At 38.2% G+C, this 72,089-nt stretch overlaps 1 protein-coding gene and 1 pseudogene across 1 annotated transcript; one reads left to right on the plus strand and one right to left on the minus strand.

The window, feature by feature from the left end:
• The first annotated feature begins 48,065 nt into the window (after nt 1–48,065).
• On the plus strand, nt 48,066–49,010 carry LOC148016220 (uncharacterized). The gene has a single exon (XM_087663887.1). The coding sequence runs from the start codon at nt 48,066–48,068 to the stop codon at nt 49,008–49,010; it is 945 nt and encodes a 314-aa protein (XP_087520013.1).
• A 13,911-nt stretch (nt 49,011–62,921) lies between these two features.
• Nucleotides 62,922–65,862, minus strand: LOC148016221 (65-kDa microtubule-associated protein 1 pseudogene; annotated as a pseudogene).
• Between the last annotated feature and the right edge of the window lie 6,227 nt (nt 65,863–72,089).

Raw genomic sequence — 72,089 nt, forward strand, 5'->3', positions numbered from 1 at the left:
GCCTACACCTCAAGAACGCCACCTTCCACCCCTTTACTTCGACCCCAATGCCATAGATAGCAGCACCATGACTCGCCTCATGATGCGCGCTACTCTTCTACCATCCTTCTATATTGCACTACGTGTTGAGGATATGAGCGATAGTAAATTCACAGAGTGCAACCACCCTTTCCTTTCCACCACCACTCTCAAGACCCACCTCAATCTCAAGGGCTACATGCTGAGCCATAGATTCCTTAACAAAGCCCCTCGCCCTCCACCATCCCCTACCCGCCATTCGGATGATGAGGATTAAACTCCCATCATGCCCTTGTATCACATGCATCTATGTATAACCTCTTCAAAAAAAAAAAAATCCACAAGGCAACAAAAAAAAGGTGATCTGGAAAGAAGAGACAATAGCAAAGAATAGCAAAGCCAAGGGATGAATCTACTACTAAGCAAAGATAAGAGAGAGAAGACTTCACATGATGAGCTTGCAACTTCCCTCCACCTTGTTGTGCACCACAGTCACTGCATCTAGGGTTCTCCCTAGCCCCTTCCCCACTTCACACTTAGGGCACATCAAGGGCAGAACTTTCAAACCTGTCACCCTAATATTTGCACCGCACCTCCAATGACACACAAACTGGGTCCTCAAGTGTGGGTTATTACCAAGGGCTTACCCAAGGTTAGACCCATCTCCCAGTTCCATTGCCACGAGCACCATGCACTACACAGTGAGGAAGACACACCCCTTAGGGAATGCACAACTTTTCTTGTAGGCTATGTTCGTGTTTCAAGAACTGGCTACTCAGCTAAAGAAGATCATCCACGGCATCCTTTAATGACCAAAAAATTTTCCATGTGTCGGACATGACACCATTGCTGCTGTTTTAGGAGCTTTTCTGCATTGGATTGGACGGCCCAACATGCTTCATGTCGCCAACCATCTACCTACTGATGGCTACCATGACTGAACCAAAGTAAGCAAAAGGAGTACTGAGTAATAGATCTGCCCCATTGGCATAGATTTTGGAACCTCATCTTCCAAAGATGCATGCCTAATGCCTCAAGCTCTATGGATCGCTTATTGATTCCACAAGCCTGAAGATTTTCAATGCAAGGTTGAAGATCTTCAACGCAGCACTGAAGATCTTGAAATCACAGACAAATATCTTCAAATAAAAGACAAAGATCTTCAAATCAAAGACACAGATCTTCAATGCAAAGACAAAGCATATCTTTGTCAAGGTAGAGTTCGGGGGGCTTCTCCAAGATAAATCCCTCCAACACCATCCTCCTAAGGGATTGCTTATTGATCAAGCATTTTTTATGCTCAAGGGATGACCGGCTACATATTTTTCACCAGCCAACTAGAACCCCTATCAGTCGTCGCAGAATGGAAGCCACAACTGTGTGAGAAATGCCGAGCATCTTCATGAAGCCTAAAACACACCGAAATCTCTCCTGGTCATCGTCATTAAACTCCATCACCTCTCATTCACACCCTCACCTTTGAATCAGTGTCATCTACCCACCAGTTCCGCTTAGCAGCAGACCCAACTATCCCACTACTTCCCATCGCAGTGCCATGGGACTGGCACTTGGCTAGGAGGGGGGTAATGTTTACCGTGTTTACCGCAGCACAGAGGAGCGGGAAAACAGACAGAGGAGTGGGAAAATGGAAAAAAGGAAATAGCAAAAAAGGCGCAGGATAAAAGAAGGAAAAGGTGCCTTGACCGGTAATCAGAACCTGAAAATTTTAATTGTTCGGGCACAACCCCCAGAAAGTCTCAGTATCGCATTGAGAAAGCAAAAGAGTAAAAAGCACACCATTAAATGTGGAAGCGCTCCCGAATCCTTGTAAAAGAGTGCCAGGCTCGTTTCTGTGCAAATTGTATGCATTAGTTGGGAATAGGATAAATTAGAATGGTGGAAAATGAGAAATGGGCTTAGGCCAATGGCTGGCCATGTAAAAAAGGGGATGATTGCCCAAAGAAGGGAGGGCATGTATATAAAGTTCAAAAGTGAATGAGAATCTCATTCTTGTGTGTGGCTAAAACTTCTTCTTCTTCTTCTCTTGTTTCTTGCCTTCTTGCTTGTGCTTGAGAAAGGGAGTGAGGGAGTGAGTGTGTGAGAGTGAGGGATTGTGGAGAAGAAGCTCTCCATCTCCTCTCTCCATCTTCTTCTCTTCCCTTGTCTCGCGCGTGGCTATGGAGGATGGAGCTCATGGGAGAGGGATTGAGGTTTCTTGAGCTTGCCACAAGGATCGTAGAGCTACCAGTGTGCAAGAGAGAGGAGGGTACTCGATCGAGCATCAAGGTAAGCTCACTACACTCGTAAGGTAGGCATGGCGCATCGGCTATGTGAAAGGTAGCCATGGCCGCTCGGCTTGAAACGCTTAATCAATAAGCAGTCCGTAGGTCTCGGGGTAGAGCTTGTAGCTCCCCTTCACTTTGACAATGACTTCTTAAGAGATGTAATTTCCTTGGCCTGTGTTGACCTAGGTCACATTGTGAAGGCAAAACAATCTATACAAGAAAACTAATTTTTCAACAATTGTGCACAAACAATGCATTGTACAAATATGGACTCTGGGCAAGGGAATATCCAAATTGTTCTAAAATTTGGATATTTGAGGTGGTATTAGGTGCATTTTTTCAATTCTTTTTATCAAGCTCCTTTATAGCACATATACAATATATGCATGGGCTCTTCAAATTGGCTCCTTTCTTCAGACATTATACATCTGCTTTAGGATCTTCAAATCACTTTCTATATGTCTCTCTACTTTGAATCTTTTGAACCCTCCCACATCCAAGATTATCTTGTTTATTTGTTTACTAATGATTTATGGTATACTTATCTTATGGAAAATCCAATGCAAAGTTTTGAAATTCTAGAGTACACATTATTACCAACATGTGACACAACCACACTAGTAGCATAAGTAAACCTCTAATATAAATATATTGCTTACCTCAAAGGACCCTAGAGAAAATATATTATTCTCAATTTGGACACTAAACCATTTTGGATTTTTCTTTGAAATCGTTGGATCAAGTGCTTTCTCAGTTAGGGTAATGGTGACCCGTTCTAACTTTGTATCCTTCACAATGTGGCACTCATCAAGCTTGAGTACAAATTTTAGAACACCATCACATTCATCTAAGTTTCCTCAAATATTTGAACAAGTATGATTGAAAGGCCTCCAAGTTGTAAAATATATTGTTGGATTTGTTATGAACCATTGCCTCCCCTTTTGCTCCATAGTATGTATCTTCAATGTGAAATGGAGCTCTAGGACCTACAAAACTTTATTACTCACTTGTTTTTGCATCCTTTTGAGTGATGTTAGATTTGGTAATATTAATTTTCCTAGTTTGGATTCCTTTATCTTCAATTGAAGGGTTTTGTAAATAACTATGCATCCCTTGTTAGATATATTAGCCTTATCCAAAAAGACATATATTTTAACTTAACTTGGTTTCCTTTCCAAAAGACTTCAATCTCTTCTTTTGTTATCTTTTGATACTTTGGATTCTTCAAGATCAATTTGATAGTTTCCTTGTTAATGTGAGGATCATTTTAACATGTGCAATTGATGTCTCCATGCTCGAATTCTTTTCTTCATTGGGTTATAGGATCTCTACATTCAAAATCAAAATGTTTAGTTAATATAAACTACTTCACAAAAATACTCAATGAAATTGTAAAATTCAAAGTTTCATGCACCATTTGTGAATCCCAAATTTCGTTTCTTTAAGTCTCAATTGATCTCTAACTTCGGCTCTAAAATAGTCTCTTTGTTTTGTTGTAGTTTGTACTTACATTGCTTTAATATTAGCCTCAAGAAAGAATTTTCCTTCTCTAAAAAATCTCTTTTTAGCTTATTTGCATTAGTAATGGCATCCAAGTGTTATGTACATCCTAAGAGGCTATTATAGCAATCTCCAACAAAGCTCACTAAAGTTGTAATATCCTTAGAATGGAGGCATATAATTAATCAAAGGATCTTTTGGATATAATTTCTATAGATCTATATTTCTATTTTCTTGTGACTTACACAGTTCTTTGGATGCATATGCATAAGACATTAGACATGGTTTTTTTTTCTTAGATAGCAGCCCATACTCATGTTCAAGATCAACATGGATGTAACCTCTTTGATGATTAATAGGACATTGCCTTCTCCATTTGTGATGTTGATTCCACCCCATCATCGCCATTTGTGATGTTGATTAGGCCTCAACCATCCTTGTTGATTCCATCCCATCCATCTCCATTTATTATGTTGATTTGTTCAGTCCTAGCCATTCCTCTTGATTTCACACTAGCCATATCCATTTGTGATGTTGATTACCCCAGCCATCCCTCCTGATTTCACACTAGCCATCTCCATTTGTGAGATGATATTTTGGCCCCAATCAACCCTGTTTGTGTTGTTTGTTAAGTTGCTTTCGAGAAATGAGAGATTATACATGGAATGTGTGGAGGCGAGACCCATGGACCACTAATTGTTCAAGCATTTCAAGCCGAGCACTAATGGCTACCTCTCATATAGCCAACACACTATCTCTCTCTACGAGCATAGTGAGCTTACCTCCATGCCCGATCAAGTTACCTCCTCTCTCGAGCACTCTGGTAGCTCCACAATCCAAGTGCAAGCTTTAAGCAAGCTCAATCCTCAAGCTCCACACTCCAAGCTCCATTGCTGCAAGCAAGAGAAGAGAAGAGAAGAGAAGACGATAGAAGAAGATGGAGAGCTTCTCCACCACGGTCCCTCACCCTCACACACTCACTCTCTCACACTCTCACACTCCCTCTCTCAAGCACAAGCTCAAGTAAGCACAAACAAGAAGAAGAAGAAGAAGAAGAAGAGAGCTACTTTTGGCCACACACAAGAATGATCTTCTCATTCACTTTTCAACTTTATATACAAAACCCTAAATCCCTTTTGGGCAGTCATCCCCTTATCCCCTTTTTTACATGGCTGGCCATGGCCTAGGCCCTTTTTCCCATTGTCCTCCTATCTTCCTAGCTTCCTTCCTACCACCCATCTACCTTTACAATTTGCACGGATGATTGCACGGATGAGAGCCCGTTACTCTTAAAATAAATCATGGTACGCCTTGCACTCTTTTACAAAAGTATTGAGTTGCGCCTTTTCTTGTGTGCCTTTCTCCTTGATTTAGGAATTTTTTGCACTTCTTGTGTTTCCATATTTTTCTTAGCATGCCTTTGTCTTCCGTTTCACTTTTGCCTTGGCTCTGTCTTCCACTTTAGATTTTCCACCTTGTTTGTCTAAGGGTTAACATTACCCCCCTTCTAGACTAGTGCTAGTCCCATGGCACTTGCTGTCGTAGGTAGTAGGCTTTGGCATGTACCAAAGATGTGGGTGGAAGGGATTGTTGTAGTTTGCCGCGAAGGAGTTTTGGTGGTGGTACGGATGAAGGTCATTGGGGGCATGTTGTTGGCCTAATTGGCTGGTGATAGGGTTGTTGGAGTTGGTGATGGGGTTGTTCTTTGTTGGGAGTTGCACTCATGGTTGACACATGTGTTGGTTTTTGGGGATTCTACACATGACAATTCTTTGGTGGGCTTGCATGCTGATAAAGGACAAGAGTTCAGAGTTGAGTGTTGATGAAGAGATGACAGTACTTTCATTGGAGTTTTCAATGCCTATAATTGAAAACCTCTCATATGGTCTCTCCCTAGGGGTTAGTTATTGTCTTCTTATGGTACACAAGACATAGGTTGATGAGTTTGGGATACAAGTCGAAGCTAAGAGTGTTGTCCTACACTTGAGGACCCAAACTGTGTATATATTGTGGTGCAGATATTATGTGATTGCACATGCATATGTAGATAGTACGTAGTTAGAAGACTGTTGGTTAGGTTCCTCGTAGGAGTGTGTGGATGAAGTAAGGGTTCAAAGGGTGGAAAGATTTGCTGATGTTGAGGAGAATTACACTTAAAGGCTTCTTCGGACATCATTTGTGATTTTGACAACATGACGTAGCATACTTGAGCTCATTGAGGCCTTAGCTTTTTGTAATTGCTAGTGGCTACTTGTAGTGGTTGAAGAGTACAGTGTGCTTTCCATGGTCTTCCATGCCTTGCTTACCACTCTTTATTGCAATGGCACTGAGATGGAGTGTGAAAAATGTAATGAAGCAAATAAGGCCAATGGCAAACAATGACAGCAGGCTAAATGCCTTTGTGATAAAACTAGAGGTCTAGGGCTTAGGGTTTGCTATAAATAGGCATCCCTAGCCAAAGCTAGGGGCCTTTTGCCATTTGGACATGTTATTCATGTAAGTTTTCTTGGTAGTCACATTAGTTTTCTTGTCTTTCACCTACATGGAGGTGAGTTTCCATGGCACCAGCTTGGGGTGTGTTCCAAGAATCCTTTCTTGTATTCATGTTTTCACCATAGGTTAATGTAGTGATTTCTTCATTTTTCCATTGTTCCATAGTTAGATTTTATGGTAGTCTAGGACCTTCATTACAATGGTATCAGAGCCTTGATTTGATCCAAGGCAGGCTTTAATTCCATCATTTTCATGATTATGATCTTGCTGGGGAGGTCATTTTCATGGAAGATCTAGTTACAGGCATCATTTCTGTGTAGCTGGACTTGAAGGCACAGTTACATGGTTTGGTTTCTCCTTGACAGTGACTAGACTGGTTATACTACTTCAAACTGTGGTTATTTTAGTGCTTCTTCACAAAGATATGGAGGAAAGATGGAGGTTCATAACTACTTTGACAGGTCGTCATCAAATTTTACCTCATTTTGAAAACATATGGATCAAAAGAGGGTCAGACATGGCTGAAGGACATTTAAACCATGGTTACTTTTGAGAGGGAAGGGTTTGCTTCTAGACTCAGTCTTTCTCTCTCCTCTTCTCAAACTTTTCTCCATGGCTTCTACTGCTTCTATCTTCTCTCAATGGTTTCTACTACCTAATGAGACACCACAGCTTGATTCTTCATGTATTAAGCTTCCTAAAGAGTAGACATATGCCTTGATCAAGGAAACTTTCGTCTTGAGGTACATGAGTCTGTGCTTGTGTTGTTTACGCTGATCTGACCTTCTCCTCCTCCACGAGCTTGTGCTGTTTACGTTGATCTGATCTTCTCTTCCTCCACAAAAAAATCTGCAGTCAATATAAGCTTTGGCTAGGTAGGAAATGAGCACAGATATGAGCATAGATCCAACATTTATCAAGAAGGTCAACAGCCTGAATTGGTCTTATCTTGTCCTGACCTCCAACGTCCCAGATCGTGAAGCTAATGTTCTTATATTCCACAGTTTCCACATTGTAACCAATGGCACTGAAAGAGCTTGGTGAAAGTAAGCCATAAGCGGGGGACAAGTTCACTCTGTCGTCACAAGGGGCAAAGATCTGGTCTTGCGAGCTTGACTTATGAATTGGAGAGGCCATGGTTGTTGACGAAGCTACGGCAAGAAACAGCGAGTGATCTGCGAGGACATTGAGCACTTTGTCAAAGAATCCTTGTTTGGATGCATCTCTCACTCAACAGGGCTTTCGTTTTGTTCAAACAACAAGAGCACTGATGCAATGACAACATCTTGAATGTCATTTCCCCTAAAAGGGATGACGATAACCCTGGAAGCGAATGCATGAGCATGGTACGCCTTCACCAAAGGAAGAAGAGAGAGAAAAGATTGGATAGCAGTTTAAAAGGGCCACTCAAGAAACTCATGGAATAGCAAATAGGGCTACTGTTGAAAGAGCCACAGGTGATGCACAAGAAAGAGCTACGGAAGAAGCACAGGAAAGGGAAGAATCAAGAATCGAAGTTGAGGCTTTGCTCAATTTCCATTCTCAGCTCCTCCTGCTACTGCCTCTGGAACATAGCTTTTAGTGCTATGATTTGCACTAGCAGAAGCACCAGTTTCATCTCCGCATCATCATCAACAAGAAGGCATTTCTGGTATCAACAAGTTTTCTATCTGCAATAGCCATGGCGAGTGATCCAGAGTAGAATGATCCACATCGTCATCAACAAGAGCACGAACATAGCAAAGCTGTCAAACTCAGGTCTATTGCTCCATTGTATGAAGACTGCATCTTGGAATTCTGTGTTTCAGGCCAACAAAGTCGTGAGGAAGAGGCGGGCTGATATTCTCAGATTTCCTCATCTTGATAATGGGGCTTTTGGCCTTTGATGCTTCCTAAAGGTTCCTTATATATATAACCAGCAACAGAAGTGTGATTTATGTAGCAGATTTCATGGACAAATGTATTTTTCTTTGGTTTACTGCTTGAGAATATGGCATGCATGCTAGTCAACTTCATATCAGGGAAAAGCCTTGCATTCAAAAGGAGTTTGTAATTCACTGCTGCCCACATCAAAATATCCATGACCATTTCTTGAAGGTTGAAGAACTTGGACAGCATAGACCGATGGAGCATTCTCAAGGGTATGATGCTCACGTATTTGGTTGTTTGATCAATGGAAATTGATCAATGAACATCTATGGACAAATGGTTCAATGTTATGGATGCAACATGGTAATGAAGAATGGCAGCAAGATGTATTCTCCCTTAGACAAATGGAATGCAGGGATGAGTATGCAATGAATGTACAATACAATCTACTTCAGCCCTACACTTGGAAGAGTTAGTATTTTGATGTATGTAGGGGTATGAATAGGGCATACATGTTCATTGGCTTTCCTATGGGCAAAAGAGAATCTCTTTTAGTGAATCTTGACTTGGATTCATATTGACCATTTCTTGGGTATTCTTAAGAAAGATTTGCTTCAGTTTTGGAATTGCAGAGGTTATTTTCATCTATTTCAATACCCTACAGCTCTTCCCTACTCCTTTGAGTGTTTTGGTGTTGGAAATTTGCTCAAATTTTGATGAGAAGTACAAAAGACACTTGAAACAAGGCATTTACTCTTTACAGAGTGTGTCTAGCTGACAACAAAAAGCATTTCCAGAATTGTCTATACTTATCCATTTGCAGAGCTTGATAGCTCATTTGAAAGAGTATTGTATAATTTTCAAACAAAGCCATAAAGCACTCAATTTGGACAATTGGAGCTCAAGTTATTGAGGATTTTCCACTACTATATACTCAGACTGCATGTATAAAATGGGAGACAGACATGGATATTTTGATGGAAGGGTGGATAATCATGCATATAATGATCCATATGGGCAGTATGAAGCTTGTGCATTATGCTTGAATGGTGGGCAGCATCAATCTTATGCATATGAGCATGATATGGGTGCAAATAATGCCTATGGCACACACTATGCAGGGTACCAAGGACAGCCAGCTTATGTCATGGATTATCATGAGGAAGAAGAAGTACTAACCCGTCCTTTCTCCTTCAACAATGTTCATGGTACCTACTTATCAAGCCATATGTTGGATGATCTCACTTCTCGAGTTCTATGCTACAAATGTGGAGAGAAGAATGTTATTGGTCATCCAAATGTATGCAGGGCACAGCATGTTAGAATTTCAGTTATCTTAGAACGGCCTACTCCTTTTGGCACCCGAAGAAAGCTTATACCTCATCAAGAGCTGATGGAAATGAAAAGACAACTCGTATGCTATAAATGTGAGGGTCAATGGTCTCCTAATCATGAGAGTTACTGCAGGAATAGTCACTTTGCTACAGCCCTTGTATTGGAGGATTCTAATGTAAATGTATCTCAAGTGGAAGTGCAAGTTTGTCATGGACAGCAAGAAGAGGATAAAGATGTTGATAATAAAGTTGAAAATGTAGTGGGAAAGCTTAGGGAAATGTCTCTTAATGCAATGCATGCAGAAATTTGTAAAGAGCAAGCAGACTTGGAAGATCAAGAAGAAGATGATGATTCAAATGACCAAGTTGAAGAGCAAGATGATGCAGTTGAAGATGAAGAGCAAGAGTATGCAGATTCAAATGAAGATAGTGCACAAGAAGAGTTTGTTGCAGATATGAACGACAATGTATATGTGCATGATGATGACTTATCAAGGGGTAATGATGAAGACATGTATCAGTCTATCCTTGATCATGATCAGGCCATAGATGATCATGGACTGCGACTACCTTATGATGGCATTTCGACTGAGTATGATTTTGGTTATGGGGCTGATTTTGGTTATGGGGATGATATGACATATGACTTTGATGTGTCATTTCCTTATGATCTAGGGATTTATCTTGATGATTATGAAATTTTGGATGGATTTCCATATGACCCGAGAGGTTGTGACCATTATTTTGGAGGATTTCCATATGATCCCGGAGGTTATTATGGATGATTGGATGATGATTTGACATCCCTTGACCTGCAAATTTGATTGATAGCTTGTCTTCATTGATTTTTACATGGTTTATGGAAAAAAAAAATAGTTGAAGAAGCATGAGCTCATTGTTTAATACAGCTTACTGTATTAAATTACTGTCATAAAAAAATAAATGGTCTGACAACATCAAAGTCATCATTTGATGATTGGATATTATGCTTCTAGGTGTATTCTTCAAAATGACACCTCATTTGTTGGATTTGGAGCTATATTTAAGAAGTTATGACTTTTTTTCTATCACTGCCCTTCTATGGACAGCATGAGCAACATGCAGGCAGTCATCAACTTCTTGGACCATGGAATCTTCTTCAAATTGTGCTTTCGGACATTCATGACATATCCATTGTAATATCTTCCTATTTGCAGCTTTGAGGACAAAGCTAATTGAGGCAGGGAGGGTTTGTAATGAAGCAAATAAGGCCAATGGCAAACAATGACAGCAGGCTAAATGCCTTTGTGATAAAACTAGAGGTCTAGGGCTTAGGGTTTGCTATAAATAGGCAGCCCTAGCCAAAGTTAGGGGCCTTTTGCCATTTGGACATGTTATTCATGTAAGTTTTCTTGGTAGTCACATTAGTTTTCTTGTCTTTCACCTACATGGAGGTGAGTTTCCATGGCACCAGCTTGGGGTGTGTTCCAAGAATCCTTTCTTGTATTCATGTTTTCACCATAGGTTAATGTAGTGATTTCTTCATTTTTCCATTGTTCCATAGTTAGATTTTATGGTAGTCTAGGACCTTCATTACAAAAAAGAATTGTGCAAATGGTTCAGGGTGACAAGTCTAACCATAGGCGACGAGCTCCCTAGGTATGTTCTGCCCTTGATGTGCCTTGAACAATTGTGGGGGCTATGTAAAGGGCTAGGGGACTAGGGATGGAGTCAGCTGACCAAGGTCATTGGATGTACCTAATTTGAGGACCCCTAGGTGCTATGCTATGATCGTGAGTGCTTTTTTCTTTTCTTTTCTTTTCTTTTCTTTTCTTTTGTTTTTCTCTTTTTTTTTGGATAAAATGAATAAAACCAATGCAATACATTGAGGCTATCAGCCTTTCATTTGGATTGAGAAATGTCGAGATCCAAAGGCTAGAGATGGAGAGATACACTTGAGATTTTGCAAACCTCTTTGTAACATGTGAGACATCCGTACAATTGAGGTAGCAACTACAATGAGCCAAATGTAGAGTTTGGCCAAGAAAGAGAGAGTAGCCAATGACTATGCTTTGGGCCATGCTCAAATGTAATGTGTACTTTCTGTAAGGGTGATTTTCTCTTCTAGCAGTGGGGCTTTCGTCATGCCTCTTTATTCTTGGTATTTCTGTTGTTTTTTTTTGTAATGGCTCTTTGTGGGGTTGGTGGTCTTGTGGTGACTTGGACATTGAATGCTTTCGTACAGAGACCTGTGTCATCATGTATCCACTTGACAACTCATGAGAGTACATGCAAGTCATATGCTTCAATCATAATGAACGTGTGCAGCTCAAAAAGACATCACTTATCTGAATCCCATAGTGTTGACTTTGATGCATATCACCTGCGCTTGATTACCATTTCTTGTGTGTGTATGCTCGCTTTGCTTTTTTGGTATTAATATATACACAGTCACAAAATACATTGTTTATTTATGTACACGTTTATGAATCCATGTCACTTCGTGAGGATAAAAACCAATTGTAGAACTCAGGATTGTACTAGAGTGTAGCACACTCATCTAGTAATTGTGGTAGCCTACTCAATAACAACATATATTTCGCAACATCGAGTATCATGATACCTTGTCCGAGTCTACTGGCAAGATGTAGCTCCTCCTCAGTGAGAATTTTATCAATCAGAGAGTTCTCTTGGCTAGTTTTGGTTAAGTCCACACCCCGAATGGCAGTCAATACTTGAAAGGAAGTTGGTGCTGGGTCTCTTTGAGACCGCCATTTGGCCAATCACTCCTCTGAGACTTGTCATAATTTGGGCTCCAAGTTGGGCCATTGTAGCATGGTTTCCAAACCAACATTTTTAAAATTGACTTCAACCCTCTAATTGTCACTTTAGTTATTCTATCTCTAAGAGATTTGGTTGGCAAAGCACTTCATTGAATGTCACAGTTAAGCATAGTTCGTCGGCTTTCTCGTCAGAGATGAGACACATGTGTTCATGTAGAATCTTGTCCTAGTGTTCATTAAGATATTCTTGCTCTTCCCATGATAGCAGATATGACAAATATTCCTCAAGATGCTCCCTAGGGAATGTGCCCATGTCTGGAAGGATGTAGACATGTGCAAAGAATTTGAGTTTAGCATCCAACTCTGTCAAGCACTGTGTGACACTTCTATGTTCAATGAGGGCTTGCTCAGTTGCTATCTCATGCAAGGTTCTGGGAGTTTCCCTAGGCTTTAGCATAGCTGGGGGTTTAGGCCTAGATGAGCAAGATTTGTCAATGCTAGGATTCCTTATGTCCTCAAGGTTCAGGCTTTACTGCTATTGTGTCATGGTTTCCCTTGGATGTGACTGGTATAGTTTTTTCAACCTATTGTGATAGTTTTGTATCCACTCTTGATTGGTCAATGTAAGTTTTGTTGTCGGTGGATTGAGTATTGCAAGTAACCGTTGATGGTAATGGTTTCTTTGATTTATCAGAACACACAGATGTGTCTGAAGTTTCACCATTGTTAGGAGAGTTTGCAATGGGTTCATTCATGGTGGGTGGACTCAATACTTTATTCCTCATCTCTTCAACACTCTTGTTCTCAATATTCTTAGTGTCTACAGCCACTTGCAATTGCCAATGTTTTCATTGTTTTCTCCTCTTTTTCTTGGGTAGTTGAGGTGTATCCTTTAAAGACTCAGGACCCTGAACTAGGTTAGCCCACTGTTGTTAATGTGCTTGGTTGGGCCTCATCCTTCTCTTTGTTTGGTGTATCCTCATGGGACACAGCCCCAGCCTAAGCCTCGCTAGGTTGTGAGGGTACAACTACCTCTCTTTTTAGAGAGTTTAGCTCCTCAACTAATTTCCCTCCGTTTAGCCCCTCATCCGATTGCATTGACAGTTTCTCTTGGTCACAGGTGTTTGCTCTAGACTCTTGTCCTTACCCATTGGAACATGGCTCCATTGCTTCTTATCAGTGCAGGTGTTGTGTTTAGAGCTACTTTTCTCTTGCTTCTTATTAGTGCGGGTGTTGTGTTTAGAGTTATTTTTCTCTTCCTTTAGGAGGTTGTTCAGGTGACTCTAGTGTAGAATCAAGAGACAATTTAGGGTTCCTATCATGTAGGCTTGGACGAAACTAGCTAAAGAAGTCAAGGTTGTATTGATGGGAAGCATAGAGATCTAGGATTGGACGGTCTTAAGTGAGGCACAAGACATATGTGCTAACATCAAGAACCATGCTCCCTACTCTTAGACTGCTAGCCACATGTAGATCTTCTTCTAGAAGCAATTTATCATACAAGGGATGTTTTTGGATAGTGGTAGAAAGCTAGACCTCGTGGGCCATCCAATCCTCTTAATGAGATCGAGGCAACATATGTGGGATTATGTCTTGATGTCCAAAGGGCTTTTCTTTGCTCAGCGACGAGTGTCATTAGTGGATGGCGAATTTTAGCTGCGCTTCAAGCCTTTCCTTGTTTGTCTCACATTGAGCAGTATATAATGAGGGTATCAAGCACAATTCCCTAGCTATGGCTTTTGGGATATCCTTTATGACTTCTTCAGTGGCAGCTACATAGTGGAAGAAAACATGTTATTGCCCGGTTATGAGCTTTGTGTACTCTGGTGTTGGCCTTCCAATGTCCACATGGACGTATGCATGTGTGATGGCTGTCAGCTTGTGATCAAGCTTGATCATGCACTTTATCTCTGGTTCATTGGTCAGATGCGCTATCTCTTTGGCCAAATCTTTGAGAGATTTCTCCTCAATCCTGGGCTTTAGATGCTTTGAAAGTGCTAGAGGTGTCAAGGATGTTGGTTGCAATACCTCTTCCACATGTGAATTGCTAAGGACACATTCTGAAAGGGGCGTTGTCACGGCCAAAGGCTGTGACTGCTATGATTCCTAATTGAAAGTAGTAGTCGCTAGTTCAGTGGACTAGCCATTATTGGTAGACTGTGGTGTTAAGTCCTTAAGCAGCTCAAAAGTGGTCGTGTCTTTTGTTTCCCTTTGCACATTCACTTGTGCAGATCAAGCATTAGGTAAGCTAGTCACGGTAGATTGCATAGGCATATCCTTAGGCTAAGAGGTAAGGGTGGTGTCATGTCCTGCATCTTGGACATTTGGAAGCTCAGATAGAGATAGAGATTGGGATTGAGCAGCTGCACTTGATGACTACTGTTGTGCTTCCTATGTCCATTTAGGGAAAGAGTGTATAGGAAATTTGGGACTCGTAGGTGGACTTGGCACTAGCTGAAAGATTTGTTCATGGCTATTAGACAATTCTACCATTTTCTTTATTGAGAAATCAGCCTTGTCATGAGCAACATTGCACCTATGGTGCTCATTATCCTCTTGGGAAGTCAAAGGCTTCTTGGGTAACTAGTGGCTTTTGTGCACACTCAGTGGTTACATCTGATATCCACTTATTAAGCACGCTAGGCTGAGGATCTACCCTTTGAATAGTCCTATTTGGTTTCTTGATTTCAATCGTGAGGGGCTCAATCACTCCAATATCACTGACTTATGACTTGGTTTTTTGTTTAGATTTCCTCCTGCGCTTCTTTGCTTTTGATATGATCTGGCCTTCAGCTAATAGAAGTGGTTTAGCAGGGGGTTTTGGTACCCAAATCCATCGGTTACTTGCGTAATACCCTTGATCATGTAGCAATGCTTTGGATATCCATCGCAGCGCCATGTTGGCTCTCCATCGATATCTTCGTCTATAAGGCTTGGGCTTCTTTTGTGGTCTTCTATGATATTATAAGTCCAAAGCATGTCCTTGGCATTGTCTCCTAACCTTTTTGTTTCAAGCATGGCCTCGATCACTGGTTCTCTCTATTCTGTGTTTATCCTCACACGTGGTAGTGTCAAGTGTATCCTATGTGCTACATAATCGGCCTCACACTTCATTGCCCTTTTGAAGAGTCGTCCTAGGAGCGTTTCCTTTCCACAATTAGCACTATTTGGAGGAACGTGGAATAGGATACGTAAGCTTTTAGTTTCAATAGTTACAAGGATCCTGCACTTCCTTATAAGTGCTTCTAGCTGTCCCATGTAAGGATTAAGTGTTGCATGAGTTGGTGTGAGCTCTGGTTGGCCTCATAGGGTCCATGCTTCATAGGTTAAGATATTAAAATCTTTTCCTTCATCAATGAGAGCATCGACACTATGCTGTGTTTTTGCGATGAGTTTGACCCTAAGATAAGCATGCGGCACTATGTCTTCATCTTCCATGTCTTGGCTTATAAATTCAAGCCTTCTAATACATGCCTTTGAGTCCCCAACTACACAACCAGATGTGGATTCTCTATTGATGTCTTAGGTCATCTATGTAGTGTCGTTCAAGGTGCATCTATCGTCAGGACTGTCATGTCTAGTTATCCTTATAGTTGTAGCTTGATGTTGTTGCATTCCACTTTGACTAGATGCAGTTCGAATGCAACACACACCTATTTTTGTGGTGTGGCCTTTTTGCCCTTGTTGGCTAATTGGACCATAATTTGAGGTTCTCAGGTCTGTTTGTCTTTATTTGGATATGGGCTTTTGGTTGTTGTTTTGCAATTGAGAATCTATGTTTTTGTAGAGCCATTACTACACTAGGATCTAATTTGGAGGACCTGTCACGGCACGCATTTCTCTCTACCCTACATTGGGGAGCCCCCTCTGCAGGGGTCTGGGGGGGACAGTCCCCCTGGCCCACAGGGCTGTTATGCTAAACACCATTTGCGATTTGAGGGACTGTTCATAGCCAAGTTTTGAACTACTTGCTCTAGATTTCAGCTCGGTGATAGATCTATGATGTGATTTCAACTCTATATGGTTTTTGGGTCGATTTCTGGGCTTAGATGTGTCAAATCTGTATTCTATTCACCTTCCAATTTTGACAATTTTCTGTCCAATTCTCAGAGGTCCAATCCTCAGGAGTCCGATTATTAGAATCGAGCATCCAATTTTGGGTTGATCCGATTGGCCAATCAAACGGAGTGGAGTGGTCTAATTATGAGTTGATCCGATTTTGATGGCCCGATTTTTGTGTGTCTGATTTTCAGGCCAATTTTCATGCGTCCAATTCTGGGAATCAAATGTCCAATTATGGGATGTCATGCATCAGATTCTGGGAGTCTGATTCTAGGAATCAGACATTTGATTTGACAAGTGTCCAATTTTGATGGTCCAATTATTGGATGTCCGATTTCGGTTGGTCCAATTCTAGGATGTCTGATTTTCATAATCGGATAGGCATGTCCAATCGGACAGGATGGTCTGATTCCGAAAGTTAGACTGTTCGATTCTGGGAATTGCATTGTTCGAGTTTGATCTCTGGGAATTAGACTATGGTAACAGTGTCCGACTCTTGCGAACAAGTTTTCAGGATGCCGAAAATCAACTCGATTCTAATGATTTTGGCTATGAGGGGTCACATAAACTTCTAGAATATAAGAATAGACCCTAATGAAGGATTGTATATACTTGCAAATAAACTCCAAAATACAAATGGGAAAGCAAATCAAACCTCTTGCCCTATTATGACAGTAGAAACCCTAATGCCTGCTTTTCTTTTTTTTCCTTTGTTTTTTCCTACCCTAATGCATCCAAACCACAAAGCAACCGCATACACTACTTCAACCTGCTTTTCCACATTCAAAACAACCAAAAACTTACTTGCTAAGGACATCAAATACCTCTTCAAACTCCCTCGCTTCCTATCTATCTACCTCGAGCACCGATTTGGGAAAACCCTACATTAATACTCGATTTGAAGTGCACGCAAGCACTCAAGGCTTGAATTTGTTGCTCTTGGCAATGGAACCAAAATGTAGAGGCGAGCTCCCGCTCAACCGCCAAGACCCACGGACTGTTTATTGTTCAAGTGTTTCAAGCCGAGCACTAATGGCTACCTCTCACATAGCCGACGCACTATCTCTCTCTACAAGAGTAGTGAGATTACCTCCATGCGTGATCTAGTCACCTTCTCTCCTGAGCACTCCGGTAGCTCCACGATCCAAGTGCAAGCTTCAAGCAAGCTCAATCCTCAAGCTCCATGCTTCAAGCTCCATTGTTGTGAGCAAGAAAAGACAAGAGAAGAAGAGATGAGAAGATGGAGAGCTTCTCCATCACGGTCCCTCACCCTCACACCTCACTCCCTCACACTCTCACACTCCCTCTCTCAAACATAAGCTCAAGCAAGCAAGAAATAAGAAGAAGAAGAAGAGGAGAGCTACTTTTGGTCTGAGCTTCTCATTCACTTTGACTTTATATACAAAACCCTAAATCCCTTTTGGCCGGTGATCCCCTTTTTACATGGCCTAAGCTCCTTATCCCCTTTTTTACATGGCCGGCCGTGGCCTAGACCCTTTTTCCTATTGTCCTCCTATCTTCCTAGCTTCCTTCCTACCACCCATCTACCTTTACAATTTGCACACAGGTGAGAGCCCGATGCTCTTAAAATAAATCATGGTGCGCCTTGTGCTCTTTTACAAAAGTATTGAGTTGCGTTTTTTCTTGTGTGCCTTTCTCCTTGATTTAGGACTTTTCTGCACTTCTTGTGTTTCCATATTATTCTTGGTGCGCCTTCGTCTTTCGTTTCACTTTTGCCTGGGCCCTGTCTTCCGCTTAGATTTTCCAGATTTTCCACCTTGTTCGTATGAGGGTTAACAGAATGTTTCAAAACATAATGTGTTGGGCATAACTTAAGGCTTCACGTAGTCTTTTGGCTCATATTTTGATAAAAAGAATCTATGCCATTAATCCCAATCAATCTAGATAAAAGCCATCAAATTCTAAGTATTAAGCACTTAATTATAAGTAGTGACCTTTAGACTATTAATTAGGACTAATTAATAACTTAAAGGCTATGGGATAATTTTTATATTTTAAAAAATAAAATTTTAAAATTTTAAATTCTTTACTATTTTTATTAATTTTGTATTTATCTCTCTCTATGCTAAGGTAGAATCTCTAATTACAAGGCCCAAACTTGAGTTCAAAACTCCCTTAATGACTTGAGGATTTATCTTTTCACATGGAAAGACTATAGCAAGTGGTACCTTATAACCATACAAGACCTCAAAAGGAGAAACACTAATGCTAGAATAGGTAGAATTATTATAGGTTAACTCAGCTAAGTGGAGTAATAAGTCCCACACATACTACACATCATGACATAAATATTTAAGATAAGTTTTCAACCACTTATTAACTATTTCTACTTAACCATCAGTATGAGGATGGTATGCTATTGATGGAGCTAATTTAGGGCCCATTGAGCTAAAACTTACTTGCTAAAAGTTTACTTTAAATTTGGAATCCCTATTATGAACAATGATCTACATTAATCTATGTAATTTAAATATATGCTCCATGAGATGATTGGAAACTTGTGATACAATGAATTGAGTTAGTGAGAATAACATGGGCTACCTTGCTGATTTTATCCACCACCACATAGACATTGCTCCACTCTTTCTTAATTGTAGGTAAGCCAATAATGAAATCCATAGTTATATGTGTCCATTTGCTCTCAAGGATAAGTAATGGTTGCAACAAACCGCTTGTCTTATGAGCATTGTCCTTATTTAGCTACATGGCACATATTTAGAAACATAATCTTTCACATCTTTTCATAAGCCCTATCAATGAAAACTCTTGAAAATCTTAGCTAGGACTTAGTGTCCAATTGTAATATGCCCAACTAAGAACCCCTCAATGGCACGATTTTAGTGGCCCATCAAGTGATAAACCTAAGCAACCTCCCTCGGTACTCCTTAGAATAACAAGGGGTTTGTCACCTAGGTTTGCTAAAGCCCACTTCACAAGGAGTATTTTGAACATAATCAAAAGAATCAACCTGAATCTAGATTTCTAATTCAATGCTAAGGTTAGCTAATAGCTTAACTAGTGTTAGTCTTTGAGCAATTGTATTTGCAAGTGAACTTGAACCGAAGCAAGTCAATGCCACACTTTCTTCATAGTGAGTGAGAAACAAGTGGGAGCAATGCACATCAACTCCTCTACTCATAGGGTGTAGTCTCAAAGCAACTCTGAGGATATCCTAACAAAGCATTAGTCTGTCGCTTGTGAAGCATCCAAGGAATAGGTTGCCAATATGAGATCATCAAAAACATCAGGCTATGCCACATTAATCTCCTTAATCTTGACACTAGACTTGCTAGGCACAATGTTGTGATCATCATTCTTTTCTTGCACTTTACCCTTTCCCTTTTCCTTTCCCTTTCCCTTGTCTTTGTGCATTTTATGGCACTACAACTAAATATGACCTACTTTCCCACAATAATGACAAGACTGGACTTACATCCATGGGACTTATTGTGAGATGGTCCATGTGTGTCTACCACAACCATTTTCATCCTACCAGCCTCTCTCAATCAATGCATGTGATGTACAGGAGGCATCCACATTCTTTCTATTCACCTTTTCTGTCAAGAGGGTACTCTCAACATCCTGCAATTTCAGCGCATCCTTTGAGGTGTTGGCATATAGAAATGTACAAAAAGTGTCCCATGACTCAAGGAGGGTATCACATAGAAATAAAGAATGCAAAGGATCCTTGAACTTAATCTCATGCAAAGCCAGATGGCTGATGATAGAGTGAAACTCATTCAAATGTGTAGACATAGAAATCCCTTCCTTCATGTGAAGGTGTTTCTACTAATACATTTGAGATGTAGGACTCTACTTGTCATGAACATTCTTAATTTGTGTCCAAAACTCATATGCATCCTTATTGTCAATCACAAAATTATAGTGAGCTTTCTTAGAGAGTGATAAAATGATTATAGAGTTGCATAGCTTATCTCAACCCAATCCTCCACCTTGATGTTTTCAGGTCTGCCATCCTCATTTTTGAGTGGTCTAACCTACAATTTTTACACTAAAACCTGTCATATCTATGTCTTCCGATAGTTGTAGTTGGTCCCATCTAGTTTTTCAGTTTTGAAGATAGCACTAGCATGAGCACAACCATAATGAGACCAAACAAGCGCACAAAAGGGCAAAAAAGGATGTTGTAATTTCTTGCAAATCAATCCCAAAATTACTGCCAAATTAACCCTCATAAGGAATGTATAGATTAGAAATGACAGGTTGCTATAATAAAATGTAGTAATAGGTCAACAACCTACTGTGAGCAATCAAGAGAAAGAAGCCAAGAGCAACCAGCATTGAAGACTATAACAACTAAAGTGTATCAATAACCATACATGCAATAGACATAGATATCATACACATGGTAGGTCTCAAGAGTAAATGAAGAGAACTATCAGATGCATAATCCACTACTAAGCAAGGCTCAATACATAACCCAAAAGCATATAAATACCACTGACAACACCTTGACAAACAAAAGTGCCAGATCCATGCAAAGAGATCAAATTAGCCCACGATACAATAATTATGTCCAATATATATCAAGAGAGCATGTACATGTCACAATAAGTCCCACTGTCTCATTGTAATAGACTCACGATCAACTACAAATATCAAGTACTCTATGTAACATCCAAGCATTAGATAGTGTAAAATATTACACAGCGCAACGAACAGAATCTGAGAAAGAGATAGAGAGTACACAACAGATAAGAGGAGAATCAGTAAATTCTTTAACTCCAAACAACTGATACAAAGATGGCTCTATCCACCCGTGCGCTTCCACTACACGAAGCTTAGATGGCGATCTAGACAAAAGATAGGTGAAGAGCTTAAGGCTAGCTGGAACAACAACTCTGAATGGGTGAAAGATGAGTGATCGATGGCTGTGAAGGGGTTTAGCTTTTATAGCTTGCGAAGGTCGTGAGGGTGGCCTGACCGACCTACCATATAAGCCTCCACTAGTCGGCTAGGGAATATTCCACGGAATATAGGGGCTGCTTCCGTGGCCCGTGGACCCCACAATAGGGGCCTCTTTTAACTCCCTTACCCCGCAACTCAATGCAATGCGCCTCGAGTTGCTACCAGCTTAACCACTCCATCTAACCCAAATATTAGACCCACAACGGTCACCTTTTTGACATCCGGTCACATAGACCTCATCTGATATACAAGTCAGGACTCAACCAATTTCCGGGCTCACATTTGGCTTCTCCTCATAATGGGGGCCTTACAACTTTGAGCACCATGGATCATTGGTAGCACCTAATGAGGGTGGGGCATTGATCATATCTAATAGGTAGCAGCTCCCACAAAACAAAAGTTGAATGCATGTTAGGTAGTAGCTCCTAGCAAAACAAAAGTCAAATGCCAAATGAGCAATGCAAGATAAATACACTAGTAATATGACATCCAAGGTATCAATACATCAAGTGTTACATCTAGATAGCATGAACCCACAATAGCCATAAACTATCACAATTATGTGCTTTTTCTTGTGAAAAATGTCAGATCTAGAGCATGGCTATGGAGGTTGAAAGAGGAAGAGTGAGCTCATGAGATAACAGACATCAAGACCAAATGTCACACAAGTGAATTAGGTTCCAAGATGGAAGCTTGGACTCATAAACACAATCTTCTGCGTTGACAATGACACATAACTTTGTTGGAAGTACAAAAGTACTATGACATTGTATTCAAAATGAGAGCAAGTACAATGCTTTATAGGAATAGACTAGGCTACACTTTCCACCACTGTGCATATGGGACTCTATATCCTAAGCCCACACTGCTCCATACATAGAGGCTAAGATAGGTGTGATTGCCAATATCTCAACACCCCTCCTAAATCACAACCAGAGAAGTACAAAGTGTTTAGAGACTTTAGTGATCAACTACTTGCAAAGTGTGGGCACACCACAAACATGGTAAACACCAGAGGTTTTCTACAAAAAAGGCTAAGTGTGGGTATCAAAGACATGGTGGACATCCAGAGGCCGTAACAAGGACATCAAAAAGTGTAAAGAGTGTTGAGATATCGAGCTCCACTCGTGATACGCCAGGGTGACCGTTGTGTATTTATGTCACCGACTTGTCAGTTGCAGACGCGGTTGGTACACCGCCCATGAATAATAGCTACATGATAGCTATCCTTATCTACTCTAGTTCGTGACTCAGTTAGTATGCCACCTTAGTTAGTTGAGTTTGGTTTTGAGACCCATATCTAGGGTTCTTCTATTTCTTTGTACTTGAGTTCTTTTGGCTTACACAACTAAGAAGAGGAAAACTGTTTTCAGCCTCCACCCTTGTGTGTCTTCCCCCATTGTGCAAGCAAGAAAGCTTCAAGCGAGACTCCTTCCTTCTCTCCCACAATCTTGACATGGTATCAGAGCCTTGTTCGTGGTAAGGAGCTCAAGAAAGCAAGCCAAGCTCGCGGTGTTCTGGTAAGAGGAGCAGTGTTGCTTTCATTTTCTGTTTTGGAGGCGGAAGTTTTCTGCACGCACTCAAGAAAAGGCCCAGTTTTATGCTGTGCAGCCACTGTTCTACAGGTCGGTGAATAGTTACTGTAAAAATTGCTTTGTATGCTTGTGCGCAGAGACATTGGGAGTTACAGAATCATCCCTGTTGCCTGTTGATGCAAAATCGTCACTAGGAAGTGACTGTGTGGTCAAATACCACTTTCGCCAGTTTTGCAGATTTTCCCTTGTGAGGGTGAAGCTGTGGTTTTTGCAGTGACAGAATTTTTTGCAGTCTTCTGTAATGGCATCTGATTCTCTTTCACAGATTGTCACTGAAAAGCTTGACAAGAACAACTTCCAAGCATGGAAGTTTAGAATGACGAATTTCCTTATGGGAAAAGGATATTGGGAATTTGTTGCAGGAAATGAAGAAGAACCAGTTCTGCCTGATGTTCCCAATCAACAGCAAATGCAGGCATTTAAAGCATGGCATGAGAGAGCCAGGAAAGTTATGTATTGGCTGTCTATCAGCATTTCAGACTCTATGATTGTGCATATTCAGGATGCAAGTACGCCAAAGGAGGCATGGGATACTTTGTCAAAAATGTATAGCACAAATACGCAAGCCAGGAAAATGCAGCTCAAGCAAGAGTTGCACAATGTGCAAAGAGAAAATATGAGCATCAACGACTACCACATGAAGGTGAAGAAGATTGCAGATGCACTTGCTTCCATTGGGTCACCAGTGGAAGATGATGATTTAGTTTCTGTGACCTTGAATGGTCTAGGAAAGGATTATGCACAGTTTCGGACATCCATTTTAGTTCGTGAAAGATTTCCTGATTTTGAGGAGCTGATTGCTCTTCTAATTTCTGAGGAGCAAAGAAATGGTGGTGCATCTTCTTCAGGAGGAACTTCAAAAGAAGCTGTCTTCTACTCAAATGCTGGAAGAGGTAGAGGCAGAGGTAGAGGAGGCCGATATGGAGGCCGTGGTAGAAATCAGAATATGCAGCAAACTCAAGAAAACTAGTCCTATGGAGGAGGACGTGGTAACTCTAGAGGCAGGGGGAGCCAAAGAGGTCGTGGTGGATGGCAAAGAGGCCAAAATGCAAACAGTAATGTTGAATGCTACTATTGTGGTAAAATGGGTCATATGGCTAAAGACTGCTATAAAAAGCAGAATGACATCATGAATGGAAAACTGCAACAAGGAAATTATGCATCCTCTAGTAGACAGGGTGATGACAAAAATGAGCATCTGTTTATGGTGCAGCACATGAACAATTCTGTGACAAGTGCAGAAGAAAGCAACGATGTATGGTACGTTGACTCAGGTGCATCAAACCATATGACAGGTCATGCAGAATGGATGGAGGATGCAAGGAAAATGGAAAAACCAGGATTTGTGGAGACTGGTGATGATATTGCACATCCTATTGTGCAGATTGGAAAAATTCTTTTGTCTATGCAGGATGGGAAAAAGAAATACATGTCCGATGTATTTCATGTCCCGAATATCACCAAGAATCTGGTTTCAGTTGGTCAAATGGTTGAGCAGGGCTTGCAGGTTAGATTTAATCCTCATGGATACTTTGTTGAGGATATGAAAAATAAAGGTCGCTTGATAGCAAAAGGGAAGAAGAAGGGCAGAATGTTTACATTGGATGCAGACATGTCTGAATTGAGTGCAGCAATGTTTGCACATGGGACCGATGTAGTTGCAGATATTGATATTTGGCATAAACGCATTGGTCATGTTAATGTACAACGACTTAAATCAATGCAGGCCCAAAATATTGTTGCAGGATTGCCCAAATTCAAGGTTGCAGAAATGCATAAGGTATGTGAAGCCTGTCAGTTTGGAAAACAGGCAAGGAAACCATTTCCTGGACATGTTCAAGAGAGTAAGAAGCCATTGGAATTAATCCACTCTGATGTGTGGACAACTAAAGCTGCATCTCTTGAAGGCTGTCATTATTTTGTCAGTTTTATTGATGACTATAGCAGAAAATTTTGGGTGTATTTTATGAAAAAGAAAAGTGAAGTTTTTGGGCATTTCAAAACTCTTAAAGCTATGGTTGAAAAAGAAATAGGCTTGCAGATAAAATGCCTAAGGTCAGATGGAGGGGGAGAGTACCTCTCAAATGAGTTTGCAAGGTTCCTGCAGGAGCATGGCATAAAGCAGCAATATTCATGCTGTCATACCCCACAACAAAATGGAATTGCAGAAAGAAAAAACAGGCATATTGGAGAGGTATCTCGTGCCATGCTCAATGAAAAAGACTTGCCAGATTTTTATTGGGCTAAAGCAGTTGCTACAGCAGTCTACATAATGAACAGGACTCCCATTGCAGCAGTACATGGAATGACTCCAGAGGAGAGGTATACTGGTAGGAAACCAGATATCTCTCATTTGAAAATTTTTGGTTGCATTGCCTATGTACATGTGCCAGATGAATTGAGATCCAAGTTGGATCCAAAAGCTGAGAAGTGCATCTTTATTGGTTACTCTCTGCAGCAAAAAGGGTATAGATGCTATAACCCTTCTACTCGTAAGTTTACAGTGAGCAGAGATGTTGTTTTTGATGAGATGAGTAGCTGGTATAAACCAGTAAATGTGATTGATGATGTAGATGCACAAAATTCACAGCAGCAGTCACAAAATATTAGTGGACCTGGAGCATCCTCTAGCAGTGGTTCACATTCTTTGCCATGGACAGGCAGATTGAGATCAGGAGAATCTTCTCAAAGCAATACAGATAGTGGTATGCAGGTATCACGAAAAGGAAAAGAGAAGGTTGATCAGCCCATGTTTGATGTGAATGCAGGTCACTCTTATGTGGATGGTGAATCCAGTGGCTTAGAACAGAGCATTGATGATGAGTTGGGTATTCCTTCTATTGTTACACCTGGAGTAAGGAAGACCGGGGATGTTTTGAGAGCACCTGGGAGTGAACCTACTTTGCGCAGGTCTACGAGAGCTAGGTATCCTGTGGATAGGCTGAAATATGATGGATTTACAGCCATTCACTATGCATATATGGTTAAAGTGATACAGGAACCAGAACCCACTTCTTTTGAGGAAGCCATGGGAAAAGAAAAATGGGAGAAAGCCATGGATGAAGAAATGGATGCCCTGGAAGCAAATGCTACATGGGAATTGGTACCTTTGCCTAAAGGTAAAAATGCAATTGGCTGTAAGTGGGTTTATAAGGTGAAGCACAATGCAGATGGTTCTGTGAATAGATACAAGGCAAGATTAGTAGTCAAGGGGTATGCACAAACATATGGCATTGACTATGAGGAAACATTCAGTCCGGTTGCAAGGATGGCAACCGTAAGAGCAGTCATTGCTATGGCTGCATCAAAGGGATGGTCTTTACATCAGATGGATGTAAAGAATGCCTTCTTGCATGGTGATTTGCAAGAAGATGTCTATATGGAGCAGCCACCAGGTTATGTGCATGCTGTTCATCCTGAGTTTGTTTGCAGGTTGAAGAAAGCCTTGTATGGCTTGAAGCAAGCACCTAGAGCATGGTCTGACAAGATAGGACAGTATCTTGTCACTATTGGCTTTCATATTTCCAAGGCAGATTTCTCACTTTATGTGAGAAAAACAGAGAAAGGTATTATGCTACTTGTCATTTATGTTGATGATTTGATTATGACAGGTGACAGTGATGAAGATATCCTTCATGTGAAAATGCTATTGAAGCAGAAGTTTGAGATGAAGGATTTGGGAGAGCTGCGTTATTTCTTGGGCATTGAGGTGATTAGATCACCAAGTGGGATACAGCTCTTGCAGAGGCAGTATGGATTGGACATGCTGTCCAAATATGGGATGACAGGCTGTAAGCCTATTTCAGTTCCTTTGGAGCAGAATGTGAAGCTGAGCGCAGATGCAGGTGAGCTTCTGGAAGACCCTACTATGTACAGACGCATAGTAGGAAGCTTGATTTATATGACTATTACCAGGCCAGATTTGAGCTATGCTGTTGGATTGGTAAGTCAGTTTATGCAGGCTCCAAGGAAACCACATTTGGATGCGGCTAGACGCATACTCAGGTATGTGAAGTCCACATTGCAGTATGGACTATTTTATGAGACTGGGGTTCAGATACAGTTGCATGGATACACTGATGCTGATTGGGCTGGTAGTATTTCTGATAGACGATCTACCAGTGGATATGTGTTCTCTTTTGGGAGTGCTGCAGTCACTTGGAGCAGCAAGAAACAGCCTACAGTTGCCTTGTCAAGCACAGAGGCTGAGTACAGGGGTGCAGCAATGGCTGCATGTGAGGTAGCTTGGTTGCATAAGCTACTTTATGATATGCATCAGTCTACAGATGGTCCAGTTGTCATTTATTGTGACAACATGAGTAGTATACACTTGGCAAATAACCCAATCTATCATGCTAGAACAAAGCACATTGAGGTGCATTATCACTATGTGCGAGAGAGGGTTTTACTAGGTCTTATTGATCTAGTTTATGTCAGCACAGAGGATCAGGTAGCTGACATATTCACGAAGGCATTGGGCGCAGAGAAGCTGCGCAAGTTCAGAGACCTGCTTGGTGTGCAGGAATTGGGATTGAGCTCGAGGGGGAGTGTTGAGATATCGAGCTCCACTCGTGATACGCCAGGGTGACTGTTGTGTATTTATGTCACCGACTTGTCAGTTGCAGACGCGGTTGGTACACCGCCCATGAATAATAGCTACATGATAGCTATCCTTATCTACTCTAGTTCGTGGCGCAGTTAGTATGCCACCTTAGTTAGTTGAGTTTGGTTTTGAGACCCATATCTAGGGTTCTTCTATTTCTTTGTACTTGAGTTCTTTTGGCTTACACAACTAAGAAGAGGAAAACTGTTTTCAGCCTCCACCCTTGTGTGTCTTCCCCCATTGTGCAAGCAAGAAAGCTTCAAGCGAGACTCCTTCCTTCTCTCCCACAATCTTGACAAAGAGACTGTAGTACAAGGTTTACATGAGAAGTTTACAAGCTTATGTCAAAAGCCTTAGGGCTAGGCAATACAAGGCCAAAAAAGTCTATCAGAATAGAAGGACTGATGAGGTTTCTTCTCATGGTGGTCTCTTCTTCTTCTTCTTCTTCTTCTTCTTCTTCTTCTTCTTCTTCTTCTTCTTCTCCATGGTCCTCTTCTTCTTTAAGAGCAACTAGATAGGCCTTTTTTGGGACCTCTTCTTGGCATGACACAATTTCTCCGTGTGCCCAATCATTTTTTAGAAGTCACATACCAATTGATCTTTCTTGCCCTTATACCTAGTACCTACATATAACATTTGTTCATCTTTAGAGATGCTTGGTTCTTCTTTGGATTTTACCTTTGTTTTTTCTTCTAGCAGGGATGCCTTAATGTCAACCAATTTAGGAGTAGGCATGTTGATCAATGTAGTTGACACATTATTATAGCCAGGAGGGAGGCACGCTTTTTAACAACACACCAATACAAATATCTCCATCCATCTTGAGATCAATTCCTGCAATCTAAGTTAAGAGACTTTCCATATAGTTTAAGTGAGTTGTGAGAGATGTATTTGATTTCATATCTATCATTAAAAAATCAGTAATCCATACTTAGATGACTTTGATTGTGTACCATACAAAGTATCTAATATCTTACATGTATCATTAAAGGTTTCATAGGTATCCACATTGTGGATGTAGCTGTCATCCAATTCCATCTTAATGATGGCCTCTACTTTGTCATCATTTTCCAAGTAACTGCAAGGTCCACATCCCAAGTCTTCTTCTCCTTGCCATTGGTAATGCCCCAAATGCCCTTCTTCATCAGAATGATCTTGATGCGGGTTTGCCAAGTGTGAAACCTGGCCCCTTTGAATCGAACAGTTGGAGAGTCTTCGCCCATGTTGGAGCAGCAAATCATCACCAAAAAAACTCTTAGATTTTAGTAGCAGAAGATTTAATTGAGTTAAGGGACACAAGGAATGTAGTTTCAAATAACACTTGATAAGTATCAATTACTATGCTTTCAAGCACTTGATGTCGAGAGTTTGATGCTTGGATTTCTCCCTTCCTTGCTGATTCAGTGGGAAATGCTTGCAGGAGACTTCAATTCTCAATGGATCAGAGTGTCAAAGGTTTGGTTTGAGTGGCAAGAGAGAGAAAATGAAGTAGAAGAGAAGCTTGAAGTTGAAATGGCTATGGCATATTAGGGTTTGCAAGACAAGGGCCTAGTTTTTCACTCTATGTGGCTCACACAATGAGCCATTTTGGACAAGATTTGAGCTGGGGGTGCCTTAGGTGATGGGCTTTCATTGCCCTATGATTGTGATCAACATCACATACACATGAGGAGAATCGCCAGTATGACTAGGCACAGGGTGCAGACAAGTAGCAAGTATGATTTTCAGCAATTTTGGAGCATACAATGGCCAATGTTGTACTTTGTGCCAGGAACCAGCACCTTGAATAGAGGAACAACTCCCTAGAAGGAAGCACTGAGAAATATTTCTTGTAGAGTGAGATATCAAAGCTCCAATAAGGTAGGTACATGCTGGTTATGGTTGCCACAAGGTGGAAGTTGAAGATGAAGTCATGAGCTGCCACACTGAGTTGAGCTGAAGTTGAGGAGAGACTGAGAGAGTACAGAGAGGAGTTGAGTTAAATCTTAGGCCATGCCTGGCTCTGATACCATGTGAAAAATTTTGGATCTAGAGCATGCCTATGGAGGTTGAAAGAGGAAGAGTGAGCTCATGAGGTAACAAACATCAAGACCAAATGTCACACAAGTATATTAGGTTCCAAGATAGAAGCTTGGACTCATAAACACAATCTTGTGTGTTGACAATGACACTGATACAAAAGTATTATGACACTGTATTCAAAAAGAGAGCAAGTACAATTCTTTATAGGAATAGACTAGACTGCACTTTCCACCACTGTGCATATGGGATTCTGGATCCTGAACCCACACAGCTCCATACATAGAGGCTAAGCTGGGTGTGATTGCCAATATCTCAACAGTTCTATGATGTATAACAGCATGAAAATGATAGTCAAAGCTGGAAAAATGTGAGCTCAATTGAAGCCGAAAAGCATTCCAAGACATGTATCAAGTATCCTCAAGTGTCAAGCTAACATTCAAGCATCAATATTAAGCCTCCGGAGCATCAAATGATAATAGGCATATACTTTTCCAAATAAATGACATTCAACCTTGTTATTACAATAATGAAATTCTTTAGAAAACTAAGCTAAATGTGTGCTCAAATTGGTTCAATAGCATCTCACATCAATGTCATATCATCCAACAATGTGCTAACATCAAATGAGCATTAGTAGAGCAATACAAGAGCCATAATCTCTGACTAGACACTATTTCATATATGTGACAGCAGCAGGTCTACTATTCATACACAGTAAGAAGAGAGATTGGAAGCTCCAAGAATCAAGTGTCAAACGTTTTGGGAAGTGTCCAATTTCCCAAGTGCCAGAAGCAATGCCACAATGCGGGAATGATGTGGGATGGGGTAGTAGAGAGGGCATGGCAACCAGGCGCAAATCATGTTGGCTATTCCTACTAGTCTTCCTACTAGCATTGGCCTTAATGATGGCTTCTCAATGTTGAGCATGGTACAATGTATCTCTCGGTCAAGTCTCAAGTGATGGAAAGAGGCCATGTAGAAGGTGGAGCATAATGCATATGTCAGGGTGAAGGAACCATGGTTTCCATTGTTGAAGAGCTGAAGCTTTCAAGTCTACACTGAAATAAAATTGAAGGAAAGAGCTTATCAATCTCAACTGTGATACCAGTTGAAGGGAATGAGACTTGAGTGTGGAAGCCAACAAGTGAAAGCAAGAGCTATGGTAGAAGGAGCAAGAGAGCAAGAGCAAGAGACACGAGATATGGGAACTTCAATAGTCACAATATGTGATCGGCCTTCCCTTATTCAAATATCACTAAAAGAATAAAGAATGAAGTGACAGTGATAGCTACCCACCAGCTTACTATGTACAGGTGTGTGGATACTATCAATGTAACTAATACATGGTTGGCTAGGTACATGTGCCTTTATCCCCAACATCTAAGGTCACCTAATAACTTAACTAGTATCAACCTTTGTGTGCCACTACATTCACAAGTCAACTCAAATCAAAGTAAATCAATGCCACACTTGGTTCATAGTGAGTGAGAAACGAGGAGAAATACACATCAACCCCTCTAGTTATAGAGTATAGTCTCAACTCCAACCCCCTAAAATGGCATTGATTGGGATCCAAGACAACAACTAGGCTGTCAACAAGCATTCTAGCTTTTCCTACTTCTAGTGCCTTGAAGCAAAACTCTCAGTTTAAAAAAACATTTTTAAAAAAAAAAAAAAAAAATGGCAAAAAAAAAAAAAAAAATGAAACAAACAAAACATTGCACCGTCAACCTAGGCTGTCAACAAGCATTCTAGCTTTTCCTACTTCTAGTGCCTTGAAGCAAAACTCTCAGCTTACCAAGACCACCCATTCATACAACGAACGTGTTAACCACTTCCCACTTTCCTCGATAGATTACATTTATTTATCTAATTACCTACCATACTTATGTTTCAACACATAAAGACATCTTCTTTAATTAATCTTTTAGGCCAATATGTTCCTTCTCATAAATTAATCCACAACAAAAACATAGTATCAAACATTATTTTGAAAACAATTACAAAACGAGAATATTAATCCACACTTTCTCCAAGATGCAATGCCAACCTAGCATTCCATCCCGTAATCTGAGACTCATGTCCAAATCACATGGCATGATCCACAAATCTGCCCTTATCTAGCATGAGCACCTTCTAGGAAGTCCATCCTAGGCTCATGGAGATTAGGTCAGTCCTCCCCAGGGGTTTTATGGCTAGAGCTCCCTTAGCAGCCTTGTTGCCTCCCAGTCTAATGTCCTCCCTATGGAGATATCTCTTGCAACTTGTCTAAGCCTTCAACACGGTCAAACTAGCTTGGTAAAGGGCTTTCAACATTAACCTTGGGGGGGATTTAGTGTAACCAAAAATCCACCCTTGATTATACAATTTTTTTTTGCAAAAATACATAACCAAGGCAATCAACCTATCCTCTTTGCAGAAATACACAATCAAGGCAATCAACCTATCCTCAGTAGCTAGGAAAACATTTTTTTTCTATAACATCAATCAAGAAATCACTTTAAATATTCTATAAGAGCCAACCAACTTATCTTGGCTAGGAAGACAATCTGTTTGCCAAAACAATCAACCTTTTCTTTAAAAGATAATTTTAACAAACCAAAACAATGTCCATTGCTCATTTTACAAAGGAAGATGCAGTCCACAACAACCTATTATTCCTTAGAGTGCAATTTCATAAAGTGATACATAATGATCACATGTTAAAATAACACATCTCTAGCCTTTCCTTTATATCACATGCTTTTTTTCCTAAATATTTTAAACATTATCATGCACAACCCATCACAACCCATGAATAATTTTCTTCATTATATTCCCATAAAAAACCTTTACTTTCAAAAAATTATCATCCCATCATTTCTAGGCAAGCATATATTAACTTAGGTGTTGATGAACTTGAGCTAAACTTGAGCTAAGACTCACGAGATAAAATGTTCTTAAGAGAAAATCATAGGTTCATAGCCTCAACTCAATGAAACAATACCCTTTATAACTAGCTCAAGAGAAGTAAAAGAAGAAGGATAGGGAAGCACTTGGAGCCCTTTGCAAGTCATGGACTTGGTGTGTTCCGATGCTTGTAAGAGTAGTGAGATCAAAGTGTGATTGAGGGACCACCCTCTAGCTTGGTACTATGTGACTTTAGTGGTGCTACTACTTACCAAGACTTGGTAGTTAAACCAACTGAAGCTTGGACTCCAAATCTTGTATTGATGGCTTGACTACTTGTTCCTCTTTTGTCTAATGATGGGAATTAACAAAGGGACCACAAAGTATTGAAGCTTGCTAAAAAGATCTATTGTTCTCTCTTTCTTCCTATCTTGTTTTTTTCCTTCCTCCTTCTCTTCTTCTATACTCTTGCATTCCCTTTCTATTTATTTGCTTTCCTCCTTCTCTTCTTCTATACTCTTGCATTCCCTTTCTATTTATTTGCTTCATCATCATCATCATCATCTCCTCCTCCTCCTCCTCCTCCTCCTCCTCCTCCCCCTCCCCCTCCCCCTCCCCCTCCCCCTCCCCCTCCCCCTCCCTCTCTCTCTCTCTCTCTCTCTCTCTCTCTCTCTCTCTCTCTCTCTCTCTCTCTCTCTCTCTCTCTCTCTCTCTCTCTCCACAATCAATTCAATACATGCCAAAGCCCTAATTATTAAGGCTTTTTATAGCCTTAAAGGGGTATGTTCACCCCTCCTCTTTCTCATCCCATCACTCTTAACCCTAAATCAGCTCTACCATAAAAATAATGATGTCATTTCTTTATTGTATGGAGGATAGCCAATATTTCTTGGCCATAAACATTTGTTTCCGTCTCGTTTTATGTAAGCTTGCAACTTTTAAATGTAATAACTCCATGCTTTTGTAACAAGACTAGACATATGCCGCTTCCATTGGCATCACATTAAATGGTAAACTCCTTAGAGAAGTATGGGTGAACCAAAATAGAAGTAGAAGTGAGCAAGTTCTTCAATTGATTCAAACTTTGATTAGCAATGCCATCCCAAAAGAAATATTCCTTCTTTCGTCTATTAGTCAAAGGGGAGACAATACTTGCAAAATGCTTAATAAATCTATGACAGAATGATGACAAATCAAGAAATGTACAAAGTGAAGTAGTATTTGCCGGGGTTGGCCAATCTCTAACACTGCATCTTTTTAAGATCAACATTGATTACCTCCTCACTAACAATATGTCCTAAGTGTTTTATCTCCATCTACATGAAACAATATTTGGTCTCCTTAGCAAAAAGCCTATGGTTCCTCAATACATCACATACCGTTCTCATGTGTAGTAAATGATACTCCAATGATCTACTATAAATAAGGATATCATTAAAGAATACCAATAAAAATTTGAAGAGAAATGGCTATAGTATCTTGTTCTGAAAGCTCTAGAAAGTGACTAGGTCATTAGTCAACCCAAATGGCATAACTAGAAACTTGTAGAGCCCTTGATCAATCCTAAATATTGTTTTATTTGGTCACCCTCTCTCATCTGAATCTGGTGGTAGCTTGATCTCAAGTCTATCTTTGTAAAATGCTTTGCCTTCTTGAGCTCATCTAGCAAATCATCTACTCTAAGGATGGGATACTTGTTCTTTATTGTGATCTTGTTGAGGTCCCTATAATCAATACACATTTTAAAGACACTTTCTTTCTTCTTTACCAACAACAAGATTGGCTATACGAAAGATAAAGAACTAGGCTCATTGAATTCCATCTCTAAAAATTCTCTAATCTGCTCAGCAACTTCATCACACTCACATTTAGATAATCTGTAGGGTGGCTCATTCACTAATTTTGAGTGAGGCTCCAAGTTTATAAAGTGATCAACTGCTCTCTTATGAGGTAGAGCTGTACGAACCTAAAATAAGTCTTTGTACTCCTTAAAAAGAGCCTTCAATGTTGAGTTATTTGTTGATTCTTTGGACTGATATAATATCTCTTTATTTAGGTATAAGACAAATATTTGAGACCGCTTTATACCAAAATTTATATAATATCTCTTTATTTAGGTATAAGACAAATATTTGAGAGCGCTTTAGACCAAAATTTTGATAATTTTAGCAAAGATCCTATGATGGATCTTGATGTTTGGTTCAATGAGAAAAGTATTGCAATCCTAAAGGTTAGATCATCTTGTATGCTACATCAAGTGAGAATGGATTTATAGGATGAAGATATTGAACTACCATGCTCATTTGTGTTCCAACTTAATAACAAACAAGTAAGATTTTATATCATATTATATCCACTTAGGTGTATATCTAATTCCACTTCTTGATTAATAAATATTTGTAATATATTTTTTGTAGATATCAATGAGGAGAGAGAAGAATGTCCAATGCAAGGATATTGAAGAAAATATCTCTTTACTATCAATATAAAATTCATGTATAAATTTTGTAGTAAATTTCTATCAGCTATCTCCATGTGACTTATATACAAAAGGGCTTACAAGAAATATGGCAAAGCTACTTCTTTTTTCGATATCTTTTTTTAGGAGAAGAGACATCCTTTTTAGGTGTCCTTTTGCCTTTCTTTGATGCTTTGGTTGCCTTAGGTGTTGAAGGCATAGCTTCACCTACTACACTTACATGCACCTCTTCTCCTTCATTGTCCAAGCCTGCACTAATGTCCGTTCTTTGTTTCATAAAATTGACCATTATGTACTTCATGACCTTTGCTCTTACATACCAAATATGCTCAGTTGTATAGCAATCCCTTGAAAACTGTCATAGATTTGTAAGAAAAGATTTTTAATTCTTTGTTATTTTTTACAATGGACTATATTACTATCATTAATGGACTATTTTGTAATGAGCCTTTATCTTAAAGTTTAGTATCTTTCACATTACCTTTACAAGTTTTTCATCATTGAGATAAATATACTTAACCAATCTTCTAGCATTTGTAATTACTCTCCAGCCACACAAAAATGACTATCATCCTAACAAGAACACTACAATGAACAATCTAAAGTAAAACTATGAAACTTGTTTACAGTAGTTTATAGAATAAATTTTATTATTATGTTCCAACCATATTAATCAAGACCTTACCACAACTTGTCTATATTGCATTATTGAAAGTAAACCAAAAGGCATGGGAGGCTTTTTCTCTAGCACTTCAATCAATCCTTTTATAGCTCTATACCAAAAAGACAATAAAATATAGAGTAGTTGAAAACAAAGATCAAAATATCAAGGAGACCCTAGATTATATAACTTACAATTTAGCATTTTCATGGCTTCCTTTCAAAGAATTGATGACAAAATATTGCTCATCTACACAGTCTATTCCAATTAGGCTCTAATGAGAATTGAAAATAATTGTATTTTAATAATTTAGTCGAAATATCTCATAAAATTTAAAAAAATATCAAATTACTTACTTTTCATTGTATAGAATTAGAAGGAGCTCCAAATTGTCAAAGTCAATAGGATTGAACCAATGATCAAATGCACAGCTCATGCATTACACATCTAATAAAGTTATGGAGATAGTGAGCATAAACATGAAAAACCTATTGCTAGAAAAATATTGTAAGTAAAAACAAATTTGAGTATATTAAACCTCATCCCAGCAAGAAGAATAGAGCCATTTACTTCTCTCATTTTATTCTTGATGATTTGAATACAATCAAAGTAAAAAAATTGATTATTTATCTCGTGCACATGTGTTGTGATTTATTCTTAATTCTATTGAAAGCAATAGAAATGATTGAATAATTTATTTTAAAGATGTACAAGTAAGGAGTCGATCTTTACTTTTTATTAGCTTTTTCCATTACTATATGGTATATTTTGTATGATCAAACATGATAAACTCTAGAAAGCTCTTCTAAGACTCCTATAATCACATTTCATAAATCAAGGAAAAAATCCATGAAGTTTTTTCTCAAAATGCCAGATGAAACATGAAAACTGATCCCACACTTTGCAAGTCATGGACTTGGTGTGTTCCGATGCTTGTAAGAGTAGTGAGATCAAAGTGTGATTGAGGGACCACCCTCTAGCTTGGTACTATGTGACTTTAGTGGTGCTACTACTTACCAAGACTTGGTAGTTAAACCAACTGAAGCTTGGACTCCAAATCTTGTATTGATGGCTTGACTACTTGTTCCTCTTTTGTCTAATGATGGGAATTAACAAAGGGACCACAAAGTATTGAAGCTTGCTAAAAAGATCTATTGTTCTCTCTTTCTTCCTATCTTGTTTTTTTCCTTCCTCCTTCTCTTCTTCTATACTCTTGCATTCCCTTTCTATTTATTTGCTTTCCTCCTTCTCTTCTTCTATACTCTTGCATTCCCTTTCTATTTATTTGCTTCATCATCATCATCATCATCTCCTCCTCCTCCTCCTCCCCCTCCCCCTCCCCCTCCCCCTCCCCCTCCCCCCTCCCCCTCCCCCTCCCCCTCCCCCTCCCCCTCCCCCTCCCCCTCCCCCTCCCCCTCTCCCTCTCCCTCTCTCTCTCTCTCTCTCTCTCTCTCTCTCTCTCTCTCTCTCTCTCTCTCTCTCTCTCTCTCTCTCTAATTATTAAGGCTTTTTATAGCCTTAAAGGGGTATGTTCACCCCTCCTCTTTCTCATCCCTTCACTGGTTCCTTCCCTTAAAGGAAAACTTTATTAGATGTGTAATGCATGAGCTGTGCATTTGATCATTGGTTCAATCCTATTGACTTTGACAATTTGGAGCTCCTTCTAATGCCAGATGAAACATTTAGTTATAAACTTGTCTTATTGTTTCAAGATTTCATTCTATGATAACTAAATGGAAGCTTTCTCTAGAAGGAATGGAGGAAGAAGATCTGGAGGATACATGTGATGAGAAGCTCTTTGATTTCTTCCATGCAACTAGAAATTCATCTAGGTTCAACTACATCAAAGATATGCTCAATGTTCCCTTTGATTTGCAAGAGCTATTGAAGGATCTTGAAGATAAACTAAAGGATTATAGGGAGTGTTATGATAGGCATGTGCAGGGCCTACAAATTGAGGGATTTGTCCATTACAATGATGCAGTGGAAGCTACCAATGCAGCTAGAACAACTTTGTAAACAAGGTTTAGCCTCATTGATGAGAAATTCAAGAAGTGGGAAGAAAATTTCTATTTTCATCAGGATCAACATCAATGTCTTCTTGTCCACAAGGATGTTGGATTTCTTGTATATCCTCAATATATGGATAGTTCTTCTTTATACAATACAAGAGAGGAAGACAAGGGATATTGCAAGTAAAGAAAAAGTTGTTGAAGAGAAGGGGGAAATATTTCATGAGGATGTTGAGAACCAACTAGTGCAACAAGAATCAAATGAAGTTGCTTTGTTTAAAAGTGAGAATATTGCAAAAGTAGAAGAAAAGAAGATAGAGTTGAGTGTAGAGATTGAAGAAGGTCCTCTTGATTGTGTCCCAATATTTTCCACTTACCTCATCAACAAAAAGAGATATATATTTCTAAATGATATTCAATAGCTTTTTAATCTCAGAGAGTATTACTGCTTAGCAATCCTTGCAGGATGGGGCCAAATTGATAAGAATTTTATAGGTTGCAAACAAGAATTGCTAGCAAGTCTTAATGTTGAGGGAGAGAATCTTCAAGTCAACTCTATAGCCTTGCATTCATGTATTAATGAGATCATTGAATATTAAAAGGATGGGCTACCTAACAGAAGTCTGAGAGTTCTCACATATTCAACATAGAGTTGGAATTGATGACATGGGGTATGAAGAGAAATGGAAGTCCCCATTGGAGGAGAAACCAAAAAGTTCAATAAATATTTATGATGATAGTCTTCTTGAAGAAGATGAAAAACCTAAGGTATGAAAGATAATTTTAAGATATCCATTGTGGTTTATATTAGAGTTTGTTATGCATTATAGACAAATATTATAAGATATTTATCTATTGACATCTTACACTATTGTGGTTTATTGTGTGGATAGAAATTGAAGATCTAGACAACTTTCTTGGAAGAGCCAAGGGTTTAAGGCCATTGAAGCTTGGCAAAAGTCAAGGCCTTAGTCATTATATTGGAAGCTTAAATTATCAAACAATTTGCAATTTATCATAGCAGATTGTCAAGCTCTCCAAGTGTGCCAATGATATCTTTGAGAGCCATCTCCAAGGTGATTGGTTTCCAAGTTTTTAATAGATGATCAAATAAGATAACTTTGGCGGAGAAGGAAGAAGCTATAAGAGCTTTTGGCTTATGCCTAGCTATAATGGATCTAGGGCAAGATACTTTGGAGTTCTTGGCTCTTATTTGCTCTCCCATATAGGAGATGCCAAGAATTTGAAGCTCCTTCCAAGCTATAAGAAACAAGAGTTCTTGAAATATAGAGTTCTTATTGAGTGGGTTGAAACAAAAGCTTCCTCTAGAGGCCCTAGTGAATTGCTTGAAACTATAGACTCTTCTGCAATAGAGTCAAACTAAAAGATATCAAGGGTTTCTTGAAGCTCATATTTTTCTATCTCTTTGTCTAGCTTGTAACTATTCTGAAAATATTTTATTTACACAAGAGTTTAAACATCCCTCTTTTCGGGTGATAGTTTGTATAGTCCTTGCCAAAGATGATGTATTACATGATGTGGTTATGTCTTTGAGCTTGAATTTATGCCAAATTTATCTATAGAACCATTGGAAGACCTCTAATAAACTATTTTTTTGTAACTTTCCACCTCCATGTCTTATGTGTCTAAAGTATTTTACTCTTGCTTGATAATGTGATTTTCTTATACCTTGGCTTGACCAGATAGAAAAAAAAAATATGGAGCTTGGTTGTATAAAATATGTTGCATAGTTACTAAATAATGAAAGTTATTTTAAAAAACCTTATATGAGTTAGACAATGAAAAAACATACATACGCAAAGTTCTTACCATATAGTGAGTAAAGTGTTGATCACTTCAAGCTTCTCTTAATTGCCTTTTTAAAAAGATTCAATTGGTTTTTGAAGTATTTGATATCATCATCATTCCATTCAGTTTTAGCACAATAAAAGAATACTTTGTCTAATGTTTCCCAAACATTGGCTTTTCTATTCAACCATTATCATCATGATCTTTAGCTGCATTATGTAGGGGCTTTCACTGATTGTATCTAATAGTTGAGCCACCATTCCTATAGTTTATCTTACCAAGTCTCCCATGAAACCCTAGGAGCCTTCTAGCCTTCACTCCACCAATAGATAGCTTTTTAGGATCACAATTGCCATCCTTAGACTTTTGAAGATCTGGTTTAATAACAACATTACCACCATGCAAACCAATTGCAAATAAGACTTTTTCAATCTTTGTTATAGTATCTGTCCTAGCTAATAATGGCTTCAACTTCCATACAAACCCTATATAAAGATGAACAAGCTTTTCAATTATCATGTAAAGCGCATAAAGTGTACTAATATGGGCATTTGCTAAAGGAATCTCTAAGACTAGCTTAAACTATGGATCCTTCTTGTGCCTAGAGTGAGCTCTATTCCAATTGCTTGAGTTCAACTCTATGGCCAAGGACATACAATATAGGCAAGGAGATCTGGAGTTAACTCCCTTTGACACATTATTGTACATACATTTGAGTGTCTTTAAGTCACTAGCTAGTGCCACTCAATCTTATAGTTCCAAAATCCTTTAAGAAATATCTCTTCTCCTGCCTATTGTCTCTTGATAACATAAGGTATTGGTATTTGATGAAAAACCCAATAAATTATATCAAAATTCTATTTATCCACTTCAAATGCTCCTGGCCACCAAATGTTGTGTTCATATTGAACACTAAATGACATCGAGTGATTGCATTGACATGATGAAAGTGCTCTATTCATCAAAGTAATATAGACCCTCTCTAATTTTTTGCATTTAAGAATCTTACTTTCATCAAGTTAAACCACAAATCTAGCCATTCCTTGTGCCTCTTCTAGTTACAAGTCATAGAATCTTATCGTTAAACATTGTCTCAACATTGTAGGGTGGGGAAGTCAAGGAAAATATTGTTAAATTCATTGAATACAACTTTCTTTTTCCTACCCTTGAAGCTAGCCTTGATATGGAAAGGCTCACCCAAAATCTCCATCACTTTGTTATTCACTCTCTATTTGATAGTCCTAACCAAAGATTTTTTTGGAAGTATACAATTTTGTACCTCTCTTTGCTTCATATTTGATTTTAAAAGCTAAAAAAGTTGCATGTAAGTATATCGACTGATACCAATACTATCTAGTGTCTTTCTACACTAACTCAATATCCAAAGAATGATCCTTTATAAATGACTCCAAGCATTGTTTCTTTACCTTTTTAAATTTCTTCTTCTCTAAAATATCTTTTGAAACTATTGAAGAAGATGATGATAATAAAACTGAGATGCTTTTAAAGAATCTCTTTTACTTGAATTTGATTGAAAAAGAGATTTAAACAAAATTAACATCATAAAATATGTCATTATTTATAAATAAATCCACATTTAATATTTTTAGAGTGAAAAAATATACATTACTGCTTGGATTATTTTACTACAACCACCTCCTCTTCTTATTTGAGACTCTCAATATTTTTAAGAGCCCTTTACCGATTTCAAAGGCCTAAAATAGTTTTCTTTCGTTGACAAGATTTCATGTGTTTCTCCAACGAAGGAATCCTTTGTTGACAGCGAGTTGACAATTCTCTAGCTTCTGCAATAACTCATTGTTATGTTTTGATAAAAGATGGTTCTCCAATCTGAGGACATCCTTTTCTGCAACCAAGTGTATAACCTAGAAACCCATTATAACCATCACTAGTGAACCTCATCAATGAAGAGCTATTATAGAAAGACAAAGTGCTATTTTTGTTAGGATCTTTGGGATATATCCTATCATCTAACCAAAGATCTAGATTTTTTTTCCTTCAAACTTGAGTATGTGTTTCATAGTTGTAATAGTAATGGGTTTTGTTCTCTTCCTTATCGGTTCATACTCACTATCCAACTCAATATGAAGATGATAGAGAGGTCTTCTACTAGAGCTATAGAAATCGTTGGATGATAGATCCATTGATTAGAAGATTGGATTGAAAGATTATGTGAATTAGAAACACGAAGAAAAACGAAGAAGAAACTAGTAAGGAGGGGAAAGAAAGAAGACAGTAAAAATGGATAGAGGTAATCAAATGTCAAACAAAATTCAAATTGAATATTATTTTTCATTTTAATGAGGATGAGTGAGATCTTTATTATGATAACCTTTGTCACCTTTATGGCAACCTAGATTTTTTATATATTTACTTACCAAAATATAACTTTTTAAAAAATCTAAAAAGTACTTTTATTTTCTAAAATATTATATCTCTTTAGGATCGCTTATAGGACATTTTCAAGACCTCAAAACTTCCCTAATATTACTTCCACCATAAGTACATCTAAATTATTGTGATTGCCTCATAATAGTCCTTTATTGGTCAAAAGATGGATAAAATAATGGCTCTTTCTATTACTTCCCAAAATACCTTTCAACTAGCTAAATAGCTTTGAATAGATTGGTAATAGATTGGGTCTTTACATCAACAGAAAAAAGTAAAGTAGGATCTAACCCATATATATACTTGTGTAACTTGGCATCATCACTAACATACATGGTAAGCATAAGAATTTGATTTGTGTACTCCCTTACGACGACGATAAGTCCATGTTGCTCTGTGAACTATACCACCTTTGAGCAAGCCGTTCCTTTTCAACTGGGGAGACAAAAACTTGTGCCAAGAGTATCTTAAACTCATCCCAAGTGTCTACAAGCTAATTTCTTTCTTTATTAAATGCCATCAAGTATGTATGAATCCTTCTAAATATAGAGTGGAAAATTGTATCTTTGGATCATCCATCCTTGCAATAATAGCAAAGTAAGATTCCAATTTAGCTATCTATTAATTAAGTTTGGATGGAGATGACGATTGACCTTTGTATTTGGGCAACACTATCTTGTCTTTAAGTTCTTGTTCATTGTATGTAAGATGTCCATTATAGAGCTGATCGTAATGATTACCCATAAGGCCACTATTGCCTGAGTAATTTATGCCATAAGAGGACTAAGATCTTATTGCTATAAGAATGAGTGCTCTTGGAGAATGAAATTTTACCTCGTCATAATTGTTAATATGGTCCTCATTCCTATGGGCAAGCTTTCCCACCTATTAGGTGCTACTAGGAATCCCTATTTTTGCAAGAATGCTCTGTGAATTAACATTCACTCAATAAAATGATACTCTTTCCACACGTGATTGTGGTTTTTTCCTATATTCTTTCTCTTTCATTTGAAGTTATCTTTTCGTCATTTGAAGTTCTCTTCCCTTTGCTTGGAATTTCAACCATTTTTCAAATTGCTTTGCAATTTTATCAAACAAGAACTTGGTCTGATTCATGGCATTGGCATTCAATAACTGCTCATTTCTTGAGGAATGTCAAGCTTCATGCTCACACAAGGTGGCATCTAGTTGACTAACCTCCTCATACATTTGAGGAATGTTGAGTTTCAATAATTGCTCATGCTTTGAGGAATGTTGAGTTTCATGCTCACACAAGGTGGCATCCAATTGACTAAGCTCCCCATACCTTTGAGCATCATTTGGGGGTCCTTGGGTATCATTCTTCAAGAAGGAATCCATGATTTAAAGTGCATGATCCTCTAGAGCCTTATTTCTACCCTTATGCCCTATAGGTATAATGTAGTCATATAGTATCTATCATTAAATCTGCCATAACTTTTGCTAGAAAACTCAGATTGACAAACTTATTGATTCAACTTAAAGATTACCTCACCCTCTTTGAATGGAGCACTTAACCCTCTAATTTATTCTAGGATTGAAAAAGTTTGAACTATTAAAAATTGGTTGGTATAGTCTATACTTGTCTAAATAGACCTTGAACTAGATGCTCAATTCTATCCCTTTCAAACCATATAGGTCCATTGTTTAATTTTAGACACATTTTAGAATACAAATTACATGTGTATGACTTGTAGGAGGCTCAAAATAACCTAGAACATCTATATCTAACCTTGGAGATACCATGTTTCTCACTATAGCACTTGTAATAGCCTATATAACTTGTAATAGGCTAAGGGACACCCTCTAAATTACTATAGGAGTTGACAATGGACTTGATCCTTCAATGATAATTTTTTCTTTAGTCCTTTGCAATTTTGTACTTGTACGAGGGATAAAATCATATTCTTGGCTCTCTACATGGGCTCACAAACTTGAGAGATGTGCAAATTTCCTCCTCAAGTTGGGTTGTGCACCCCTTCGAAATTCTAGATACAAGGAAGGGACATCTCTCTTTTTCCTTGTGCCTCACTTGGCATCCATGTTTTCCTAATGGATATTTGAACATGGCAGGATTGTTCTAGGCTAATCAAGCAGCATGATATGCACGGATTGGAATCAAAGCTTTTAGGTTTTCATGAAATGTAATGAATTAAAAGGAATTATAAAATGGGATGGGAAGAAGGGATTTATTGGGGGTAAGTAGTGACTCACAATTACCACTTAGCCTTTACAATGGATTTATGATTTCTCAATGAATGACCACAACCATACAGATCAAGATTCTGAGTTAGAGTGAAGATATTAACTCCAATGAATCTTCATTATCAAATTCCAATCCAATTGTAGAGATTAAAGATGAATGAGCTTTTGGATTTAGATTGGAATGGCATTCAAGAAATAGGATGACTCCAATTCTAACATAGAACTTAATTCTTGAATCTCTCTAATAAGTGGATGTAGGGTCAACAATGCAATTGAAGAAGAGAGACCAAGAATCAAGAGAGTATTTTATGAAGAGCTTAATGTAGAAAGCCTCCAAGATACAATTCAACTATGGCCATAAACTCATGTGCACTCCTCCTCAATAAGCTTCAAACGCTTTCCCATGATTACTAACTTGACATTGATCCATTAAGCATGAAAACCTCAAATTATAACTCCCATAATGCAATCTATAACTCAAGAAGGTCCAATGTCACTCAATTTCAAGCCACCATTACTTGAATCACTTGCAAGTAAAAGAAGATTCAACAAAAGAAATCCTTCAACTCTCTCAAGTACTCAAAAATAGAAGATTGAAGCATTTCTATGAAAATTCCCAAATTCTTCTCCATGGAAGCTTCTTGAGGTCACATAAGCTTCAAAACTCCAAATCTTTGCATATACATAAAGTTGTCTTACTATATGAGACCTTCAAAATCTGAGAAGCTTGAAGTGGATTTTAATGGTTGCCTTGATATGTCATAGCTAGGGTTTACAAGTGGTAATAGAATGACAAAATGAGTAAGAAGATGCTTCAATGCAAGCCAAAGAAGCTCTCAAATAAGAAAGGACAAGTGTTTAAGAGTATAGTTTTGAAATTAGCTTCCAACCTTTAGTCAAGATTAAACTTTTATAGATTATGTTTGTCCTTTAGAAGTGTCAAGCTAACCTATCAAAGAATATGCATAAGTGACAAAACTAATATGAGGCTCAAAAGAAAAGATGAACAAACAAACTATAAAATTTCATGCACTACCTCTCAACATTATTTGGTAAAATCTAAGAACTATACTACTAATTTCCTTTCACTATAAAAACATAAGAATGTAGTATCTACATCCTCATTAGCCAAAATTATACTATTTTTATTCCCTTGCCAAAGAGAAGCTTTCCTATGGAACCGAATAGTCATTGTTTGGTTGCTAATATTTGAAGATAATGAGCATTTTATAGACATATATGTTTTGAATTTTCTCTGTATCCGTGAAATAAAGTTTTCTTTTGGTAGAAAAAGTCATAAATGGGCAATTGGACCTTGGAGGCTGCATGTCAAAATTCAAAAACTTTCTATGATAGTAAGCTGCCATCTAAGTCATTTTCAATTTCAATTTCCACTTCTTACTTTCCTAGTCAACGTGTGAAGATGGGACTTACAAAAAGTCTCTTTGATTGAGACACTTAACATCATGATAGTTGCTACAACATTGCCTTTCACTAAGTATGCAAGTTGTAGTGATTCAAGGAGTATGATCATCCATGCTATCATGATCAAGAGGCATCACATACTGAGTGAAAATGTTGACTCTTCCCAAGGTTTTTGTCATTGGTTTGTGATAAATGATTGACTTGTGTTCTTGTTTGTGGATATCATCTTGAGATGCGACAAATTTGAATGACTTGACATCAATCTATGAGGCAACCTACACTAACATGGTCCTTGATTGGTCCTCCAAAAATTAGGCATGATGATATCACAATGTTTGACATAAATCTTTAAGAACAAAGAAACAAGCTGTTAGCTTTCATATCACATAATGCATAAATATTATACTTGAGACAACTTCAGTGTCTCACTATGAGCATTGATTAGCTATGATAGGATTATGACATAGCCAAATGCACATGCAAATGTGTCAACATGGATGATGCCTTGCACTCCACTAAGTTAATCCTAGGTTTCTTGATTAAGTTGACCATAATTGTCAGCTATAGTTTCAAGAGGGAGGTTTGTTGCCAAGTTGAGCTATGTAGCCAAATGCTCATGCAAGTGTGCTGACATGGAGGACACCTTACACTGCATTAAATGAATCCTAGGCATCTTCATTAAGTTAAAAATAATCGTAAGTTCTAGTCATTAAGACATTTTCAAGAGAGAGGTTTGTTGCCAAGTCAAGCCTCTCTCTTGAATCAGAGATCAAAAGTCGCAACTAATCCGTACACAAATGTACAAATAATATTAGGATATTCCAAAAAGTTTTGTAGGTGTAACAGATGGTATCTAGAAATCATCTTTGGGAAGACATTGCAAGGATGGAGATGGCCAATACCATAAGTGAAGTTATTATTTGGATATGTGCTAGGTAGCATCATGAGATGCATAGCCAACTGAAATCATATTCAAGGAAGAGAGTCTCAAGGGAAAATGTTGGTGTTTAAAAAATGCCCATAGATAGAAGGGTAGTGATGTGATTACATTGGTGACCTGGTGATGGCCCTGGGCCCTCAAAGTTCATGTGTTTGGCAAACCCCAAGGCAGATGAGGCAGATCTCCTACATGTGATGGTGGGATTCTTGATGGTGATGGTGGCACCATAATAGGCTATCACCCTACAATGATCCACTTTGCACATAGCTAATGCAACATGCAAGCCTACTGTTGTTGACCCCTTCGAGTAGGTTACGCTACTTTGTTGTAGTCCAAAAATGACTAAGTTAGATATTTACAATGCTTCATTAAGATGTTTTGTCCCAGTTGAAAGGCTTTTAGTCACCAATGCAGCTCCTCAATTGAGGTCATAGATCCAGCCTGCCTAATATTTATGTAGATAACCTTCATCTATGATTGTTTCTTACTTACACTTTACTTGTGGCCTCGATGCTTACTTTTTCTAGAGCCTGTTGGAAGCAGATTGAGGTACTCTTAAGGTTTGAGGCTTCAAGGTGTTAAAGTTGATCTCGATGTCGGTGTTGAAGAGGTTGCAATTGAAGATGAAGCCAAGGATGGGGATGGTCCATGGGGTGAGGCCATCATTATCAGCATGCACACAAGTATCGGGCAATTGCAAAGAGGACAACATGAGTGTATCCATGGCAAGCTTGTCATACCTAATGTTTTATCATTGTAAGATACATTATAGAAGTAGAAGAGGGGTTCAATGATGGTGTTGTGAATGATAGTATTAAACCATGTTGCTATTGATGGTTATAATGATCTTACTGATAAGTGGTAGCCCGTGGCAAGGCTACTTGCATCCTAGCACTAGGATGAATTGCAATCGAGAGGCCACTAGTAGGAGGTCGACTTGGCCCAGGTACCACTCATGCACCTATTCATCACAACAATAGCAGGGTTGGCATTGCACCCACATCAATTCCCTACCCCATATCCATGATTAGTACCACCTCTACTACACAAGCGTCTTTAGCTTGTGCTATACTTTCAATATTAATAGTTCTAGTCTTCGCCTATACAAGTGGCACTTTGTTCTCATTCACATCCATCGGTTGCACCTTGCTTATCGACTTTCGCCTTTGTCCTCCTTCATGTCCATCGATTACATCTAGCCAATCGCAAAAAGGAAGGTCCTTCAATTCTTGGGGACTTCTGTGATTCACTCTTTTGCTACCCTATTCTCCTTTGCCATGTTGAGGAAGGCACAACAAATTTTCCCAAAAAAAAAAAAGTATGAACAGACAAATAATGCAAAAGGGAGATCAAAATAGTTAAATTTTAAATTTGTAAGTGAAAATGAGAGATTTTCGTTTTAAAAAAAGATCTTAAGCTGGGCATGTAAAGGATCCCAAATTTAGAGAATGAAATCAAAGTGGGGAGCTAAGCCCCTCTTTCGACACCTTTTTGCTTTCTTCTCTCTCGCGCCACCTTCGTCTGCCAACCCTCTCTCTCTCTCTCTCTCTCTCTCTCTCTCTCTCTCTCTCTCTCTCTCTCTCTCTCTCTCTGCCCCCTTTCTTCTTCACTCTCGTCAATCTGTCTCCAATCTCGCCCCCCTATCACTATTCCCCTTCACATTGATTGCAATTTCGGCCCCGCTCTCTATTAATCCCTGCACATACACATGGCGAGCCTCTAAACATGCAGCAATTCGAGCAAGAACGTCTTCCTTCCACCATCGACGCAGTGAACCAGCAGCACAATCATGATGATGATGATAACGATGACGATCCTGAAGCAGGAGAGAAGAACAATACTCGGCAAGAGCAAGAGCTTTCAGCTTCTACCATCAATGCAGCACACCATCCTCCACACGAACAGATAATTCACCATCAATTACACCACATCCATCAGCATGATGGAGGAGGAGGAGAAGATCAAAACCTGCAGAGCATCGACCAGCGGGCTGGTCCCCCCTGGCTCGACCCCTTCCTCGAGGCCGACTACTTCTCCAGGTGCCGCGCCCATGGCGCCGAGCGCAACCGCTTCTGCATCGACTGCGGCTGCAATGGCTGCCTCATCTGCCCCACCAGCTTCAAGCTTGACCACTCAGGCCACCACACCCTGCAGGTGCGCAAGGCCTCGCACTTCGACGCCATCCGTTGCGCCGACATCGAGGGCCTCATCGACATTGCAGGCATCCAGACCTACACCATCAACAAGTCCTCCATCGTCTTCCTGCGCAAGCGCCCCCATTCGAAGGACCCCCACAAGGACTCGGCCACATTCTGCCTTTTCTGCGACCGTAATCTTCATCATGGGATGCAGTACTGCTCCATTGGATGCAAGCTGGCGTCTGTCCGGCAGCGGCTGGATGGAGGGTGCTCATCTCTATGGGTCAGCAGTACAGGATCACCATGTAATTGGGATGGAGTGGATGGACATCCTGCTTACATGAGTGCTAGTAAGGTGGCATCCTGCAATGATCAGCTATTGCATGAGCAGGTGCTGAAAAGCCAAAGGACTGAAAATTGTATGGGTTTTGCTCAGCAAAGAGCATCATCGATGGAGGGCAAGCCGCCTCAGCGTCCACGCAAAACGCTCCACAGAAGAAAAGGCATCCCTCACAGGTCTCCACTGCAATAGAAGATTTTCACTGATGCTGGGGGTCCTCTTTCAACATGTCAAATGATCAATCCCTAGGCCATCCTTCTTAATTTGCACAGGGTATGTACATTCTCCTGTTCTGCAGTAACCTTTCTGAACCATTCTCAAACTGAATTTGCACTGAGAAATTACTCATATTCATATTGGGCTGCTTTAGAAAGTCCCTCTATTTGCATATCACTGATCAATTATAGGCCCCTCCATCATAGCGACAGAAGATATCAAGCTGTATACTGTTTGTTTGTATACTCGTTGATCAATGAGCCCTTCGATAACAGTTCCTACAAGCTTGGGTTCTCACTCTCTAAGGAGTGTGTAACTTCATTCGTCTACATGTAGCAGCATTGTGATGGGTCCTTAGTATGAAAATCTGCCTATTTTCAAGTATTGCAAGGTGTTTTAATGTTATTGGTTACATGTTTCTCAATGGTAACCAGGGAAAAAACCATGATGAACGATAACCATAATGCTTATTGCATCGGGACATGATCGGACAACTCTTCGTCACATAATTTATGACCATTCAAACAACCATTTACATGTGGCATTTTCTAAGGTACATGAATTCGACTAATGTTTAGCTATGGCTTGGGTAACTTCTTGTCTACTTGTCTATCTTGGCCTAACACTATATGTCAAAATGGTTCTAGCAAGGTTGTCAGCCCAACGTGGCCTAAAACTATATGAGAAAATAATGGTTCGACTAATGCCACCACCAAGTTGGTGCCCCTTTCTATAAATGTGTTCAATTGGCCTTTTTGCAAATTCACTTCGGGAGGAGAAGTAGTAGAGCAAGACACCTCAAGAAAACCCATAACAGTGACTTCCCATGGGGAGTTTGAAAACGCCCCCTCAAACTCCCCATACTACCCCATGAATTTGGGGGTCATCTTTCCACACGATTGAGGTTGTGTATTCGTTTTCAATTGCTCTCAGTGTTAAACATGTGCTTATAGTTTGAGATTACCAATGAGCATCAAAAAAGCTAACCCCTCAACATGTTTTCACCATCTATAGCTAGTGAGTCCTTTGAAACGAACAAGGAATGTTGCAAAGTTTTGCCACATTGGTAAAAGTTTGCTAAGATGCTCAAGGGTTCCGATAGTTTCAACATACCATCACAACATCACATGTGGAGGTGCCAAAAACGAGCATTCTTGTCTGTGGAAGTATCTTTCAAATTGTGGTAAAGGAGTTCGCAAAGATATTGTTGGAGTCTATGGGGAGATAAGCTTTGTTTTCAATATTGGAATCCAATGGGAAGGTGGTATTGGTCAAGGCCAAGGTGAATCTCTTGTGGACTTGAAGTCATCAATTTTTGTTTGCAAGGTTGCCAAGACACTTGAAAGCAAGACCTCCCAGCTTGTTCTCATTGTTGATGGAGAAATTGTTCCATAGCAACATACATGGAACTGTTTCTTTCTTGCATGATCCCTTAGAAAGAAAAGGACTTGCAAAGGTATCCTTATTTTGATATTAGATGTGACATTAAGCATTCTTTACAATGGAAAATTAACAATAAAGGAGCATGACACTAAACGTGAATATAAACATTGTAAAATGTCAACAACCATGAGAACTTTAGAAAGGTTGGAGCATACAAAGGTTGAGATATAAGCAATTGGGTGTTGGAGTCTAAGAATTGGGTTGCTTGTTAGAGGGAAAATTTGCATCTTGTTGCAATAGCCATCCATCTTCTTTGGAGCAATTTTTGTAAGTTGATGATATCATGAAGCCAACTGCTATTAGTTAATGGTATGTTGAGTTGATATGGTAATGGCCTTACTTGAGGAGGAGAAATTGTTGGTGCCCATAATGATAGTCAATGACTGCATTCATCACATTAATTATAGCTCCTCATGCAAGAAAAAGGAGCATTTCCTTGTGATGCAAAAATTGTCGATGTCACTAATGATAGTCTATGAGTGCATTCATCACGAGCCTCTATATAGATGCGTACAAAATAATTATAGCTCCTTATGCAAGAAAAAGAAGCATTTCTTGTTATACAAAAAGCATGGCATTTGGGCCACCCTCTTGAAAATTGTGGTTATACAATGTCTGATCATCCACTAGTAAAATTATTGATTGAAGTTCATTTGCGACCTTTTGTGTTGCAATGAGAGTTCTAACAAATCGGTGCTATAAACAATAGATATATGGATTAGTAGTGAACAAGGAGAGCACTAATAGTTATCAAGGTGGGATCTTTTAAAGTTCATCACCTATTATTCATGTTTCAATACATTTGTTAGTTGGAGGTTGATTAGTGTTCATATCCTCTCAAACATGCTCTTGCTTTAGGCTTAAAAGCAAAAGTGACCTATTCAAAGGTTAGTGTTTGTAATATGTTAAATCAATCGACTAATATTGGGTTTGAGCACACATGCAATGTTGTTACAAGATTATAAAAACTTGCTATATGGAAGGATCGAAACAGTTTGATTTTGGGCCTGAGCACACACTTGAAGATGGGAAATCAACTGTGCTCTCAATTGCTAGCAGCAATATGGCCTCTATTTAGAATTCCAAGTGGTAATTTCATTGTCAAAGTGGAGAGAGAGAGAGAGAGAGAGAGTTCAATTTTTAGATGCTCCTAATACAATGCAACACACACTTGAGGTGATATAGTAGGCCATGTAATGCATCGTCATTAGTAGACTGAACATTAGTGTGTTTGTATGCTTGTATGCATAAAACTTAAACTTGATGATTCTTATGCCCAACTCAAATAACTTGTTCATAATTCATGTCTTTATACTGGTGGAAGATTAGTGAAATGGATACATAACAAGCAAGGTGAAATGCATCCCAAGAGTTATGCATCCACCACCTTGGGCCTAGTATCAACTGCAAGTCTATACAACCATACATAAGTAGACTTACCCCCAAATCAAGAATCCAATTATATATTTCAAATTGGCTTAACATATAATATTTTCAATAGTTGCATGTATTAAACCATGGTAGTGTTGTGTGAAGCAAGTTATCAAAAGAGCATATTACAATGAATAACATTAGTATTAATTAAAATAGCTATTTCAATTGGCAATAACTTATGGAAATTTAATGTAGTCACATATCTAGTATTGGATTATTTAATCCCCAATTGGTCAATAACTTAGGAACAAGCATGTGCTAAACTACAAAAAAAGGTATGCCTACATTGTATTTATAGTGCCTATGTATTATGCATGAAAGTAAATGTACATATGCATGTGAGAATGCATGAATGTATATATGTGTATATACATGTGCACATTAGTACATGCATATCTCCTTAGGTATGTATAAACATATTTACATCAGGGTCTCGCCAAGGCCTCTTGCATCTAGATCTAACTAAGGCCTAGTGTATATGTGGCATGTAACACAAGTCTTTTGAAGTGTGAGGAGAGAGTTGTGCATGTGTTGTTATCAAAGAATTTGGGTATGAATATTTGTGTATACTTATGTGAAGCAAAGATTATTTGTAGAGCCATTATTGGAGGAATGAATTTGAAAATGGTCGAACTATTAAATGCATTGATCTCTAAATACTCATAAACTCTTATTTGGGGGTTTATGTTAATTTTTAAATATGTGTGTTGATAGAGTCTTGTTTTTTCTATTAGACTCGTGTATCCTATCTTCTTCAAAAAGCAATGCCTACTTTCCATTGGATTCTTGTGGATCCCTACATTCTCCCCAAAGCAATACCCTTTCAAAAACCTCCCTCCCTCCCTCCTCTCTCTCTCTCTCTCCCTAGCACACTTCTCCTCCTTTTAAATACCTTATTGACCAATTCTATGTTCAAATTTTTGGGTTTCTTCCAATTTCATCTCAACTGTGCTCATCCCCCAATTTTTAAGTCAAGCTTTCTTTCTGTATTCTTAAGGCATGTGTATCTAAAGATTCATTCTCCTCATTGTATCATCCAATTCAAGATCTATAACCCCTATACTCATGCTCTGTTGAACCTCTTCTACTCTACCCTTTAAAAGCTCCTTTTTATGCACCTTCTAGTTAAGATTTATACCTCTATCATTTAATGTTCTACATCCCTATACTCATGCTTCATTGAACTTCTGTTACTCTACCCTTTCTATGCATCTTTTAGCCAAGATTCAAAACTCTATCCTTTAATTTGTACTTTTTCTCTTTAGCGTTTGACTAAGCTCCATATCTCCATTAGTAAACAATCGCACGAGAACAAGAAGAAAGAAGGAAGAACTCTTTGTTCCAATCTCCTTATATTCCTTACTTTTCTCATTAAGATTTATAATCGTGTCTACTTTTGCAAGTTGAGAAAGAAGATAAAGAGGATTATTTGTATTAAAATTATCATATGATTTATCATGTTACAAGCAACCTTTTCCCAATGTTTGTCTCATATTTTCTATTTCAAGGTCCAAATTTTACATTCCTTGAATTTGGAGGTGTGCATGGAAGAGAGAGGTGAGTCAATCTTGTCCTAGGATTTAGAACTCATTTAGAATTGGATGTGATTAGGCAACCCCCTACCTTGGGTCATGAAAAGTAAAAAAGAAATGCAACATATAACAATTCACTAGAAGGGGATAAATTGTTCCTCTTGTGAAAATCAATGCCTCTCCAATCATGAAATTATTCATTCATTGTGGATAAATTCAAACTTAAAAATAACAATACACTTTGAGGATATCTTTGTCCATTAAGTTCATTAATGACATTTTGGAAAATATCATTGACCATTGAATTCATCAATGACATTACAAAAAATCCAAAGTGCATACACATAAAAGGCACATTTTAAGGCATGGAATTGATATCAGGAAAAAATGGTAGCCTTTCTAATCCCACAAATCTAGAGCTTCTAGAAAAATATGCATCAACACACATTTTCATATAAGATTGTACCTAAGAATTCATGATCAAATTAGGAAGTTGCATAACTAAAAATAGGGACTTTGCATCAAAGGTCTAAAAGCTCTCCTTTTTAGCCTTCTCCCATAGGTATATAGTGAACTAGATCCAATGGAGAAAGTATGTTGAACCAAGGTCAAATTAGCTAAAGTTGCAATAAAAAGACGTATGGGTACAAGGGAAGTGCTCATGATTGAGTTTTCTTTGAGTCAAGAACCTATTGAATTTAATCCAAAATCCAAATATATTTCATCTAATTAGGATATTAGTAGACAAGTTTTTCAACTCCTTATCAACTTGAGTATTGGATTAGTGGGAGCAAGGAGTCTTGTGATGGGGGTCAATAACCTTCAATATGAGACTTGGGGCATTCATTTTTAGAAAATGTATCTTATTAAGTTAACTAATGAGATCATTGTAATTTATGAGCTACATATATATAGAGAATGCATGTATATAAAATAGTCTACATAGTGGGAGCAAGGAGTCTTGTGATGGGGGTCAATAACCTTCAATATGAGACCTGGGGTGTTCATTTTTAGAAAATGTATCTTATTAAGTTAACTAATGAGATCATTGTAATTTATGAGCTGCATATATATATAGAGAATGCATGTATATAAAATAATCTACATAGGGCGAATTGATTTCAAAGGGGTACATATAAAAACCCTTTATTGAAAGAGCATGTAAAGATTAGACTAAAAGTGCCCCATAAAGGTGTACAAGGTGTTTAAGTGTAGGGGCTTGAATTCATGCAATAGAAGTAGTTTAAGTGTAGGGGCTTGAATTCTTGCCCTTGGTATGAGACCCACAACACATACAAATTAAATGTATCTACCTCCCTTATCAAAACTAGGAACCAAATAAGTAGTTTGAACATGGTGGAATTCTCCTTGAATCCATCAAGAAAGTATCCTTAAGGAATCCTATAAAGTGAAAGTACATTTTAATCACATCTCTTTACGAATATATCTATGCAAATATAAAATCCAATGTCTCCAAACAAAGAAATAGTGAATTTGTATATCATATTGCCAATGGAGTTCTAATTTCCCTCCCCTTGGGTATCAAGATCAAATGTGTTGTGTTGATAGTTAAAAGTATTGTTGGTCCTAGGCCCTCTACATTATCGTTTACCACTTCTCTCTAAATCCATGGTTGGAGAAAATTGTCCTTATAATCATGGTTTTCCAATCTCATATCATTTATTTAGTTGCTCCAAACCCTTTTATACATCTTATATGAGCCAAGGTTCACCCATTTTCCAACCTACATAAAGATGCCCTAGCTCATAATATCACACCAATGTGATTTTGAAAACAACTAGAAAGCATGTGTTTTAATTTTTCTTCCTATAATCCTAGACTTGGAGGGTTCACTATATGTATACCCTCTATATCAGATGCATTCATGGCTTATATATAAATACCCATATCTATGAATTTCTATAAATCACCCCTCTATATGGTACCCTTATATATGTCAAAAATGTGTCAAAATGGTATTTGAAAAAACCCTTATGTTGAACCCACATGATACACATATATATTTATGAGTGACCCCCCTTTTCGCCCCAATCCAAGATCTTATAGCAAATATTATGTGAAAAGATGCGAGATCTAGAGCATGGATGTGGCTATGGTGGATCAAAGATGAAGATTAAGCTCATGATGACATAGACAAGACTTGAATTGTCACACAAGCGAATTAGGTTCCAAGATTGACTCTTGGACTCACAAACACAATCTTGTGTATAAGATTAGCAATGACCAAGACACTAACTGAAATGGGAAAGCATCATTGTATTGCATTCATCATATACCAAAAAGTGGTAGTCAAGTACAATGCTTTATAGTTGTTGGATGGGTAGTAGTTTCCCTTTCTGTGCATATGGGATTCAGTCTACATGCATGTCCTAAGCCCAGAACTGCCTCATACAAAGAGGCCATAGTGGGTGTGATTGCAAATATCTCAACACCCCTCCTCAATCACAACCAGAAAGTACAACACCTACAAAGTGTGGGCACACCATAAACATGGCAAAACACTAGAGGCTGTCACAGAAAAGGCTAAGTGTGGGTACCACAAACATGGTGGACATCCAGAGGCTGTAACAGGGGCCTCACAAAGTGTACATAGGCTATAGTACAAGGCTGCATGAGGAGTTTACAAGCTTATGACATGAGCATTTTGGGCTAGGCAATACAAGGCTAAAAAAGGCAAAAAAAATTTGGGTCAAGGACCATGAGGTCCTTGCAGTTTTCAGCATTTCTTTTTACACAAATCTTCAATTCATTATAGGTCTTCTTGCTCTTTTTGATCTTGTACTTGTTCTTCACTTTGCTTGCAACTTCAATCTTCATGTCCATATTCCCCTCAATCAAAGACATGCCATTCCTTGGCATGTTGAGTAGAGTGTATGGAGCATCTTCAATGTCTTCGGATAAGATCATTGATTGCTCTTTGGTGTAGGCAGCTCCAACATTACCTGCAAGTTATGCAAACAAGACTTCTATGTACTACAAGTGAGCAACAAGAGTAATGTTCATTTGCATCTGCATTAAGATCTTCTTGTTTGTCATTGTCATGACCAAGGATCAGCAGAAAATCAACTCCATAATTCTCAAATTTTACCAGTGGAAGAGCAGATTACAATGTGTCAAGAGACACAAGTAATGACAGTGTGAAAACACATTATGTAAAGACTATGTTTGAGTTGATGTCGAACTTGAATCTTCTTAGTTTGGGATCGTCGATCCTTCTTCGATTTTTCTAGGTCCTTCCCCTCCTTGATTTGATGTTGGGACATTACATCAAAGTGGCAATGGGTTGCTTGAGGTGGCAGGAGAGAGAAAATGATGAGATTTTTGAGCCTAGGTGAAATTGGCTATGGAGTCACAGTTAGGGTTTTAGATAGCAGCCTGGTTTTTTGCTTAGTGTGCATTGTTTACTCAACCATTTCAAGAAATTTTTATATGAGAATGAAACTTGATTAATGGGCTTCAAAAGCCCTATGGAGTTGGGCAAGATCACGAGATGTCGTGACTGCGCAGCGCATACAAATCAAACTACACCATTTTTTGTCTCTATGACCACAAATTTCCACAATGCCGGCCTATAGAGTGATCAATGTCTTGCATTTTCATGATGGAAAGATGCATCTTGAGTTGAGGAATGATCCTCTGGAAGAAAACAAGAGGATATATTCTTTGTATTGAGAGATCCAGGGACTCCAAGCAAGGTATGTCTTGCAAGTCACAATTGCAAGCTATGGCAGTAGGTGACTGAGAATTTTGACAATACTGAGCCTATGGTTGCCTAATGTCAGTGATTGAGGTGACAATAAGAAGCTCTAAAAGTAGGAGAACACTTTCTAAAAGGAAGATCTAGGAGATTTTACTTGTGGAGTGAGATATAAGAGCTTCAAGCTAACAGGGTGTAGCTAGCAATGGTTGCCATGGAAGCTCAAGTGAAGGTAGAGTTGAGAGATGAAGTCATGGGTTGGAACTAAGCTGACCAGAGTTGAAAAGTGATTAAGAGAGAGTAGAGAAGAGCTAAGCCAACCTAAGCCATGCCCGATTGGGCTCTGATACCATGTGAAAAGATGCGGGATTTAGAGCATGGCTATGGCTATGGTGGATCGAAGATGAAGATTAAGCTCATGATGACACAGACAAGACTTGACTTGTTACACAAGTGAATTAGGTTCCAAGATTTAAACTTGGACTCATAAATAAAATCTTTTGTATGAACTGACAATGGCCAAGACACTAATTGAAATGGGAACGCATCATGATATTGCATTCATCATATATCAAAAAGTAGTAGTCAAGTACAATGCTTTATAGTTGTTGGATGGGTAGCAGTTTCCCTTTCTATGCATATCGGATTCAGTTTGCCTGCATGTCCTAAGTCCAGAACTGCCTCATACAAAGAGTCCATAGTGGGTATGATTGCAAATATCTCAACATATTACACAATGTATAGGTTGAGGTTGATATTTTGCAACACATGATCTTAGCTTTGGTGTGATCATATCGAAGGCTTCTAATTCCTATAGTTGGTTGTGCACTATATTTTTATTTGTTTTGTAAAAATTACAAATCATTTTTTAGTGTTCTAGTTTGCATTTTTTTTGTAAATTTTCTATCTTCTTATGATGATAGTCTCACAATATTTGCACCACTACTATATAAAGATAGAGATTTCCTATAGTGGACCACGGTCATCTATAGTGGATCTTGATATGTCCCTTGATATATGCCTCGAGTATATACCAACAAGGATGATTTCAATGTTTCCCACATGCATAACCCCAATTTGGGAGGATCCTTCCACATGTATAAATAGGTAGGTTGCCCTACCAAGAGAGCTTATATCAAAGCATATAGAAAGGTTTCCTACATATGTACCTCAATAATATTGAGGCCTACATAGATATTCTTACCAACCTAGTAGGACATGAAACAAAAATGAAATTTTTCATCTTCTCTTTTCTTAATTTATTCTCCTCATGACTAAAAGATTGGGGGAGTATATGAGGAGCTTATCAAAGCATGATGTGCATGGAGGCACTCAAGATCTCCTTCAAAGAAATGACAAGTACATGCACATGCACGCAAGTAAGTCTCTCAAATCTCCATTCTCTCTTTCACACTCACACACACACACACACAAACACGCAGTTCATAGGAACAAGTACCAACACACAATGTTTGATTTATCTACTCTTATGGGACATTTTCTTCTCTCTACTCGTCGCCAAAAATCCTAGTTGTCTAATTCAGTGCATGAATGCCAATTGTTGGGGCCTATGTGATGATTCCATATCCCCCCTCTTTCAGTATTCATTCCCAATATTATGGGTTGTCTCCTCCATCATTCGCTATATGCAAACACATGATACTATAAATCCACAACAAGATGATGCACACGATTCAACATCTTCATTTCTCAAGTTTTTCTATTTGCTTATATCAAAAGTTTAAAGTCTTCACAAGTTGTTTGGAATTGCTACATATTGGATATCGAAATGGTACCTTCCACATCAAGCTCTCAAATTTGATTTTACATACGTGCAATTTCTCTATTTCTAAATATATCTTTGAATACTCTAGTGATTATAAATTGTTTGTATGCCATCTTCTTCTATGACCAATTTTTTTTTAAGATAGTTATATTTCACATTCTAGGGTCTACGTGTTTGATTTTAAACATTATTTTGAATGAGGATGCATAACTATCTAAGCAATTCCAAATAAGAATCATGGCAATAAATTTGGTTTGGCATACAACTATGGTTAGTAAAATCCCTAATCGATAGGATTGATTGTTTATATTTGTCCACTCTTATGTGGTGATTATCAAGACTCCATAATTGTTGGATTTTCTAAGCATGGTTTGGAATGTTAGGGTACATACTATGTACTTACATACTCTAGTAATATGTTGGGATATTGCATACCTTATGAAACACTTTGGAAGGATTGATCTACCATTGTGAGATCAGGGCTCCATATAGTAGTATTTCTACTTGTAGTATTAATTGGATAGGATTAATAAGCATCAAAAGCATGGATGGAATTAGTTGGTACAGTCTGTAAGCCCCTGATCTAGGGTATGATGAGCATCCTAATTAGATAAGCATTATGCTTATCTGTTGGCTTTAATATGCTAAGTAATGACTGAATAACTAATTTTCGTGATCAAGTTTGATGATTGATGCCATCATAATCCCTTAAACTTAATTCAAAAGGCAAATATAATATCAAGAGTTATAACGTACAAACATGGGAATGGGCACTTGCATGATGAAATGCCTATATATCAAATGACAATGTAATGAAACCAATGGTAATGCACTTTGATTAACATCATTTCTCTCTTTTTATGATGGGCACTTTTGCTGTAGGGAAAAACCCTTATAGGATACAATATATGTATGTAATGTTGTTTTATCAATATTACTAGGATCTACCATTTACCATGTCATGATGCTATTAGGTATGGGGATGTAGGCTAAATTTTTACACAAGAAATAGTATTCTAGTTGAAATCACCTTATATACACTCATTGCATAATAATGATTATTGTACTATTGTAAATTACCATGAGCTTGGTAGGCTAATTGTTTTTTGACCATGGATAAGATAAACTTTATAAGGTAACTACACATGGTAAGCCCTGGTTGAGCAAACACATGTGTCTTTTGAGTAGATGAGATTTAAACTAATGGCTTTTACTATTATGCTCCAATGCATTATAGGTTGAGGATTATGCATATTTTAATCAAATGCATAGGGTGATGCCTAAGCATTATATGCAGCAACATGTATTGGTTCATATAGTGATACACTCTAACCTTATTGACTAGGGAGGAATGTAAATATATTTTGTCCATTTTTATCATCCATTGCATATTCATGCATATATATTGGTTGGGTCTTATTAAATATCACATGTACTTACTAAAAAATTAGTGCATCATCATAATTCAAGTGGGGAATGTCAAGTCATTTGCACTATAGGTCATGTATGTATGGTTTTGTTGTTTAGATAGCTCTTAATGATGTATATATCATGATTATATACCAAGAAGCTAAGTTTTTTCAAATATCAAGCTCATAAGGATGTATATGTCCTCGCATATAGTAGTGGTTGGTTCATATCCATATTGTTATCTTTGTTTGTAATCTAGTACGGTTTCAAAATTGTATATGTTATCTTATGTTTTTAATTTGTACTTTACTTTATTAGCATTAAAATAATAAAATCTCTCCTTACTAAGACCTAAAAAGCACAAGCCAATAATGTGCTTCTAAAGAGAAGGTGGCGAGAGAGAAGATGAAGTAAGATGTAGGTGTATAAAGTGGAGCCTTAGCTTGCTCCACTTTAAGTTGCTTGTCTGTATTTAGGATTCATTGCCTTTCAATATGTTCGATATTTTTTTTAATTAAAAAATAAAATTTTATATTGTTCCAAAGAAAACTTAAATTTACAATCTACCAAGGTTTCAAAATTGTATATGTGATCTTATGCTTTAAATTTATGTTTGATTTTATAGGCATTCATTAAAATAATACTAGCCCTCATCACTAAGACATTTGAAAGCATGAGTCAATAGAATTCTTGTAAAGAGAAGGTGGTGTGAGAGAACAGGTATCAAAATATAGATGTATAAAGTGGGGCTTTAGCCTCACCCCACTTCGAGTTGTATGTCTAAGTTTGGGATTCTTTGCCTATGTTCAATATTTTTTTTGTTTCCCTTAATAGAATAAATCCAATTTTAAAGTGTTCAAAGAGAAATTTCAATTTGCAATATTCTAAGGTTTCTAAATTTTATATGATCTTATGTTTTCAATTTGTACTGGACTTTATTATCCTTTTAATAATACTAGCCCTCCTCACTAAGACCTTCAATATTAGCTAATAAGGTGCTTGCAAAGAGAAGGTGAGCCAAGAGAAGATGAAGCAAAATAGGTGTATAAATCGAGGCTTTAGCTCACCCCTCTTTGAGTTGCTTATCTAAATTTGTGATTCTTTGCCTTTCAATTCGTTCGATATTTATTTTATTTTACTTTAATTGAAAATATGAATTTTAAAATGCTCCAAGGAAAAGTTAAATTTTCAATGTACTAATGTCTTAAAAGTTTATGTGATCTTATGTTTAAGATTTGTGCTTGACTTTATTAGCATTAAGATAATACTACCCCTCCTCACTAAGACATTCAAAATCATGAGGTAATAGGGTGCTTGTAAAGGGAAGGTGGTGCAAGAGAAGATAAACCAAAATATAGGTGTATAAAGCAAGGCTTTAGCTCACCCCACTTTGACTTGCTTGTCTAAATTTGGGATTCTTTGCCTTTCAATATATTTGATATTTCATTTGTTTTAATTTAATTTAAAAAACTACACTATTTAACTATTCCAAAGAAACTTAAATTTGCAATCTCCCAAGGTTTCAAATTTTTATATGTGATCTTATGTTTTAAATTTATTCTTGAATTTATTAGCATTAAAATAATACGAGCTCTCCTCACTAAGACACTCAAAATCACAAGCCAATAGGGTACTTGTAAAAAGAAGGTGGTGAGAGAGAATACTAAGAAAAATATAGATGTATAAAGCATGACTTTATCTCAGCAAACTTTGAGTTGCTTGTATAAGTTTTGGATTTATTTGCCTTTAATACGTTTAATATTTCTTTTGTTTTACTTTAATAGAAAAAAATTATAGTGTTCTAAGAAAAAGTTAAATTTGCAATCTACTAAGGTTTCAAAATTTTATATTGATCTTATGTTTTAAATTTTTTATCGACTTTACTAGCATTAAAACAATACAAGCCCTCCTCACTAAGGCCTTCATAAGCATAAACCAATAGGGTGATTCTAAAGAGAAGGTGGCATGAGAAGACAAAGCAAAACATAGGTTTACAAAGTAGGGTTTTAGCTCACCCCACTTTGAGTCGCTTGTGTAAATTTGGAATTCTTTTATATAAAGACCATTGAGCTTCTTGTAAAGTCAATGAGAGTGCTCTCAATACACTAGCTACATTAGTGCTATCAGATGATGTCATTACTAGAACATATGAGTTTAAGTGGTGTATAGCCTGATAGTGCATACCATCAACCCTTGCTTGAATGGAATATCTTGAGTTGAGACAAAAAAATTTAGAGGTGCCCTTATTCCATCAAATCCACTAAGGGAAGCATAATAGTAGTGGATATCATTTGTAGAAGCCCTCAAATTGAATAGTTTTCCATTTGAATGTGTTTTACTTCCATAACAGTCCACTATGTTTACTCCATGCTCACTAATATTTCCCTAATCTTCATCCCATTTTGAAGTTGTCAAAGCTAAAGCATGATCTATAGAGTATTATTTGGAATTGTTTGTGGTACTTAAACTGTCCCACATTGCCTATGGCTCTTGGAATTCATGTGTGAGAATATTCAACTCTTCGAAATCTACAAAAAGTTTTATGTAGACATTGTGAGATGTGCTTAGTAGTGATGCCAAGCTTGGGAGTTGATCGTGATAAAGGGACTCAAGTGTGCATCACAAACCCTCTTTTGATCCCAAGATCTACATTTCTCCTCCTCTTTTCTTATCATAGCTAGTTGTATTCATCGAGCATATCTAGCAAACGAACTCTATCATAAATGAAAGGAAAACCATGCTCCTCCTCCCATGCTATGGTCTTGGCCATTATTGAGTCTATTCATTGTGCCTCAAGCCGTTGTGCACATTTCAAAGTAAGTTATGCTCCTCTGTTGTGCCATTATACATGTTCTAGTCCCTACTATGATCCTCCAACCAACTTTCCTCCTCACAAGCTAAGATCCATTTTTCCACTTTCTTGATTATTTCTTTTCTACTTAATGCCACGAGGGATTCACTAGTAGTAATAAGGAGACGTCACCTGCGTGCAAGAAATATATGAAAATACCCCTTATCTACCCCCTATTTATGGGACCTTACCTTATAAAATGTACCTTCCTTCCCTTAAATAACCCCCCTCCCACCCTTACACTCACGTGGTACCATACTATAAACCCTAGTGGACCCCTTGGCCTTAATGCTTCCTTATTTTCCTTAATGGTCTAATGATCCATTCTTGCTAGAAGTTCAAATGGGTCAAACGTACCAAAATCTATGATAGCTAGAATTTTATCATATGTTGTGTTAAGATCAGGATTCATATGGGCTTGTCTATAGATCTCATCCAATTCTTCTTGTTTCTTCATGACTAACTCCTTGGTTTTGCTTTCTTTCAACTAATCCAATTAGTTAACGTCAATCTCTACCTACTAAATGTTATCCAAGGCAAGTGCACCAAGAACTAAGACTTCATCTTTAGACATGTGAATGATTCAAGTGACATGCCCAAATTGTTGTTCTTCTTCTATTGGAGTGTCCATTGAGTTCCACATCTCAATTAAAGAGCCTCTCAAATCTTGAAGATTATTTATACATTGCTTCTTCTCTTGTCATAAGGAGGTAACAGTGTCATTGTTAATGCTCTTTGATTGTCCAAATATAGACTAGTCCAAGCTAGGATGTACTTTTTTCATTGTTTTGAAGAAATCCATGCCAAGGGTGGTGCCAACAAGGACAACTCACAACTCATGCATGATACTAACATAATCAAGAACTATATGCAATCGATCACTCTTCTCTTTCTAAAGTGCCTGGCGTTAGGCATGGTACTCATCAAGCTCTTTCAAAGACAAATCTTGCTCTATTGCAAAAGGATTTGCAAAGATATCACTTAAATGTGCCATACCTGAAATCTCACTAGTAATTCTCTAAATATCCATCTTGATCTCCAATAATGTTTCATCCATTCTTTTTCCTTACGCTAGATTTCATCCTTTTGTGACTAAACAATAGCTAGCTGATCTTTTAGTGTACCCATCTACTTATCTAACCGGCCAAGCAAATCTCCCAACCAAGATATGAGAGAAGTAAGTTCAACCTCTACATCAAGAATGGAGCACTATTTGTGCTATTGTCACAACTTGTTGCTCTCAGAACCAATGAAGCATCAAAAAAGAGAGGGCATCTATAGGTGCCTCTTCACAAGCTGTTTAGACCAAGCTATGCAAGCTGCTAGTTTTTCTTTTAGATCATCAAATGTCCCCCACTGAATTTGAGTCAAAGTGAAACCCTTGTTGGATCAAAAAACTCGCAATCTTTAGCAAGATTGCCCACCAATGTGATAGAATTTCAATTATTCTATGCAATCATAAGGCTACTAGAATTGTCCAAAGATCCTCTAATGCAAATCAACCTAAGGGCTTATCGTTTGTGCGGGCATCATTCACACACTTAAAAGAATCCATGGCATGATAGATGGCGGATTGATTCTATATTTCAATCATTTGAATATTCTCCAACAACTTTGATCTTGGGCTGGCTCGTCTCCTTCTTTGATCTTAATTACCAACTTTTAAAAAATTCAATCAAATGGCATTGGTGTAGGACCTCCTTCTCATCTCACAGAATCTGTAGAGGCTACTATTTCTAGTCTAGTTACAATTGTGGACATTTCCAGACAAATGGAATCTACTTAGCTACAAGATGGTTCCCCCTAAAATTCACTATTGCTACTAATTTAGATTCCTACCTCAATTACGAGCTCCATTGTTTACCTCTTTTGGATTGGATGCATGATCTAGATGGTCAAAATATCACTTCCACTATCAACAATCCAAAGACTGAGGACACCATGACTTATTGCATTTATCATTTTCTTTATGAAAGGCTGTATAAGTCCATCTTCTTTTTCCAAGAATAGAGATATTGCTCTGGACCTTCATAATATGACTACAAATATGGTTGGCCCAAGACCATGGAGGTAACCAGAAGCTATGTCATATTTCAAATTCCAAACTAGTCTAGAGATGTCTAAATGAGCCCATGTACTAGCTCCTACCCTCGCCAGATTAGCTTTACCAGTAGCAACTATCATTGTTATTGCTCCCCCTACCCCTACACCTGGTCCTACTCATGGCCATGCTCTGCCTTCTGCTTTTGATACTACTACTACTCCTATCATGTTAGCAACTAATAGTAGATGCATATGGCCAAGCTCCTTAATCTCCTTCGATTTCACCCATAGTTGAGTCCAAAGGATAGCTTGCTACCAAGAGAACCATGCCATAGATCTTCTAATGCAATGGAGGCCTCCTGTGGGGCAAAGAGAATCATCTTTTAGTTGAACCTTCTAGTTTATTCCCCTCCAACCATTCTAGAGAAGTATATGCCTCTATATGCTCCTTTGTCAAACTCTCTAGTTGGATTGCAAAGTAAAGTTGTTGTTGATCAATATCATCCTCCTTTTGCCCAACCTACAAAATCCCCAACTATCACTCCACCTTTCTGGAGAAGTAGAAACTCTTGAACTGCTACACTTCTTAGCCTTTCCAAGCACATTGCCATAGTTATGAACTAGTCGGTGATCAAGGTCATTACGTAGAGTATTTCCCTAATGTGCCCATGGTTTTTTATTTTTTTTCCCTAGCTGAAAATAGCACAGGATTCTCCTAATTGAGCCTCACATTACCAAGAATTTCAGGAAAGAACTCAATGGCTTGATTGATCTATCCACAGTTCAAATGTGGATCAAGCTTATGGTCATAGTACAGTGAGATACTCAAATAGCTCAAACCCTTAAGACAACAACTTCCTTGATCAAAAGCATTGTGATGTAGTATTTGAGAGGAGCTTGTTGTAGAAGATCCATGGTTGTTCCTACTATTCTGTAATTTCCTAGGGTTTCTTAAAGAGGAAAATGCCAATAAGATGAAGGAAGAATGTTGCAATCTTGATTTTTGCTTGCCTAGTGCTTGAAGCAAGATATAAGTGCCATAGAAGAATCCATATACTATAGATTTTTGTGGCCTACTACTATTCAAGACAGTGTAGAATGCATTGACTCTTTAGAACGTATTGGTTGGCCTTACTTCGTTAAAGCTCTTCAAAACTATAGTCCACTTGAGCTCATGAAGCTTGGAAGCTTTCTCAACACTCTATTGTTCATGAAAGACGAAAATCTTAGATATAAATGGAGTTATAAGCATAAATCACCCATGAGATCTTGAAAGAGAGCTTGCAAATGTTAAGTAATTACATTTATTTATAAAATGTATGAAATTTATACAATTTTGATTATTGTACATTTAGATTGGGCATCCCTCTTCATTGGCACAAATACATAATTCTTTTCACATTAGTTTGTTGAAACCATTCAAGGAAGCACCTCTTGTTACTCCTCTATACCGATGACCCTCCTTTGTTAGAGGAAGATGCTGAAATTTTAGTTCCTAAAGTAATTATTGACCATGACCAGACTACCACTAGAATAGGAAATCAATACAATACTAAGTTTAGTCAAGTACAAAAATCATTATGTAGAGGAATCACAATGGATTCAAAAATCAACGCTAACTCTTAATATATGACAATTTAATAAATGTCTACCACTCATAATCACATTAAATATCCCACGAGCACAAATTCACCATAGAAGGTAGTGTTTCATATAAAATCCATTAAATTTTATAGTGCACATTCTCTATAGGAGATAGCACTAGTTAGAACTTTATAGTACAGATTTGCCGCACGAGACATTACTAATATACCATGCAGATTCACCATAAGAGGCAACACTTGCATGTGGTTGGCTATCCTTATATATTTTTCTTTGAGTATCAACCAGAAACAGTTGCTTTTTAACTCCCAAGAAATATTATAAAATTATATGTATTTACAAATTTTATAAAATTTAAATGATTTTGATTCTTGTGAATTTTGTATTTTTGATATATAATCTACACTTATTGTGCAAATATGTATGTGTGATATTGGCTACATTATGTCTAGTAGATAGATGGAAAAATACTAATGTGTTTTGTGTTGTGGTGAGCAAATAATTAGATGGATTTAGGCAGGTTTATTACTTTGGAGTACACATTTTAATGTGTGGAATTTATGCTCTTCATAGGATGGAAAAATATTATTGCAAACATTATATTTTGTACACCGCTATAAGTCCCCAACTTGGACTTTGCGTATGCACATGCACAATAAATTTTCTTTATAAATCAATTTTGGCCTACATAAACCCTACAACATGAGTACAAACATGTGTGGGAGATCCTTCAAGATAAATCAAAATATGTGAGAAATTTGAAGCCAAGAGTAATCCAAGAGCTCAAGATAGGGCCTTAAGTAGAGGCTCTCCCCTTGCATAAGCAAGCCTTGTGCTTACATACATCAAAACCATGTATCAATATCTCTTCCCAATCATCTAATGACAAGATATTTTGCTTCAATCCTAGCCACTAATGGATAATCAAATCAATGCCAAAATAGACTATTGTAATCCCAAATTGAGTCTCAATGACTCTAGCACCTGCTTGACTTAGATCTAAATCCCGACGATGAGAATAATACATCAATCAATGTGCAAACAACAAGCATTACTATCAAAAGAGAAGCTCGAATCCTTGACCTTCATGACAAAGCTTCACTCCTCGTGCTCCTCACTCCAAGCATGAGCTCCCACAAACACCGAATGCTACTCTAATACCTATTGAGAGGGAAACAATGTTGGGGTGCAAGGTAGAAGCTATGGAGTGCCAAAGAATTGAGAGAGAGAGACAGAGAGAGAGAGAGAAAGAGAGAGAGAGAGAGAGAGAGAGAGAGAGAGAGAGAGAGAGAGAGAGAGAGAGAGAGAGAGAGAGAGAGAGAGAAGTATGCAAGAGAGTTATGTGGGTATAAAATGAATGGTACCCTTATTCTTTGTTATCTTGACTTATATGTGATTGAGTGTGGACATATACAAGAGATATCCCACTCAACTTTCGGCCATTGGCCTTTACCCCAACATTATTTTGTGGGTAGTTAATATTTTTCTACATTGGTATTTAATTTCCTAATTAGAGGGTCTTCACATAGGGTGGTATAGGTGGCCCATTACCATGGAATATTGAAACTAATATTTTTCTCAACGAAAAAGTTGAATAAAAAAAGTCTTACCTATGTATATATGCAAAAGAAGTGGCATTAAATGCAAGCTAGCTTACAAAGCCAGTGAGTGCAATAACCCTCTTAGTGCTTTGTGGGTGGTTAATATTCACTTATATTAGTCATAATAGTAATATGGATAGTATTTGTGAGTACTTATGTTCAAGGATGTATCCATGCAATGGACAAAGCATAGTTTCCTCATTATCATGGAATCTCATAACTCAACTTCCTTTTTGTAACCTTTTCCTTAAATGAAAAGTTGGATAAAGAAGGGAATAGTTTACCAATGTGTATGTGGAAAAAAAGGGGTATTAAATGCAAATCAGCTAATACTATGAGTGCATGCAAAGATCTACTTAATGTTTTGTGAATGATTAGTATTTGCTTATATTAGTTATGAGAGTAGTATGGTTAGTGTTTGTGCATGCATTTGGATATTTAGATATGAGTTTGGTCACTTGCATGAACATGGGTAGGCCTTAGGGGGGTTCACCTTATGGAACATGTAAATACCACGTGAGTTCAAAATAAAGGGTATTTTTATTATGTTGACTTATAGTTTTCCAAAAACAGAAGGGGTTTATAAATGCACCTCATGTAAAATTTACATTAGGGATTTTTTTATTCAAAATTTTTCAGAAGCACACTTTTTTAGGGAGGCGGAGGTGGTGGGGGGTGTGTGTGGGGTGGGAAGGGGATGGGTGGGGGGAAGATGGGGGGAGGGGAATCAATACTTAAAAGCATATATGTTATCATGAGACCAATATTTACAACTAACATGGGGGAGGGGGGTGGATCATAGCTTTTCATCAATATGAATTTACCTTGTGTTCACATTAAAATCTACACAACTTCCAAGCTTGAAGATTATAGGCAACACATGTGCTTTTGTCGGGTGAGGCAAAGCATCCATAGTTGTTCCCTCTCCTTGCAATTTTATTAGCATTGCCCTTTAGGAAATATGCTAGTAAAATGGTGCATGAAGATGGTGCATGGCTCCAAAAAATTAGCAACATTGTACTCAAGTTAAGTGGCTCACTATCTTGAGTAAAGTGGCCCACTTTATGAGTTAAGAGTTGTGGATCTTGAAAAAAACGAAGTCCTTAAAATTAGGCATTGGCTACATCAAGGTAGATTAGAAGTGTTGGAGGAGGGCAATCAAGAGGTGGCTCAACTCACTCAACCTTGTAAACTATCATGGATAGTGGTCAAAATAGAAGTGGTACAATGGTGTAGTAGTAAATTGCATCTTAGTATGAATAGCACCCCTCCCCCCCCCCCCCCATGCATAGAAGGCAAGAAGATCAGCCAATCATTGTCTTCCACTCATGTTAGGAAGCTATTGTTAAGGTGCAGACCTGGCTTTAGCCACATTTGTAGAATCTAGGGCATTGAATTGTCAGATGTTGAGATTGAGGGGGCACTTGTTCATCTTTGGAACATTAGGGCTCCTCTCACAAATAGAGTATTTGGCTAGAAACTCATTTTAGGTGCTCTTTTTATACGTTAAAAATTAAAGAACATAGGTATTTTAGACGGCCTATGTGTCTGTGGAGGAGTGAAAACACCTTCACACTTATTCTGGGGGGGACAGCTTCTATGCCCCCCAAATTTGGAGGGAGGTTCTTCCCAAATTGAGTCAATGGGGATTAATTGTTCACAACCCAAAAAATTTTGTCACTGCCTGTAAACTTTTGTTGTTAACAGAACTAGGTGATTTACACTATGTGAGATATGGTAGGCACGTGTTAAACTCCTCTTAGGAGAAGGAGATGGGCAAGTTTTTTGTGCTGCAATATGGCCAAAATTTTGGTGGTATCTTAGGGGACTTTGTAAAGAGAATCACTTTAGCAATAATGAGCTAATTTAGCTAGCCAAATGGCTTCCAATTTTGTGACCTAGAGATTCTTTTTTAACACCATTAATAATAATGGAATACTTATTCACCTCCAAAAAAGGAGTCCTTGATTTTAGGTTAATGCATACTATACCATCAAAGGGCCACTTTACGGCTTGATATTAAACAAATTCTCTCCATCCTTTCATGTAATTAGAGATGTAGGAGAGGAGGTATCATCGTCACCATGATTCACCATTATCATCAAGTATATCATCATTCTTACCAATAGCATTTCTTCAAGTCTCAGTAAGAGAGATGGTCTTGCAATCGGTAACTCCCCTTTGCATCCAATAAAATATCAAGAAAGTGAAGACGGAGTCATTATGGACGCAGTACTTTAAAGATCCCTCGCTATGGCAGGACAATTACAACAGTAAGTTAGTTTGCCCCGATATATCTCATCATGACATTATCAACCTTTGCAAAACATGAAATCTTATGAGCTATCATAGAGACATGGATTTTTCTCTCACCCCATTGCAACCGCAGGCCAGTGCAAAGGTCTCTAGATTTCAAGCACAAAGTGACAGCAGAGGCCTTGTGGTTGGATTCCTAGTACAATCCAACCTAGGTTTTTGAAGAGCTTAGAAAACGAATCAACATCGATACTTGAATTAAATGAAGTGGAGCCTCAAGAGGAGAAAGGAACTATCTTTTGAGAGGAGACTACTCATGTTATGGGACTTTTGAAGGCTTGTGCAAAGCAAACCAATCTATACAAGAGCACAAGGCAACATGAGGACATTTGCAAACGGCACTTACTTGAAGGAAGCCCCTATGCTACAAGCACTTTAATAACTATGTATGCTAAATGTGGTGCTCTTGCAAAAGCATAACAAGTACCTGATGAATGTATTGTTCATGGATTGATTCTCATGACATCCACTGATTGTAGGATATGCACAAAATGGCCATGATGATGAAGCTCTAAAATGCTTTGATAAGATGCAACACGGTCACTTTCCACATTTAGTCACCTTTACATGTGCATTGAAAGCCTATACTTGTGTAGAAGCACTCAATAAGGGTGAATGAATTTGTGATGAGATTTTCATATCAAAATTGTTGGAGAAATATGTTGTACTCATTGGTAATGCTTTGGTGAACATGTGTGACACTTATGGTGCATTGGGAAAAACACAAGGAGTGTTGGATGAACTTCATGTCGTCTAAGTATAGATGAAGGAGCTCCTATTATCTCTATTAGTACCCACCTTAGGCCATATAGGTCCGGTTTTATTTCACCAATTTTATTTGACACATCATTCCCCTCCTCAATATACATCATCCCCCTCAATATATAAACCTATTAAAAAAAGGGAGTCATGAAGATGAAATTTGTTGTGACAAAGGTATCAATAACATCATTATGTTACTCACAAGACACACTTAATGGATGTATCCGTTTGCATTCCTCTTCTTTTTATCAAGAAGAGAATATGTGCTCTTGAAAGATGCTTCTCAAAGCACCCATTGATGCAAAACTACTTCTCGCAACCCCAAACCATGTACATTGGCTTATCACTTGAAACCCCTTTTCCCTCTTTCAAGTGTTGTTGTCAATCAGCCACACAATACTTGGAAGTGACATCACTCATACAAACCAAGACATGGCCTCCCAAATAGCCATGCACAAATATGAATTCACAAGTGACCATGTAATCTTCAAACATGTATCCACAAAGTATTCACATTGTCTCAACATGAACTCAAAATTGTTTCATGTTTTGCAACC

Source organism: Lygodium microphyllum, chromosome 23 (genome assembly GCF_053477565.2).
Source record: "Lygodium microphyllum isolate KBCC chromosome 23, Lygodium_microphyllum_v1.1.10, whole genome shotgun sequence".
In the NCBI taxonomy this organism is placed as follows: domain Eukaryota; kingdom Viridiplantae; phylum Streptophyta; class Polypodiopsida; order Schizaeales; family Lygodiaceae; genus Lygodium; species Lygodium microphyllum.

Coding starts and splice junctions, on each gene's coding strand:
- LOC148016220 (XM_087663887.1), top strand. CDS start 48,066: ATGCAGCAATTCGAGCAAGAACGTCTTCCTTCCACCATCGACGCAGTG.